The 72,089-nt window shown below is 43.0% G+C and overlaps 1 protein-coding gene across 1 annotated transcript; it reads right to left on the reverse strand.

Annotated features, from left to right (window-relative positions):
* Positions 1–4,190: 4,190 nt before the first annotated feature.
* On the reverse strand, positions 4,191–58,575 carry LOC106613052 (solute carrier family 12 member 9). The gene is made up of 13 exons (XM_045724701.1): positions 57,947–58,575; positions 55,384–55,518; positions 54,882–55,019; positions 53,945–54,262; positions 51,154–51,261; positions 50,905–51,016; positions 34,584–34,741; positions 33,841–33,923; positions 32,642–32,766; positions 16,859–17,051; positions 12,933–13,107; positions 6,109–6,255; positions 4,191–5,985 (listed from the first exon to the last, which is right to left on the reverse strand). Exons 1-13 carry the CDS (start codon positions 58,170–58,172, stop codon positions 5,048–5,050), a joined length of 2,856 nt encoding a protein of 951 aa, XP_045580657.1. The 5' UTR covers positions 58,173–58,575; the 3' UTR covers positions 4,191–5,047.
* Between the last annotated feature and the right edge of the window lie 13,514 nt (positions 58,576–72,089).

Consider the following 72,089-nt stretch of genomic DNA (forward strand, 5'->3'; position numbering starts at 1 on the left):
TTCTCAATGACAAATGTTCAGCTCCATTTTCTGACCAGATATTGCTTCTGTTGGGTTATTTTTCAAATCTCTCCCTTACTTGCGATATGGAATCCATTTATTTTATTCTTGCCAGCTAGGGGACAGGGCAATTTGGCTGGCTGGAAATGTCTGTCTAGACTGTAGCCTCCCCAGCTCTCCATCCAAATCTAGTTTATTTGAGAAACACAGCATAGTTGCCACAAGGCCTAAACCTGCAAGACACATTAACTAATTAACCTTGACACACCCAGAGCTTACCATAGACAGGGCCATAACCAAGGTTTAACCCTTGTGTTGTCTTAAGGTTCAAAAATGACCCGTCACTATGTTTAACAGCAGAGAAAACCCCCTAAATTATATTTTTTCAACTTAAAATTTGATGACTTTTCCTAGTGACCCCAACATTACAAAAAGTGAAACATCGCCTTTGTTCATATTTCCATGAAATCTGTACACCACCAGGGTACAAAGATTGTCTTAGGGTAATTTTTGAGCCGGCAGTTATAAAATCATTTACACACCACATAGACACTCTCACACACACACACACACCACACACACACACACACACACACACACACACACACACACACACACACACACACACACACACACACACACACACACACACACACACACACACACACAAACAATGAGAAATTGAGATTGTGTGCTACTGATTGAACTCAGACAAAACTAAAACGTTCTTGTGCATGTGCAGCATCTCCCCTCCATGACTCAAGTTCACAGACAAAACAAAAACAATTTCAGACAAAATAAAGAGTTCTTGAAAGCATTGTTTACTAATGGGTAATGCAGTCAGAGGCTATAAAGGTGCTGCAGATGACAGTCCCCCCAGTTCTCTCTTTGCTGAGGCCATGAGTGCACGTTTCAGTGCCCAACAGGTCGTAGATCAGATTTTTTCAGATGTCCAGGAGGAACAAGAGAGCAATGATTTAGAAGAGGAGGAGGTATCTGAAGAAGAAGATGGGGAAGAATACAACCCAGAGCACGATGCATTATCTTCAGATGAAGAAGAAATCCCCCAAGCTGAAAGAGGCATTTTTGTCAAAGAACAGCAAAATAACATGGTCCTTCTCACCATATGACAGCAAGGGCAGGATGGCAGCACAACATTTCATAAGGATGACCCCAGGGCCCACAAGACATGCAGTTTCCCATGCCCAGGACATCGCCTCAACATTCTACATGTTCATCACACCAGCCATCAAAAAAATCATCCTGGAGATTACAAATATGGAGACAACTGGAAAAGGATGGATGAGATTGACCTGCGTGCCTGCATAGGGCTGCTAATCTTGGCAGGTGTGTATAGGTCCAGAGGCGAGGCTACATGCAGTCTCTGGGATGCAGAGAGTGGAAGGGCGATTTTCCGTGCCACGATGCCACTGAAAGTCTTTCACGCTTTCTCAAGAATGCTACGATTTGATAACCGTGAGTCAAGACCTGCGAGATGTGTGAGAGACAAACTGGTGGCCATAAGAGAGGTCTGGGAGAAGTGGGTGGAGCATCTGCCATACCTCTACAACCCTGGGCTTGAAGTAACAGTGGATGAGGAACTGGTTCCATTCAGAGGTACATTTTTATTTTCATATCTGTTAATGTAAGTGATTTTCACTGTTAATTTTATGTATTGTTGTAATATCATTGATTTATGTGATTGTTTTCTGTGACACTGATACTAATTACTGATAGTAATTAATATCTATTGTCAAAAGGTCGCTGTCCTTTCCGGAAGTAAAAAAAAAGTATATGCCCAGCAAGCCAGCAAAGTATGGCATCAAGATATGGGTGGGCTGTGACGCACAATTCAGCTACGCTTGGAAGATGCAAGTCTACACAGGGAAACCGACCAGTGGAGAACCAGGGGATGCGGGTTGGGCTTGATGTGACAGATGGACCACCACTCTAGTTTCTTACCTCCCAAAGAGGAACAAGAATGTGGTCCTCCTAAGCACACTGCACAAAACGGCTGAGATCAGTGATCATGAGGACAGGAAGCCAGCTATTATCCTGGACTACAACCACAACAAAGGAGGCATGGACAACCTGGACAAGGTGATTGGAATTTACAGCTGCAGGAGGATAACTGCCCGCTGGCCCCTGGTCATCTTCCATAACATCATTGATGTGTCCTCATACAATGCCTTCGTGATATGGAACAAGATCAACCCTACCTGGATGCCTGACAAGCAGAACAAGAGGGTGTTCCTGGAGCAGCTGGGAAAGGCACTTGTAACACCTCACATTCAAAGAAGGGAGCACCTCCCCCACACAGCAGCCTTTGCAGCGCTTGTGAAAGCTGTTCAGGGGGCTTAATCTTGTCCTTATCCACCTGAGGCTGCAGCTGGGGCAGGCAAGAGGAAATGCCAATTCTGCCCCCCAAAAAAGGACTGTAACACAAATACTATGTGCTGCACATGTGAGAAATACATCTGCAAAGTCTATGCACACACACTTGCATACTGTCCTACATGTGCTAATTAGAGTTGATTGATTTATGTTCTTCACATTTTTGTTTTGTATCTATTATCTTATTTTGTTGTTTATACACCTTGTGGGTGGGGGCAATGGTTAAAAAAATGGGAGAAGACTAGTATTTTGTAGAATTACTCATTGTACAGTATATAAGAATATTTCACTGTTGCCAAAAATGTTCAAGACTGTTATTGTTTCCCTTCAATGAAATGCATTCAAAACTACTTTCTGCACAAGTGCCATCTCTTGCTAAAACAATGTTTACACCTATGCAGTACCTATAGCAATAATAACAATAATACACCTAAATTCAATTCAGCTGCTTTATTTTAGGGGTTTATAGTGAAGGCGTGTCATTTTTTACCCTTAGGACAAGGGGAGTATACAGAATGTTAAGACTACACAAGGGTTAAGTTAAAATGATTCAGACTGACACGCAGCATCAGCGACTGCGCAGTCAGTTGTATCGATGCATTGCATACAATCAAATCAACTCTTTATATCGATATCTATATTCTCAATTGCATAGCGTTCAGAGAGACTCATATCTCCCTCACTAGCTTTAAGCACCAGCTGTCAGAGCAGCTCACAGATCACTGCACCTGTACATAGCCAATCTGTAAACAGCCCATCTAACTACCTCATCTCCATACTGTTATTTTTTTGATGCTCCTTTGCACAGCAGTATTTCTACTTGCACATTAATCTTTGGCACGTCTATCACGCCAGTGTTTAAATTGCTAAATTGTAATTATTTCACCACTATGGCCTATTTATTGCCTTATCTCACCTCATTTGCACACACTGTACATACCTTTTTTTCCATTGTGTTATTGACTGTATGCTTGTTTATTCAATGTGTAACTCTGTTGTTTGTGTCACACTGCTTTGCTTTATCTTGGCCAGGTCGCAGTTGTAAATGAGAACTTGTTCTCAACTAGCCTACCTGGTTAAATAAAGGTGAAATAATAAAATAAAAAATATTTGTATTATAAGCATTACTAATCAAGCACCACACAGACAGACATCAATTATCAGTGATGTCGTGGTAAAAAAAGGTTGGTAATGGTTAAACTTGAGAGCGAAAAGCACCGATAAACAAAAACGTATTATTTAAAAAAAAAAAAAATGTACACATGGTTTGCGATTGTGAGGCCGGTTGGACGAACTGCCAAGGCATTTAAAACATTATGGTTTTAAAATGAACATTCATTTATCTGGCAGCAGCCCTAGTGGACTTTCCCAGTCAGCATGCCAATTGCACACTCCCTGAAAACTTGAGACATCTGTGGCATTGTGATGAGTGATAAAACTGCACATTTAAGAGAGGCCTTTTATTGTCCCCAGCACAAGGTGCACCTGTGTAATGATCATGCTGTTTAATCAACTTCTTGATATGCCACAGGAGTCAGGTGGATGTATTTAGGCAAAGGAGAAACGCTCACTAACAGCGACGTACATTTTTATTTTATTTTTTTAAATAAGCTTTTTTTGTGAGAATGGAACATTTCTGGGATATTTTATTTCAGCTCATGAAACCAACTACATGTTGCATTTATATTTTTGTTTAGTATATTTACAGACCTGAACATAGACAATCAACATTTCAACTAGGTTTAGATAAATTGCTGGCACAATGACAGTGAAATGAAAAAAAGACGACACAGAACTTATACAAAACAGCTTCTTTATTCAATTACAATATACACACTTTAAAATATGATTTTGATGGTGCTTTTAAAATGTCATTTTTTCTTTAATTTAAAAGTGTCGATGTACCGGTATGTGTTCATCCAAAAAGTCATTGAGCTGCTTAGGACCTGTCATATACCAGCATTCTTTGCACAGGAGTGTAGTGTCCAATAGAAGGGCTTCATGGAGATTAAATAGATCTATATAGATTAGATATCCTTTCAGTAAACATCCATGGGATTCCATGTAGACTTGAGTTGGTCCAGGAAACTACTGGTCCTAAAGCCTACATGAGGAGTGTGCAATTTATAGTCTTCTACACTCAGGCACACAAGGGCACTTGGTATTCTGATCAGTTCAGTCAGTAATGCATAGTCATAACGATACAAAGGGAAGAAAAAAAATCAAGTGCACCCAAATACATTTCTTTAATTATTTTTTGTTGTTGTTTCTATAAATAGATAGTTCCATTAAACAGTTCGATGGATTTTCATATTTGAACTGTAAACGTTTAAAGGTCACATGTTTCTTATCTTGTAGATAAACTACAAAAGTGCTTTCAGAAAAGAAAACATTTAGCTGAGCTCCAATGACTTGGCAGAGTGTCAGACTTCAGTCCCCTTGAAGGAGTAAAATCAATATATTATTTATTATTTACTTTTTGGCCAGTGGAATCCTTCCATATTCATAAGGAGGATGGGGCTGTATTTTAGTACAGCTTTGAAGAAGGTAAGTGGATCCTTGACCTTTGTCTAAGTACCACTTCTACCTGCAGCAATTTGGTAAGGGGATGAAATAAGGGTTTAATCAGGGGTTAGCTGGTGAAAGTTTAGGGTTAGAGGTCAGTGGTGAGGACAGGTGTAACCCCGTGTATGAGCAGGGTAGGACCCAGATCCTTGGTGAGCAAGTCCAGCTGGCGCAGGTAGGCCGTGTAGCGGCGCGTGTCAGCCGGGGGGCGGGGCAAATACAGGAAACGCACAGCCGGAGGGGGACGGGCCTGCTCCAGGATCAACCTATTAACCGCCGACAGATACTCATCCGACAGCCTTGTGGCGTTGCTAGGGAAGCTATTCACATAGTCGTCGTCTCCTTCCTCCTCCTCCTCAAACAACCCCATCTTTCCCAGCCCCTCCTCCTCCTCTCTCCGTGATTGGTGGGAGGGCCTCTGCTTGCCCGCCTCACCCTGCCTCTGCCAATGTAGCGCCACCTGCTGGTCCCAGGGCACTGTGTACACGTTGGCTTTGATCCTCAGCTCCTTTAGCAGCTGCCCCAGCTTCGCTTCAGAGCCCCGCAGGCTCCGCCCTTCCTCCACACACAGAAAGAGGCGGAGTCTAGCATGGCGCCAGGCGCGGACCATGTTGAGGACACAGGCGAGCTGGAGCAGGAAGAGGGAGCAGGTGTCTACGTAGCTGGAGCTGTCTGGCCTCAGCAGGTTGACGGGCCACACGTCCACGTACAGAGCACCCTTCCCTGGGGATGAGGAGATGGTCGAGGCCCGGTCGAACTGGTGGAAGTAGCGGGCTAGCGCTACATTCTTCAACATCTTCATGGCGTCTGCGATCACCGCCACGTATTCTTGGGGTCCCATGACTTTTCCGTTTTCTCCGTTGCCATCAATGGACGCCCGCAGGGCAGGGAAGTGGTAGGGCGGGCGTTCGTCCTCGGGGTCCTGAGTGGGGACGGTGGCATCTGCGAGGTTGTGGTCAGTGAGTTTGTCTTTGGGGGTGCAGTCATCATAGAAACCCAGGACCAAGGTGTTGGGCCTCATCCCACCTAGAAAGACAAAGGGATGGAAAGAGGGAGAGACGAGTCAATGGGTATGATAGTAAGAGTCAAAGGGCCAGTTACAGCTAATAGAGAACATGGTATCAGAGAGTAGTGAATGGACTCACTGACCTAGGCCAGAGATGAAGAGTAGATGTTGGACTCCGTGCCGTACTGAGTCAGCCAAGGTGAGGTTGACAAATGCCTTGATGTTGAGGTGGTCCACCAGAGACAACCATGAGTCATAACGACACTGGAGAGGGTCGGACGGTAATGTGTCTGAGAGAGAAGGGGGGGACAGAGAGCGAGAGAGAAACAAAACATAAATATCTATACAAACATTTTGGCCAGGGGCCATTATCTGCCAAGTGCTCTTAGAGAATAAGAGATGAAGTTCTTTCTCTGTATAGTGACCTGATTTGGCAGTGTGCCACAGAAGAACATAAGCTCCAGACAGAAGAGACACGAGAGAGAAGCCCCACCCTCTTCAACATATAGATCAATGAATTGGCGAGGGAACTAGAATAGTCTGCAGCACCTGGCCTCACCTTACTAGAATCTTAAGTCAAACATCTACCATTTGCTGATGATCTGATGTTTCTGTCACCAACAAAGGAGGGCCTACAGCAGCACCTACAATCTTCTGCACAGATTTAGCCAGACCTGGGCCCTGACATTAAATCTGAGTAAAATGGTGTTCCAAAAAAGGTCCAGTCGCCAGGACCACAAATACAAATTCCATCTGGACACCGTTGCCCGAGAGCACACAAAAAACTATACATACCTCAACCTAAACATCAGTGCCACAGGTAACTTCCACAAAGCTGTAAATGAGCTGAGACACAAGGCAAGGGCTTTCTATGCCATCAAAAGGAACATAACATTTGACATACCAATTAGAATCTGCCCCCAAAAATACTTGAATCAGTTTACTTTATGGTTGTGAGGTCTGGTGTCCTCTCACCAACCAATAATTCACAAAATGGGATAAAACACCAAATTGAGACTCTGCATGCAGAATTCTGCAAAAATATCCTCCGTGTACAACGTAAAACACCAAATAATGCATGCAGAGCAGAATTAGGCAGATACCCGCAAATGATTAAAATCCAGAAAAACATGTTAAATTCTACAACCACCAAAAAGCAAGCGATTCCCAAACCTTCCATAACAAAGCCATCACCTACAGAGAGATGAACCTGGAGAAGACTCCCCGAAGCAAGCTGGTCCTGGGGCTCTGTTCACAAACACAGACAGACCCCACAGAGCCCTAGGACAGCACAGCAACACAATTAGACCCAACCAAATCATGAGAAAACAAAAAGATAATTACTTGACACATTGGAAATATATATTTTTTTTAAACTGCAAACTAGAATGCTATTTGGCCCTAAACAGAGAGTACACAGTGGCCTGACCCAAACTTAAGGAAAGCCTTGACTATGTACAGACTCAGTGAGCATAGCCTTGCTATTGAGAAAGGCCACAGTAGGCAGCTTGTCTTCTCTTGAGAACCAGGTCTATGTGCATGTGTACACTGCCCACAAAATGAGGTGGAAACTGAGCTGCACTTCCTAACCTCCTGCCAAATGTATGACCATATGAGAGAGACATATTTCCCTCCGATTACAGAGATCCACAAAGAATTCAAAAACAAACCCAATTTTGATAAACTTCCGTATCTACTGGGTGAAATACCATAGTGTGCCATCACAGCAGCAAGATGTGCGACCTGTGGCTACAAGAAAAGGGCAACCAGTGAAGAACAAATACCACTGTAAATACAACCCATATTTATTTTCCCTTTTGTACTTTAACTATTTGCACATCGTTACAACACTATATAGACATGACATTTGAAATGGTTACTCTTTTGGAACTTTATGAGTGTAATGTTCACTGCAAATTTTTATTGTTTATTTCACTTTTGTTTATTATCTACAGTTGAAGTCAGAAGTTTCTTGTTAACTTTTTGAGGAAAGGGGGGCAGTATTGAGTAGCTTGGATGAAAAACATGCCCAAAGTAAAATGCCTGCAACTCAGGCACAAAAGCTAGAATATGCATATAATTAGTAGATTTGGATAGAAAACACTGACGTTTCTAAAACTGTTTGAATGATGTCTGTGAGTATAACAGAACCCACATGTCAGGCAAAAACCTGACAAACATCCAACCAGGAAGTGGGAAATCTGAGATTTGTAGTTTTTCAAGTGATTGCCTATATAATACACAGTGTCTGTGGGGTCATTTTGCACTTCCTAAGGCTTCCACTAGATGTCAACAGTCTCTTAGAACTATGTTTCAGGCTTCTACTGTGAAATGGAAGAGAATAAGAGCTGATTCAGTCATGTGTCTGGAAAATTGGCTTGAGCTCAAACATGCGCGCGCCCGTGAGAGCGAGCTGCCTTTCAATTCTAAAGACAATGGAATTGTCCGGTTGGATTATTATTGCAGATTTATGATAAAAACATCCTAAAGATTGATTCTCTACATCGTTTGACATGTTTCTACGAACTGTAATGGAACCATTTTTACTTTTCGTCTGGAATAAACTCACGCGCTTAGTGAATTTGGAGTGCAGGACTAAACACGAACAAAATGGAGGTATTTGGACATAAATATGAACTTTATCGGACAAAACTAACATTTATAGTGGAACTGGGATTCCTGGGAGTGCATTCTGATGAAGATCATCAAAGGTAAGTGAATATTTATAATGTTATTTGTGACTTCTGTTGACTCAAATGGCAGGTATCTGTATGGCTTGTTTTGATATCTGAGCGCTGTACTCAGATTATTGCAAAGTTCGCTTTCGCCGTAAAACTTTTTTGAAATCTGACACAGCGGTTGCATTAAGGAGAAGTGCATCTATAATTCTGTGCATAACTCTTTTATCAAAGTTTATGATGAGTATTTCTGTAAATTGATGTGCTCATTCACCGAAGGTTTTGGAAGGAAAAAACTTTCTGAACGTCACGCGCCAATGTAAAATGGTGTTTTTGGATATAAATATGAACTTTATCGAGCAAAACATACATGTATTGTGTAACATGAAGTCCTATGAGTGCCATCTGATGAAGATCAAAGGTTAGTGATTCATTTTAGCTGTATTTCTGGTTTTTGTGACGCCTCTCCTTGCTTGGAACATGGCTGTGTGGTTTTTCTTGTCTAGGTGCTCTCCTAACATAATCTAATGCTATGTTTTCACCGTAAAGCCTTTTTGAAATCAGACAATGTGGTTGGATTAACGAGAAGATTATGTTTAAAATGGTGTATAATACTTGCATGTGTGTGAGAAATTTGAATTATGAGATTTTTGTTGTTTCGAATTTGGCGCTCTGCTATTTCACTGGCTGTTGGCGAAGTGGGACGCTACCGTCCCATATGTCCTAGAGAGGTTATTTACAAACTATAGTTTTGGCAAGTCGGTTAGGACATCTACTTTGTGCATGACACAAATAATTTTTCCAACAATTGTTTATAGACATATTATTTCACTTAATCACAATTCCAGTGGGTCAGAAGTTTACATACACAAAGATGACTGTGCCTTTAAACAGCTTGGAAACTTCCAGAAAATGTCAAGGCTTTAGAAGGTTCTGATAGGCTAATTGACATCATTTCAGTCAATTGGAGGTGAACCTGTTGGATGTACACTGCTCAAAAAAATAAAGGGAACACTTAAACAACACATCCTAGATCTGAAAGAAAGAAATAATCTTATTAAATACTTTTTTCTTTACATAGTTGAATGTGCTGACAACAAAATCACACAAAAATAATCAATGGAAATCCAATTCATCAACCCATGGAGGTCTGGATTTCGAGTCACACTCAAAATTAAAGTGGAAAACCACACTACAGGCTGATCCAACTTTGATGTAATGTCCTTAAAACAAGTCAAAATGAGGCTCAGTAGTGTGTGTGGCCCCCACGTGCCTGTATGACCTCCCTACAATGCCTGGGCATGCTCCTGATGAGGTGGCGGATGGTCTCCTGAGGGATCTCCTCCCAGACCTGGACTAAAGCATCCGCCAACTCCTGGACAGTCTGTGGTGCAACGTGGCGTTGGTGGATGGAGCGAGACATGATGTCCCAGATGTGCTCAATTGGATTCAGGTCTAGGGAACGGGCGGGCCAGTCCATAGCATCAATGCCTTCCTCTTGCAGGAACTGCTGACACTCCAGCCACATGAGGTCTAGCATTGTCTTGCATTAGGAGGAACCCAGGGCCAACCGCACCAGCATATGGTCTCACAAGGGGTCTGAGGATCTCATCTCGGTACCTAATGGCAGTCAGTCTACCTCTGGCGAGCACATGGAGGGCTGTGCGGCCCCCCAAAAAAATGCCACCCCACACCATGACTGACCCACCGCCAAATCGGTCATGCTGGAGGATGTTGCAGGCAGCAGAACGTTCTCCACGGCGTCTCCAGACTCTGTCACGTCTGTCACGTGCTCAGTGTGAACCTGCTTTCATCTGTGAAGAGCACAGGGCGCCAGTGGCGAATTTGCCAATCTTGGTTTCCTCTGGCAAATGCCAAACATCATGCACGGTGTTGGGCTGTAAGCACAACTCCCACCTGTGGACGTCGGGCCCTCATACCACCCTCATGGAGTCTGTTTCTGACCGTTTGAGCAGACATGCACATTTGTGGCCTGCTGGAGGTCATTTTGCAGGGCTCTGGCAGTACTCCTCCTGCTCCTCCTTGCACAAAGGCGGAGGTAGCGGTCCTGCTGCTGGGTTGTTGCCCTCCTACGGCCTCCTCCACGTCTCCTGATGTACTGGCCTGTCTCCTGGTAGTGCCTCCATGCTCTGGACACTACGCTGACAGACACAGCAAACCTTCTTGCCACATTGATGTGCCATCCTGGATGAGCTGCACTACCTGAGCCACTTGTGTGGGTTGTAGACTCAGTCTCATGCTACCGCTAGAGTGAAAGCACCGCCAGCATTCAAAAGTGACCAAAACATCAGCCAGGAAGCATAGGAACTGAGAAGTGGTCTGTGGTCTCCACCTGCAGAACCACTACTTTATTGGGGGTGTCTTGCTTATTGCCTATAATTTCCACCTGTTGTCTATTCCATTTGCACAACAGCATGTGAAATTTATTGTCAATCAGTGTTGCTTCCTAAGTGGACAGTTTGATTTCACAGAAGTGTGATTGACTTGGAGTTACATTGTGTTGTTTAAGTGTTCCCTTTATTTTTTTGAGCAGTATATTTCAATGCCTACATTCAAACTCAGTGCCTCTTTGCTTAACATCATGGGAAAATCAAAAGAAATCAGCCAAGACCTCAGAAAAAAAAAATTGTAGACCTCCACAAGTCTGGTTCATCCTTGGGAGCAATTTCCAAACGCCTGAAGGTACCACGTTCATCTGTACAAACAATTGTACACAAGTATAAACACCATGGGACCATGCAGCCATCATACCGCTCAGGAAGGAGACCCGTTCTGTCTCCTAGAGATGAACGTACTTTGGTGCGAAAAGTGCAACTCAATCCCAGAACAACAGCAAAGGACCTTGTGAAGATGCTGCAAAATAAAGTGATCTAACTGACCGAAGACAGGTAAATTGTACTAGGATTAAATGTCAGGAATTGTGAAAAACTGAGTTTAAATGTATTTGTCTAAGGTGCACGTAAACTTCCGACTTCAACTGTATTTCACTTGCTTTGGCAATGTTAACATATGTTTCCCATGCCAATAAAGCCCTTGAATTGAATTGAATTGAGACACACAGAGAGGTTGGGCTTGTCAATACTGGAGGAGCTCGGTCACCACTGAAAGCCTTGTCAAGATAAAAAAAAAGTGACACTATACCAGAGAACAGCCTGATCACAGGACACCATATAACACTACACACACACACACACTAAGTGGCCAGTTTATTAGGTACACCCATCCAGTACCAGCTCTGACCCTGCCCCCTCTATGAATCCAGAACAGTCTGAATTCTTTGGGGCATGAAAACGTTGCTCAATTGGTATCAAAGGACTTGACCGAGGGACCTGACCTGTGCCAGGAAAACATTCCCCACACACCACCAGCCTGTACTGTTGACACCAGGCAGGATGGGGCCATGGACTCATGCGGCTTATGTCAAATTCTGACTCTGCCATCAGCATGATGCAACAGGAACCGGGATTCGTTGGACCAGGTAATGTTTTTCCACTCCTCAATTGTCCTGTGTTGGTGATGGCGTACCCACTGGAGGTGCTCCTTCTTGTTTCTAGCGGAGAAGAGTGGAGCCTGGTGTGGTCGACTGCTGCAATAGCCCATCCGTGACAAGGTCCGACGAGTTATGAATTCCCAGATCCCGTTCAGCAGTGGTTCCCAAACTGTGCGGGCGCGACGGGTCGGTGCCGGATGTTCTTCAATGCTGGAAGGGGGTCCTGAATGAAAAAGTTTGGGAACCCCTGGCACACACCGTTGTACTGCGCCGTTATTTTCCCATTTGTGGCCCACATGTTAGCTTGCATGATTCTTGCCATTCTCTTTCGACCTCATCAACGAGCTGTTTACGCCCACAGGACTGTCGCCTTTTGTTTGTTGCACCATTCTCGGTAAACCCTAGACACTGATGTGGGTGAAAAGCCCAGGAGGCCGGACGTTTCTGAGATATTGGAACAAGCGCCTGGCAGCGACTGTCTGTAGGAGCGGACTATTTTCGCGAACGAGGTGGTGTACCTAATAAACTTCACACTGGTAAGCAGCCTGGCTTACCACACACATAACTTTAGTTACTGTACTAGCCAAGTCAGAGACATACTTTTTCAAACATTGGTTTGACATCAACTCAGTCAAACAATTCCCCTAGACATTCACCAAGAAGCCTGAACTGAAATGGATGAGTGGGAGGTATTCAGCCACTCTTGGGGAATAATGGAAGTGAAATGTGAAAGGCTTCTTTATTCTTGAAAAGCCAACGTCTCCGTATGCCCTCTTACCCAGGTCTCCTAGCAGTACATGTCCCAGGACATAGAGACCACTCTTCTTGATGTCATTGATGAAGGTGATGAGACCTACACTGCTACGAGGGTTAGATACCATCAGCAACACCTGGGGTCTCCAGAACTTCACATGGTCCTTACGCACATCCAACATCAACAGGTACTTACGCACCTGGGGGGAAGAAATACAAGAGAAAGACCGAGAGAGAGAGAGAGACAGGTTACAACAGAGCTGTATACTGTATTCTCTATAGCAGTGGTTCCCAACCGTTTTGGGTTAAATGTACGACCAACTGAATTTTGCTCTGCCCGAGGGAGTACCCATGAACTACTCCCTTGTGTATTTTGGTCTCATGAGCCTTCACAATTACCCCATGGATAGGCCAAGTGTCCTCAGGGGTCCTAGTACCCATGGTGGGAACCACTGCTCTATACTGCACACACAATAGTTATCAGGACTGGATGACTGGAATGCTAAGTGGTAACAACACACAGACGTAGAATCTTAATTTGACCTATATTGTCACAGCAAAATACTTTTAGTCCGGTAGTTAGGCTATTAGCCGGCCAAAAGTAGGCTACATGAAAAGTGCAATACTGTTAAGATGTTAATGTGGGCTTTCAGTGAATTTATTTAAATCCCAAAGCTCATCTGCATTTCCTTCGGTGCAGTAAAATTCTCAGCAACAAAAGAGTGATCCTACATGTGTACAGTAGATTGGTTGCCAAGGCATGTTGCTACTACTGTAGACTAGTGGCCAGATGATTTGGCAAACTCCCCAGTTGTTCATTGTTATTTCATACATGTTCATGTCATATACATTATGTATGGTACAACAACAAACCACAGAGGAGTTGGCTAAATCACAGATCTGGTTACTACCGGCAACTAGAAACATGGTGTATATCGCTAAAGTTCGACACTGAATAAAACCATTCCTTTACTCTCCTCTGACACACACGTTCTTGTGCACCCCCCACACCAAGCTCCCTGTCTGCAGAGTGTGTGTCTGTGTGGACTAGTCAGGATTCCGCCAATGCAGAAACAAATTGGATCCACAATCAGAATCCCATTAAGACATGAGACTGTGGCAGAGACTGCAGACCAGGGAGTGTGTAGGAGGGGTGTGTGGTGGTCATGAAGAGATAGTTGTCATTAAGGAATGGGAGCGTCGCCGGCCTCCCGCCATACTCCCATTACACAAAATCACAGAGCTGTAATTATATCTACAGTACTAATGTTGAAACATTCTAAGTCTGGAACATAAACCTGCCTCTCCTATATCCATTCCTGTTACCTAGCCAACCATAGAGATAATTAGCAAATACTAGGTCCAAATGGCCACCAACCTACAGATATTCAAGATAATGGGTCTATTAAAATCCTCTGAAAACATTGTTCCTTCCACCCTTCCTTGGAGTGATCACTGAAGGGGCATGGCTGGATATGTGAAAGATGTGTAGTCGATTCTAGGTTTCATTAAGATCAGTGATTACTTTACGGGAGACTAAGATAAAAGTATTTTAATAACTAAACACTACGATAAAAAGTACTGAAACCATGCTTATGACCAGACAACCTCATCTGAATAATTAGTGTGTGTGTATGCATGTGAATGCATGTTTATACGAGTGTGTGCATGTTTGTGTTTACATACTGCTAATGATGAGAACGCTAAACACTCATAATAACACAATCATTATCATCATAATCATCATTATCAAAGTTTCTGCTAAACAGAGAGAGGTCCTGGAGTCAATGTGCTTCTGCCTCATCCACTCATCTACCGCTCCATCTCTCCCTCACTCTGTCTCTCTCCATCACCCTCTCTCCTGATCCATCTCGGTCTTCTGATCCATCACTTCTTTTCTCAATCACTCCTCTCCATTGCCCTCTTCCATTGCATTTCCAACTTGGATTATTTTAGCAATCTATAACCTCTTCATTTCTATCACTCCTTCAATACTATCAGCTTGCATCTTCCTTGGCTGGATCACATGAATCCCTTCTTCGTCTTTCCTCAATGTCACCCAGTTGGCACCGATCCATACTGAGCACTGCCGAAACATGCACCCTCGTAATCCCCAGACACACACACACACGTTAGTTTAATCTAAGTGGGCCAGTCTCTCTGCGTTTCCCCCTCTCTCTGGGGACGGGGAGGAGAGGAGGAGAGAGGGAGCAGTGGAGGAGAAAGGCTCAATAAGTTAAGTGGCTGTAATAATGCTCCTGTAGCAGCCTAGCTTTTGACAGGCTCCTGGCACTTCGCTGCCCTGGCAACCATCCCCTTGGCAACGGTCCCTCCTGGCAACACTACCCCCCTCCTTGAAAATATGGTGTGTAGAGCAAACGGCTTGTAGAATAGAGGACAAATATACAAACACTTGTGAATAAAAGGCTTGGGCAGTATACCGTATATACACACACCTTATACAGGGTATTTCAAAATAGCCACGGGATGCTTTTTCAATACCGTCAAAACTATTTCTTTGAAGTTTTTCAATAAATGTTTATATTTATAGCTACTTAAGTATATACCTGCAGTCAACTTGTGCAATACGTTAGGAGATAAAGCAAATCGCGTTCTTCATTTGACCTGGCCCATTATTTTACATTATGAAGCTTCCCATAGTTGAGCCACTTGTTTGTAAATAACAACGGGAGAAAGCGGGAGCAGGTGACTGAGGTGAGTACAGCAGTGTATTGACAGTGGTTGCATTTTATATTGAAAGTCATGACAACAGTAGAGCAACGCTATTTGGCTGGCAGTCACACGGAGCTTAGAATGAAAAAGCAAGGTCTATTTTGCAAAAATGATGCATGGCCATCATATTTCTAATGTTTATCATAGAAAGAATGTAGCCAGCTGCATTTCCTATGTTTTAAAGTTAATCTAGCATTTTACTGGAGAGAAGTAGGCTGGTTACACTGAGAAAAGTACCAGAGAAAAGTAGCTACACATCAGTCAGAGCGAAGTCTGCTGATAGAATGCCCGTTCCTGAATTTTCATTCGAGTGGAGAAGTGCAACTGAAGTACAAAATTAGTCTGATGCCGAACAGAAATTACAACAAGAAGCATTTTAGAGCTACGTTTACAAAACGCAGCCAAAACTGTATTTCTTATGCATTTTATATTGTTTTCCTGTGTGACCGAATTCTGCATTAATGCGACCCTTAAGTTTAACTAGCTAGACATCTAAGTAAGTGGCTGAATTAATAAGGTGACAGGGCATCATACTGTGTTAGCTTTCTGCTATGTTTGAGAAGTCAAAGCCCTTTGAATGAGTTCTGTACAACTGCCACTGTTATCTTGATTCTCTGACGTTTTTTTCTTCTTCTCTGTTCTCAGCCCGTCTGCTCCTTCCCCTCGTCAGAGCAGAGCAAGCAGGCCCGTTGCCCTAGCGAATCCAGACTCCACACATGTACGGATGCTGCACTAGCGACAGTACTGTTGTTGTTCCTTCAGACAAGCATGCATAACAAATGGGTTCAATTGCACAATGTTGCTCATTCACATTCGCTTGTAAATGTCCAAACTCACCAAAAACGACATTGAGTAACTCCTACCTATATATGTTTAACTTTATGAGCTAGATTGCCTGTCTTTGCAATTCATTTATTTTCGTTTGCGCTCGTTAACATACAGTACTTAGCTAGCAGCCTCCATGGAAATTCGCTATTAATTGTGCAAATTTTGTTAGCATTCTGGTAATAGACGCCCAATGGGCTTTTATGCGGTTTTGTGTACTAAACCGGTAATACCGTAAATCCCGAGATGAGAAGTGCAGTATAACGATATGAAAATCTGGACACCGCTCAACCCTACTGGATGACAATGTTCTGCAGACTGATGTAGCTGAGGAAGTGTGTGTGTGTGTACACACACACACACACACACACACACACTGTACTGTGTACCTACCTGGTGGAAGATGAGAGCCTGGCTGATATACCCCCAGCTGCTGGTAGGGCTGAGGTAGTGGATGAGCAGCAGTAGTAGCAGCATGAAGGCGATGGAGGCTGAGGCGTAGATAGAGTTAATCAGGAACATCATAACAGCACAGCCCACGATGCCCAACACACAGGTGTGCCACGTGAAGTAACGGAAGGTGGGCCTGGAGGGAGAGGGGAAGGGTTTACACACACACACTCGTAAATGCATTTGCAAATTATCTTAATTTCTCTCTCACTTTCTCTTGCTCACGTGAGCATTCTAAGTGAATGTAAAGCTCTAAGCATGAGGAGGTGGGAGGTGAGTCGGTATATAGAAAGTAATGGGGTTATTTATCTGCTGTGTTTTTGTGAGCAGTCTTAATGACTTTAACTGCATCTATAGAAAATGTATATAGTTGGTGTGTAGCGTCCATGCACATGTGTGTTAATGTGTGTGAGTTTGAGCGAGAGTAAATTAGTGTGTGTTAGTTAACCTCACTAGGGTAGGGGGCAGCATTCAGAATTTTGGATGAAAAGCGTGCCCAAAGTAAACTGCCTGCTACTCAGGTCCAGAAGCTAGGATATGCATATAATTGGTAGATTTGGATAGAAAACACTTTAAAATAGTGTCTGAGTATAACAAAACTGATATGACGAAAATCCATCCAGGAAGTGCCTTTATTTTTGAAAAGCCTGTTTTTCCATACAAAGACTTATGACGCAGTTCACAATCCCTATGGCTTCCCCTATGGCCAGTCTTTAGGCATTGTTTCGTGCTTTTACTCTGAAAAATGAGGAACACCACTTTCAATGAGAGGACAGTGGAAATTTTCAGACGAGTCCTGCGCGTGACCAGGACAGTGCGTTTCTTGTTTTTCCTTTTCTATTGACGAAGCTATTGTCCGGTTGAAATATAATGCTCAAAAAAATAAAAGGGAACACTTAAACAACACATCCTAGATCTGAATGAAATAAATAATCTTATTAAATACTTTTTTCTTTACATAGTTGAATGTGCTGACAACAAAATCACACAAAAATAATCAATGGAAATCCAATTTATCAACCCATGGAGGTCTGGATTTGGAGTCACACTCAAAATTAAAGTGGAAAACCACACTACAGGCTGATCCAACTTTGATGGAATGTCCTTAAAACAAGTCAAAATGAGGCTCAGTAGTGTGTGTGGCCTCCACGTGCCTGTATGACCTCCCTACAACGCCTGGGCATGCTCCTGATGAGGTGGCGGATGGTCTCCTGAGGGATCTCCTCCCAGACCTGGACTAAAGCATCCGCCAACTCCTGGACAGTCTGTGGTGCAACGTGGTGTTGGTGGATGGAGCGAGACATGATGTCCCAGATGTGCTCAATTGGATTCAGGTCTGGGGAACAGGCGGGCCAGTCCATAGCATCAATGCCTTCCTCTTGCAGGAACTGCTGACACACTCCAGCCACATGAGGTCTAGCATTGTCTTGCATTAGGAGGAACCCAGGGCCAACCGCACCAGCATATGGTCTCACAAGGGGTCTGAGGATCTCATCTCGGTACCTAATGGCAGTCAGGCTACCTCTGGCGAGCACATGGAGGGTTGTGCGGCCCCCCAAAGAAATGCCACCCCACACCATGACTGACCCACCGCCAAATCGGTCATGCTGGAGGATGTTGTAGGCAGCAGAACGTTCTCCACGGCGTCTCCAGACTCTGTCACGTTTGTCACGTGCTCAGTGTGAACCTGCTTTCATCTGTGAAGAGCACAGGGCGCCAGTGGCGAATTTGCCAATCTTGGTGTTCTCTGGCAAATGCCAAACGTCCTGCACGGTGTTGGGCTGTAAGCACAACCCCCACCTGTGGACGTCGGGCCCTCATACCACCCTCATGGAGTCTGTTTCTGACCGTTTGAGCAGACACATGCACATTTGTGGCCTGCTGGAGGTCATTTTGCAGGGCTCTGGCAGTGCTCCTCCTGCTCCTCCTTCGCACAAAGGCGGAGGTAGCGGTCCTGCTACTGGGTTGTTGCCCTCCTACGGCCTCCTCCACATCTCCTGATGTACTGGCCTGTCTCCTGGTAGCGCCTCCATGCTCTGGACACTACGCTGACAGACACAGCAAACCTTCTTGCCATAGCTCGCATTGATGTGCCATCCTGGATGAGCTGCACTACCTGAGCCACTTGTGTGGGTTGTAGACTCCGTCTCATGGTACCACTAGAGTGAAAGCACCGCCAGCATTCAAAAGTGACCAAAACATCAGCCAGGAAGCATAGGAACTGAGAAGTTGTCTGTGGTCCCCACCTGCAGAACCACTCCTTTATTGGGGGTGTCTTGCTAATTGCCTATTATTTCCACCTGTTGTCTATTCCATTTGCACAACAGCATGTGAAATGTATTGTCAATCAGTGTTGCTTCCTAAGGGGACAGTTTGATTTCACAGAAGTGTGATTGACTTGGAGTTACATTGTGTTGTTTAACTGTTCCCTTTATTTTTTTGAGCAGTGTATGATCGATTATGACAAAAACAACCTGAGGATTGATTATAAACATCGTTTGACATGTTTCTACGAACTTTTATGGTACTTTTTAGATTTTTCGTCCGTCTGTTGTGACCGCGCTTTGTCCAATGGATTACGCACCAACAAAACAGAGGTTTTTGAATATAAAGAGGGACATTATCGAACAAAATTAACATTTATTGTGTAACATGGAGTCTTGGGAGTGCAATCATATGAAGATCAAAGGTAGGTTTTATCGCTATTTCTGACTTTTGTTACTCCTCTTCTAGCCTGCTAACTGTAATGATTTGTCTGCTGGGCGCTGTTCTCAGATAATTGCATGGTTTGCTTTCGCCGTAAAGCCTTTTTGAAATCTGACACAGCGGTTAGATTAACAAGAAGTTTATCTTTAAGCTGGTGTATAACATTGTATCTTTTATGTGAGTTTATTATGAGAATTTCTGTTTTGTTGAGTTTCACGCTCTGCAATTTCACCGGATGTTATTTGAGACAGTGGATTACTGAACAAAATGCGCTAAACACGCTGAGGTTTTTGGCTAGAAAGAAGGACTTGATCGAACAAAACAAACATTTATTGGGTAACGGAGTTTTGTGAGTGTAACCATATGAAGATCAAAGGTAAGTGATAAATTTTAATCGCCATTTCTGACTTTTGTTACTCGTCTACTTGGCTGGTTACTGTTTAATGATTTGTCTGATGGGCGCTGTTCTCAGATAATCGCATGGTTTGCTTTTGGCGTAGTCTTTGAAATCTGACACCGTGGTTGGATTAACAAGAAGTTCATCTTTAAACCGATGTATAACACTTATGTTTCATTATTTTTTATAATGAGTTTTTCTGTTTTTGAATTTGGCGTGTGAGTGAGTGAGACAATTGAGACATGGATTGTGTGTGTGTGCGCCATTCAGAGGGTGAATGGGCAAGACAAAATATTTAAGTGCCTTTGAACGGGGTATGGTAGTAGGAGCCAGGCGCACCGGTTTGAGTGTGTCAAGAACAGCAACGCTGCTGGGTTTCACGCAACAGTTTTCTGTGTGTATCAAGAACGGTCCACCAACCAAGGGACACCCAGCCACCAACCAAGGGACACCCAGCCACCAACCAAGGGACACCCAGCCACCAACCAAGGGACACCCAGTCAACTTGACAACTTTGGGAAGCATTGGAGTCAACATGGGCCAGCAACCCTGTGGAAAACTTTTGACAGTTGAGTCCATGTCCCAATGAATTGAGGCTGTTCTGATGGTAAAATGGGGTGCAACTCAATGTTTTATGCATCTACTGCTGTACATATTCTTAGTTTAGCGTGTGTAAATTCCCCCGGTGTACATACACTCAGCAAAAAAATAAAACATCCTCTCACTGTCAACTGCATTTAGTTTGAGCAAACTTAACATGTGTAAATATTTGTATGAACATAACAAGATTCAACACCTGAGACAAACTGAACAAGTTCCAGACATGTGACTAACAGAAATGGAATAATGTGTCCCTGAACAAAGGGTGGGGGGGTCAAAATCAAAAGTCAGTCAGTATCTGGTGGCCACCAGCTGCATTAATTACTGCAGTGCAGCTCCTCCTCATGGACTGCACCAGATTTACTAGTTCTTGCTGTGAGATGTTACCCCACTCTTCCACCAAGGCACCAGGAAGTTCCCAGACATTTCTGGGGGGAATGGCCCTAGCCCTCACCCTCCGATCCAACAGGTCCCAGACGTGCTCAATGGGATTGAGATCCGGGCTCTTTGCTGGCCATGGCAGAACACTGATATTCCTGTTGTGCAGGAAATCACGAACAGAAGGAGCAGTATGGCTGGTGGCATCGTCATGCTGGAGGGTCATGTCAGGAGGAGCCTGCAGGAAGGGTACCACAAGAGGGAGGAGGATGTCTTCCCTGTAACGCACAGCGTTGAGATTGCCTGCAATGACAACAAGCTCAGTCCGATGACGCTGTGACACACCGCCCAGACCATGACAGACCCTCCACCTCCAAATTGATCCCACTCCAGAGTACAGGCCTCAGTGTAACGCACATTCCTTCGACGATAAACGCAAAATCCGACCATCACCCCAGGTGAGACAAAACCGTGACTCGTCAATGAAGGGCACCTTTTGCCGGTCCTGTCTGGTCCAGTGACGGTGGGTTTGTGCCCATGGGCGATGTTGTTGTCGGTGATGTCTGGTGAGGACCTGCCTTACAACAGGCCTACAAGCCCTCAGTCCAGCCTCTCTCAGCCTATTGCGGACAGTCTGAGCACTGATGGAGGGATTGTGCATTCCTGGTGTAACTCGGGCAGTTGTTGTGCAGGTATCACACGTGGTCTGCCACTACGAGGACGATCAGCTGTCCGTCCTGTCTCCCTGTAGCGCTGTCTTAGACATCTCACAGTACGGACATTGCAATTTATTGCCCTGGCAACATCTGCAGTCCTCATGCCTCCTTGCAGCATGCCTAAGGCACATTCACGCAGATGAGCAGGGACCCTGGGCATTTTTCTTTTAGTGATTTTCAGTCAGTAGAAAGGCCTCTTTAGTGTTCTAAGGTTTCATAACTGTGACCTTAATTGCCTACCGTCTGTAAGCGTCTTAACAACCGTTCCACAGGTGCATGTTCATTAATTGTTTATGGTTCACTGAACTAGCATGCGAAACAGTGTTTAAACCCTTTACAATTAAGATCTGTGAAGTTATTTGGATTTTTACAAATTATCTTTGAAAGACAGGGTCCTAAAAAAGGGATGTTTCTTTTTTTGCTCAGTTTATGTATGGATATAATTTTGATACTGCTACAGTGCTTTTTGGGTTGTTAATTGGATTCGTCCGCCATTCTTGATTTATTTTCTTACATTCTAGCTGTTTGACATTTGACTGCATTGTTAGGAGCTTGTAACATAAGCATTTCGCTATGTCGCTATAACACCTGCTGAACTGTGTACACGACCAATAAACTTCGATTTGATTCGATAAAGGTCAGCCATTTTGGTCAGGGAGTTGGTCAACCATGGTGTGATAAGATAGTGTAAAATAATGAATTGAATAATTGATCTGCACTTTGTTTGTTAGCTAGCTAGCCAGCCAGTTTTAGAGGACTGCCAATATTAAGCCAACATTCCATTCAAACAAAGCAGTCAATCCACAGCCATACACCAGCCGAAATCAGCTAATGATAGGATTTAGACAAGTTGTAAATGCAACAAGTACTGTTCTTGTATCATATAATAGCACTCACAGCTTTCCAAGAAAACAAACATTGAGGGCTCTATTTCAACGGTAAATCTAAGTGCAGGAAACAGCGTTATAGTTTCAGGGGTGTCAGAAATATTTTTGCCATTTTCACCATGGAGCAGGTTCTGATTGGCCAGTGAGGGGGCAAGCCTCGACACACCCACAACTTGTTTATTCATCTAAACCCAGCCCTTTCGCTCCAATGCCAGCAAGTCCGCTGACATTTGTGATTGTTGTGTATTTACGGTCTTTATGTATTGCCTTGGAATCTTCTCCAATTCTAACATTTTTTATTTAACCTTTATTTAAACTAGGCAAGTCAGTTAAGAACACATTCTTATTTACAATGATGGCCTAGGAACAGTGGGTTAACTGCCTTGTTCAGGGGCAGAATGACTAACTATAACGTTAGTTTGTTAAATGGCTTACAGAAATGAAATAAAATGTAGACCAATTTTGCTAAATATGTTAACTTGAACCCATTTGCAGTCCACATTCTTCTAAGTAATTGCATGGCTTCAATAGCATTCACACTGATATAGAGGCTAGGCCTACTGTAAATTGCATTATGTCTGAGTATGGACATGCCAAACACTGTCAATAAGCAAGATTAAATTCATTATTGAAAAGGCCTAAAAAGACAACATAAAACAAATTTTAAACAAAACAACTTGTTTTAAATTGCCGATGTCAGACTTACAGGCACCACAATTGCTCCCCGCTGGCATAGAATGTTAAAACAACGCAGACTATGGAGGATGTTCACAGTAGCTGGACAAAGATCCAATATAGAGAAAGAGAGAACGTTCACTCACTGTTATAGTGCTCTCAAATAGGTCTATGTTTATGAATATAATCTGAACCATTTTACAATCAGATCGCATTCAAACATATCCAGAAGTTGATATTGCATGCGCACCACATATGTTGTAACCATAAAACCAGAAAGGTGAATCATTCTAATAAGATCGGTTGTAATAAAATAAGAAAAACAAGCACTTTTTTAAACAATAAATGTAAAATGTAATGATATCATAAAAATGGCCAACATAAAAAAACATACATTCATGTTGAACCAGACGTTGTTATAGCAGGCCGAAGGCAGGGCTTGGGTTGTGAACATATGAAATGGAAAACACGCAATTGTTACAGGTTACTTCTAAATACGAGGGTCACCGAGGTTCTCATCTGTCGTCTCGGGATGGGCATGGACATGTAATCTACATCATGGACGGGGTTTTACGTACGTCCAATACCTGACCTGAATGGCCAAAATAATGAGGGCCTGCCAACAACGCATAGATAAGGGAATGTCTGCACACTGTTTAACTCCTCTCAAACGTTAGATTTTAATAAAGGGTCGGTGATTAAGATTTATTTCCAAGCGATCTCAGGAACCAAACCCTTTATCGACAGTCTTGACTATTTGGCGACTGCATTGGGCAGGACAAAAAAAAACATGTATTGAGAGGGGATGCTATGCCAAATAAAACGAAATAAGAAAAACAAAATGGTTTTTATGTATCTAAATAGGAACTATACAGGCACCAAAAGCCCATTAGGCTACTCTTGTTCCATATGTGCATATGGGCAGTGTGCGTCACGGCTGGATAGGCTGAGTTTCTGCTGTCAAAATTCATGATATAACCAACCAAGTTCCCGCTAAAACCAGGTTTTGGTTGGTGTTAAAAATCCATATCGGCGCTGCCTGAAATTAGCACTTTGGATCACCTCTAACATTTCCACCCCACCCATGCAAGCTGAGCGCAACCGAGCTGATATAAGAACCTGCCGTTAGGGCTGGGAAATGCCAGTGCGTAAGTTTTTACATGACGAAATCGCAAGCTAACCTGCGTATGACAACTAGCGCCACCTTAACGCCAGCCGAAAATAGAGCCCCGACACATTTACGGTCCGTTTACATACATTTTAAGAGGCTATTTATACAGAACATGTGTATAAAACCCGTATAAATAATTATATGACAATATTTTAAGTTGACAATTGTATTACACAATTTCTGTGCATTCGGGAGGTATTCAGACCCCTTGACTTTTTCCCCTCACCATTCTACACACAGTACCCCATAATGACAAAGCAAAAACAAGTTTAGAAATGTTTGAAAATTAAAAATACCTTATTTACATAAGTATTCAGATCCTTTGCTAATAGACTCGCAATTGAGTTAAGGTGCATCCTGTTTCCACTGATCATCCATGAGATGTTTCTACAACTTGGAGTCCACCTGTGGTAAATTAATTTGATTGGACATGATTTGGAAAGGCACACACACTGTCCCGCTCAGCCCAGTCAAAACTGTTCGCTGCTCTGGCACCCCAATGGTGGAACAAGCTCCCTCCCGACGCCAGGACAGCGGAGTCAATCACCACCTTCCGTAGACACCTGAAACCCCATCTCTTTAAGGAATACCTGGGATAGGATATAGTAATCCTTCTAACCCCCCCCCCCCCCCCCCCCCCCGCCAAAAAAACAGATATAGATGTACTATTGTAAAGTGGTTGTTCCACTGGATATCAGAATGCACCAATTTGTAAGTCGCTCTGGATAAGAGCGTCTGCTAAATGACGTAAATGTAAATGTATATAAAAGGTCCCACAGTTGATAGTGCATGTCAGAGCAAAAACCAAGCCATGAGGTCAAAGGAATTGTCCATAGAGCTCCGAGAGAGAATTGTGTCTAGGCACAGATCTGGGGAAGGGTACATTTCTGCAGCATTAAAGGTCCACAAGACCACAGTGGCCTCCATCATTCTTAAATGGAAGAACTTTGGAATCACCAAGACTCTTCCTAGATCTGTCCGCCTGGCCAAACTGAGCAATCGGGGGAGAAGAGCCTTGGTCAAGGAGGTGACCAAGAACCCGATGGTCACTCTGAAAGAGCTCCTGAGTTCCTCTGTGGAGATGGGAGAACCTTACAGAAGGACAACCATCTCTGCAGCACTCCACCAATCAGGCCTTTATGGTAGAGTGGCCAGACAAAAGCCATTCCTCAGTAAAAAGCACGACAGGCCGCTTGGTCTTACCCAAAAGGCACCTAAAGACTCAGACCGTGAGAAACAAGATTCTCTGGTCTGATGAAACCAAGATTGAACTCCTTGGCTTGAATGCCAAGCATCACGTCTGGAAGAAACATGGCGCCATCCCTACGGTGAAGCATGGTGGTGGCAGCATCATGCTGTGGGGATGTTTTTCAGCGGCAAGGACTGGGAGACTAGTAAGGATCGAGGGAAAGATGAACAGAGCAAAGTACAGTGAAAGCCTGCTCCAGAGTGCTCAGGACCCCAGACTGGGCGAAGGTTCACCGTCCAACAGGACAACGACCCTAAGCACACAGCCATGACAATGCAGGAGTGGCTTCAGGACAAGTCTATGAATGTCCTTGAGTGGTCGAGCCAGAGCCCGGACTTGAACCTGATTGAACATCTCTGGAGAGACCTGAAAATAGCTGTGCAGCAACGCTCCCCATCCAACCTGACAGAGCTTGAGAGGATCTGCAGAGAAGAATGGGAGAAACTCCCCAAATACAGGTGTGCCAAGCTTGTAGTGTCATACCCAAGAAGACTCAAGGCTGTAATTGCAGCCAAAAGGTGTTTCAACAAAGTACTGAGTAAAGGGAATGGCCTTACTGAAGAGCTCAGTGACTTTCAACGTGGCACCATCATAGGATGCCACATTTCCAACAAGTCAGTTCGTCACATTTCTGCCCTGCTCGAGTTGCCCCGGTCAACTGATCACCATATGCAATGCCAAGCATGGTGTAAAGCTCACCGCCATTGGACTCTCGAGCAGTGGAAAAGTGCTCTCTGGAGTGATGAATAACGCTTCACCATCTGGCAGTACGACGAAGGGGTTTGGTGGATGCTAGGAGAATGCTACCTACCCAATGCTTAGTGCCAAATGTAAAGTTTGGTGGACGAGGAATAACGGTTCGGGCTACGCCCATTAGTTCCAGTGAAGGGATATCTTAATGCTACAGCGTACAATAACATTCTAGATGATTCTGTCTTCCAACTTTATGGCAACATTTTGGGGAAGGCCCTTTCCTGTTTCAGTATGACAATGCCCCCGTGCACAAAACGATGTCCATACAGAAATTGTTTGTTGAGATCGGTGTGGAAGAACTTGACTGGCCTGCAGAGCCCTGTCCTCAACCCCATCAAACACCTTTGGGATGAATTGGAACACCGACTGTGAGCCAGGCCTAAACGCCCAACATCAGTGCCCGACCTCACTAATGCTTGTGGCTGAACGGAAGCAAGTCCACGCAGCAATGCTCCAACATCTAGTGGAAAGCCCTTCTAGAAGAGTGGAGGCTGTTATAACAGCAGATGAGGAACCAACTCCATTTAAATCCCATGATTTTGGAACGAGATGTTTGACGAGCAGGCGTCCACATACACTACATTACCAAAAGCATCACATGCCTTATTTGTATTTTCCGTCATAAGTAAAATCAGGATTATGCCTCTACCACCATTCATTCCAATTAGACTGGTTTGGATTTCTCCCTGACCAATATGTCTGCCATTTTCATCCCAGAGGGTTTTTGACATAGCCCCTCTAGTAATTGAATAGGATACATGTTTGAGTGAGTGTAAGCGTGTGTATACGTAAATGAGTGTTTGGTAGTTAGTGTGTGAGAGAGAGTGTGTGTATACAGTGCTTACAGAAAGTCTACACCCCCTTTGACTTTTTCAACATTTTGTTGCTTAAAGTGGGATTGAAAGAGATTAAAAGAGATGTAATTTTTTGTAATCAACTTACACAAAATACTTCATAATGTCAAAGTGAATATAAAATTCTACACATTTTTACTAATTAACAAAAGTATTTTCAAGTATTGAGATGGCTGCATCATGGTATGGGTATGCTTGACATCAGCAAAAGAGAGGGATGGAGCTAAGCACAGGCAAAATTCTAGAGGAAAACCTGCTTCAGTCTGCTTTACACGAGACACTGGGAGAGGAATTGACCTTTCATCAGGATAATAACCTTACAACACAAAGCCAAATCTACAGTGGCGTTGCTTACCAAGAAGACAGTGAATGTTCCCGTTTTGAAAGTTGACTTAAATCTGCTTGACAATGGCAAGACTTGAAAATGTCTGTCTAGCCATTATCCCAGCACTAATTTAGAAAATAATGGGCAAGTAAGCGGGGGCGGCAGGTAGCCTAGTGGTTAGAGCATAGGGCCAGTAACCGAAAGTTTGCTGGATCGAATCCCCGAGCTGACAAGGTACAAATCTGTCGTTCTGGCCCTGAACATGGCAGTTCCCCAGTAGGCCATTATTGTAAATAAGAATATTGTTAAATCAAGTTTGAATAAAATAAATATTTAAATTGCACAATACAGGTGTGCAAATATCTTACAAGACTTATCCAAGAAGACTCAGCTATAATCACTGCCAAATGTGTTTCTAACACGTATGAATGACATGGGTGAACACTTATGTAAACAAGTTATATTAATGTTTTATTTTTCATTCATCTTTAAAAGAAAAATGAATATTTCTTCCACTTTGACATGAGTATTTGCTGTAGATTGTTGACAAAAGAATATACAATTAAATTCATTTTTATTCCCACTTTGTAATACAATCAAATAAGAAGAAATCCAAGGGAGGTGTACGTGTGTGTGTGATGTACGTGTGTGTGTGTGTGTGTGTGTGTGATGCGTCTAAGCTCCCCCACGGGGGCAGGTGCAGAAAAGGTAGGGTCATTGATCACGTAGTGACCCTAATCTCCTGCAATAACATCTTCAGCAGATAAACAGCTATTAAGGATAGCTACTGTCATTTCCATCCAAATGAACAGGCCTGGGCCCAGCTGGTAGTGCTAGGCTACGCTAAAAGACAGCTTCATTAACAGAGTGGAACACACCCGAGCACTAAATGCTTCATAGCCCCCACTAAAACGTGATGGGGAGAGAGATGGAGAAGACTGGCGCAGTCGTTACCCTTCTCTCCATCACTAGAGTGAAATGGCTCTTCTTTTCCCCTATTTGCTCAAACTTTCTCTCCCCACTTTCCATTTGTGTTATTGCCAATTTCACATAATTTGTCACCCCCAATGTCTTACTTCTCAATCTTAACCCCCCCCTCCTCTCACAATCCCTCTTATCTCTATCCACTCCTCTCTCTCCCTCCCTGATGGAGAGAGTGTTATGTTAAAAGCTCACCCTGCCTGTGCTCCCTCTCCTCCTCCCTTTCTTTTGCTCTCTGTAATCCCTCTCTCATTAGTGTCAGTGTATCGCTGGCACTCCCCATGTCTCCCCCTTCTTCCCACCTCTCTCGTTGCCCTCAACCCAATCATTTCCCAATGACTGATGTCACTTTGCTGACATCAGCAAAAACAAAAAAATTGTCCACCATCAAGTACTTAGGGAGAGAGAGAGGGGACTCGGCGGCCAGCCAAAAGACACGTCATGATTAGAGAGGACATAACTGTGCTACTGCCAACCATCACCTTAAAAACACCCCCGCTCTGCAAACACACACTTAGTTCCAAGTGCACACAAAGTTGGCAGATCTAGAAGTACGTCAGTGAGTGCTCATTCAGACATTACGTCAGTCATATCATTCAGAAGGGTCTCTCACTGTAATTAGAGTAACCTTCACAAAACGTACGCTAAGAGTGACAGAATACACTCAGACTCACTGCATGTGTAGTTAATAACAGAGCCTGGGCTTCAAGTCTTACCCAAAAACCTAGCCTGTCTAAGCCAGTCAGCCCAGTCCTCTAAAGCCAGTAGTCAGTCCCATCAGTAGTGAACATACTGCCCCAGAGGAGTGCTCTGGAAAACTGGAGCCAGTCACTGAAGTAGCTGCAGGCAACAACCCCTTTACACACACATTCAGAAAGATGAAGAGGAGTGTGTTGGACACAGTGGACACATTAATGGGACAGTTAAAAAATAAATTAAATATTTTCACACCCCTACACACACACACTTAACAAGCAGAGCTCTTCCGCTACATCATAATTCAGCAGTCCCCTCCCCTTCCCATCAGCTAAACAACCGTGTGCCAAATTTAGGGGAAAGGAAATATTTCTGCTAAATTAGTTATGCTAATTACAGAGCAGTTCTCAGGGGAGAGCAGCGCTAAATGGCTTTAAATGATTTTCGCCTGGAAAGAGGTGCAGGGAACACAATCAACAACAACAACACCCAGAACCCGCCCTGCGACAACAGCAACATGCTAATATAATTAAGGAAGTGCACCACAGCAGCTAGCCAACCACGTGCCTTATCAGCCCCCAGCTGAATTTGTCGACCAATAAGGAGGGCGATACGGAGAGAGGGAAAAGTTTGGGTAACATACACACACAAAACTTTTCTAACTTTATATACCCTTGACACATGGACAAGCACAGATATGGACAGAGAAGTACAGGGAGGTAGGAACTTCTAGAGATAGTTTCCCCTTTCTGAAAATTGTGTTGTGATACACAGATGTGTCCACACACCAACCCAATCACACATCATTAACAGCACACAGAGCTGCACGACATGATTATCTAGGTACTCTTCGCTCTAAGACTAACTGAACTGTGCTGCCTGCTTGAGTGAAAGGAGGTGGGTCTTGGTGTGTGCGCGCGCTGTGGATATTGCAAGTCTATACCGCAACTTCAATTAAAATGTGATTAATTGTGATTACATCAACATTTGAGGATTCACCGTATTCAACACACACACTATTCTTCAGTCCTTCTCAGATGTGCAGCTGGGAGCGCTGTCCAGTTTATGTCTTAATTAGCACGTGGCCACAACACCCAGCTGGTGCACACTGTGGAACACTAACTCTCCACACCATCCAACCATCAGATAGACAGAGCATGCCGTGATGAGACCTAATGTAGCGTAAGCTACTGAAAATGGGCCTTTTACAAGGTGAAATCATGACAGGAGTGTTTGATTCGTATTAAAATAGATGAGTTCAGACAGACTACTTTAGGAAACTTTCTGAAGAGACATACCGTATAGGCCTATAGAGATAATCAGCCGACTCACACGTGCACACCAGTAAAGCACCCGTCAATCAAAGCCACCAGCATACAGACACAAGCAAATATTTCTCCTTTCCAGAAAAACATTAAAAAAAACCTTTGCCTACCTTTCCAAAAGCAGGCTATAAGATAGTGAATTGACAAGGAAAGTATGAAGCGGACAGCTGTGATATAGCATGAAGATGAAATTGACCATTATTAAAATAGAAACAAATACACGCAGCATGTCCATAGCCTATTTATCAGCGACGCTGATCATCGAGGGGGAGTGTTGGAAAGACTTTTTAAAATACTGCAAGGAACTATTAGAATTTGAATGGATGTAAAACAAACTTAAAAAAGGACTATGTTGACGAAAAGCTGGGCACTAACTAAGAAGTTCATAAGATAGTGTAAGTGCAATTCCTCAACGCTGTGTGCATAGGGTTGTTGTCCTGTTAGAAGGTGAACCTTCGCCCCAGTCTGAGGTCCTGAGCGCTCTGGAGCAGGTTTTCATCAAGGATCTCTACTTTGCTCCGTTCATCTTTCCCTCGTTCCTGACTAGTCTCCCAGTCCCTGCATTTGAAAAACATCCATACTGCCACCACGCTTCACTGTAGGGATGGTGCCAGGTTTCCTCCAGACGTGATGCCTGGCATTCAGGCCAAAGAGTTCAATCTTGGTTTCATCAGACCAGAGAATCTTGTTTCTCATGGTCAGAGTCCTTTAGGTGCCTTTTGGCAAACCAAGCAGGCTGTCGTGCTTTTTACTGAGGAATGGCTTTTGTCTGGCCACTCTACCATAAAGGCCTGATTGGTGGAGTGCTGCAGAGATGGTTGTCCTTCTGGAAGGTTCTCTCATCTCCACAGAGGAACTCTAGAGCTCTATCAGAGTGACCATCAGGTTGTTGGTCACCTCCGCCAGCTCTTCTTAGAGTATTGGTGGTTCTAAACTTCTTCCATTTAAGAATGATGGAGGCCACTGTATTCTTGGGGACCTTCAATGCTGCAGAAATCTTTTGGTACCCTTCCCCAGATCTGTGCCTTGACACCATCCTGTCTTGGAGCTCTATGGAAAATTCCTTCAACCTCATGGCTTGGCACTGTCAACTGTGGGACCTTATATAGACGGGTGTGTGCATTTCCAAATCTTATCCAATCAATTGAATTTACCACAGGTGCACTCCAATGAAGTTGTAGAAACATCTCAAGGATGATCAATGGAAACAGGATACACCTGAGCTCAATTTCAAGTCTCATAGCAAAGGGCCTGAATACTTATGTAAATGTGATATCAGTTTTACATTTTTAATACATTTGCAAAAATATCTAAAAACCTGTTTTTGCTTCGTCATTACAGGGTAGTGTGTATAGATTGATGAAGAAAAAAAACTATTTAATCAATTTTAGAATAAGGCTGTAAAGTAACAAAATGTGGAAAAAGTCAAGTGGCCCGAATACTTTCTGAGCGCACTGTCCACACACACAAAACGCTGTCACTCCCACACAAATCCCTCACAGACTCAAACACTGCATATGGCACAGGAGCCTGCTGAGGGGAGAACGGCTCATAATAATGGCTGGAATGGCACCAATCACCTGGAAACCCATGTGTGCTGTATTTGATACCATTCAACTCATCCTGCTCCAGTCATTACCATGAGCCCGTCCTCCCCAATTAAGGTGCCACCAACAACCCCCCCCCCCCCCCCCCCACACACTTGCTGCTGCTACTCTGTTCTTTATTTTACTCTTAATAATAACAATAATAATATCTATCCTGATGCCTAGTCACTTTACCCTGCCTTCATGTACATATCTACCTCAAAATACCTCGTACCCCTGATCTGGTACCTGTACATAGCACCATTCTACTGTACTTTATGTTATTCCTCATGTTAATTACTATTTCAGTTTGTATTATTCTTTTTTAACTCTGCATCGTTGGGAAATGTTCTTAAGCAAGCATTTCACTGTAAAGTCTACACCAGTTTTATTTGGCGCATGTGATAAATACAGTTTGACTTAGTACCTGAAGTTAGGAGCTGAGGCCCACTCCAGAGCCAGACAGGCCAGGTCCACAGCTGCATAGACCAGCAGGAAGAAGATGGTTACAATGCTGGCGATGGTGTTCAACTTCCCTGTGAACAACACCAACTATAGATAGAGAAAAGAGAAGAGTAAAATTGTGATTAATGAACCCATTTCATTGACGGGAGAGAGAAAGAGAGAGAGAGAGGACGGAGGGAAGGAATAGTTTCTCCTCTGACCTCTACAATGCTAAGTCAGTCTCCCTAGTTGAGCCCTGAGAGGATCTTTTACAACAGCATTAATTAGCTATTAACTGAGCCCTCAGCCACAGGCCAGCATGGGCAAATTCTGGGCCTGCCAGTGCACCACACAATCATCTGTGTGTGTGAGAGATTAGGTCATTCGTCTTCATGCTGTATGCTCAGTTCATGTAGCGTGTACATGATACTGCAACATTTCCCCAGCTTTTTTCTACTCACCCCTCGCTCCCTTTCGTCTGAGATTGTTTAACATGGAGTGAGATTAGATTATCATTCGTGTCATCAGTGAATCATTGAAATGGCTGAGAGCGAAAGAGAGAGCGTGCGAGGGATAGAAAGAGGGCCAGGACTAGTGAGTCAATGAGCTCTGATACAGGCTAACGATTTCCTCTAATTACTCCCCCACTCCAGCGGAGAAACGGAGCGAGGGATGAGAGAGGAAGAGAAAGACGAGCCATTTAGCCTTTCTCACTTCTTGAAGAGTATCTGACTAGCCAGTCATTAACGAGCTCTCTCCTCTTTGCATCTTTACCCTCCCATCTCTTGCCTCCTCTCTCACCCCTGGTCTCCCTCCCTCTTGGCCATTTCTCAGTAACCTCAAATGACTTCTCTTCTCCATCTACCTTTCTCCTCTACTCTCTCCATCTCTTTCCTTCATCTGACCTGATCAGATTATTGAGCATGTGAAATTAGACCTAATCTATCCTCTGTGTGTCTCACCTGTACTAGGAACCAGGAGAGGAGGACAGACACCCAGGGGTTCCCATTGTCTTACCTGTACTAGGAACCAGGAGAGGAGGACAGACACCCAGGGGTTCCCATTGTCTTACCTGTACTAGGAACCAGGAGAGGAGGACAGACACCCAGGGGTTCCCATTGTCTTACCTGTACTAGGAACCAGGAGAGGAGGACAGACACCCAGGGGTTCCCATTGTCTTACCTGTACTAGGAACCAGGAGAGGAGGACAGACACCCAGGGGTTCCCATTGCGAGATGTCTTCTTAGCTGGAGACAACACTGTGCCTGCAGAGAGCATATGTGAGAGCAAGAGGGAGGTCGTGAAGGAGCAAAACGGAGGGGATTAAAGTTAAGGACCACATTTCACAGTTAATACATGAAATTAATTAAATTAGGAGACTTTCAACTCAAATCAATGCAGCCAAGAACAGGGGATGGAGAAAGGGAGGAAATAAAAGGAGAGGATAGGAGAGAGGAAGGAAGGAAAGGTAAAAGAGGGAAGACAAAGCAGATAGTTTTAAACTGGGTGAGATGAGGTGTGTATATGTGTGTTACACTATATTAGGCAGTGGGTGTAGGACAGTGACAAGGTGATGCCGCATGCAGCAGGTATGAATGACACACACATGATAAGAAATTAATTTGAAGTTAGACAGCTTTAATCAAACAGTCAACTAGGCAGAGACAAAAAAAACAGAAACTAAAATCTCTTTTTAACCCCTGAAAAGCATTGCTAGCAATCCAGAGCTGAGTCATTGTCAGTTTGGTTCAGTATGGTTTTGAGTCATCTCCCCTGCTCCAGCTGCCCACTACAGGGGAACCCTGCTTAATATCGCTATTCATCTCCCCTATCCACACACAACGCCAGTGAGAGGGGAGACAGAAGAAGCTATAAAGAAAAATAATGAGGGAGAGAACAAGAGAAGAGGACATGGGTGTACCCACCAAACAGGTCATCCCGTGCCAGGGCGTAGAGGATGCGAGACGCCCCTATCAGGTTACTCATGGCAGCAGACATGGTGGAGGAGTACACACCAACGGTCACCAACGGGTTCCACACATTAATGTCCCGCAGGAAACTGTAGTCCCTCTGGAGGAGAATACTGAGAGAGAAATCAGATTATATACACATTCAAATTAAACACTTGTTACCTATGAAGAGTGAATGGTAACACGCAAACAAACATCTACATGAATAGCTGCAAGAGGAAAGGGGTGAGACAGCGGGTGAAAGAAAGACAGATGTTTCTACTTTATTTGCCGTGTGTTATCTTAATACTTGAATAAGAGATGGAGAGAGAAATCAGAGAGTGAAAATGGACACCCCTCTCTGATTGTGCCCTGCCTCACTCCACCCCTTTCCCACACAACGGAGCTGCAGAAATGAAAATTAGTAAAGCAAGTCTGCTCCTCTCCCCACCGCTCTTCACTCACCATATCTCCCTCAACCACTATTTCCTCCTTCTCAACATACCGTTTCTCCCACCCCCTCCATTTCACCAGTTCTTTCTACCCCTCTCACTTTCAATCTCTCCCTCGCTGCCCACCCCAGTGTCCATTCTCTCGCTCCCCTTCTCCCTCTGCCCACCCCAGTGTCCATTCTCTCGATCCCCTTCTCCCTCTGCCCACCCCAGTGTCCATTCTCTCGCTCCCCTTCTCCCTCTGCCCACCCCAGTGTCCATTCCCTCGCTGCCCACCCCAGTGTCCATTCTCTCGCTGCCCACCCCAGTGTCCATTCTCTCGCTGCCCCTCTCCCTCGCTGCCCACCCCAGTGTCCATTCTCTCGCTGCCCCTCTCCCTCACTGCCCACTACTGTGTCCATTCTCCCTCGCTCTCCACTGTAATTAAGACTCGCGTCACGTTCTTTCAGGTCGTCTGGTTTAAATACTTATCATCATGGCCCTATTAAATATTGTTCCGTCCAGCAACACATTTGAACACCATTTTTTCACACAAACCCAGATAGAGCCACACACGATAAATTAATATCTCCCCTGAAAATTAGGAAATGCCAATGATTGGTTTGTGTGTGTTACTTGATGTGTGTGTGCGATTGTTGGTCTGTGTTATGAGTCGGGTGCCACAGTAAAATGTTTATGAGCCATTGCTTTAATCAGGCTCTCTGACATATGCTTAATAGTGATTCACTTCGAATGGTCCTTTCCACAAGCAACACACACACACACAGAATAGCAAAAAAATAACACTCATTTGAGTGTATGCTCGTGTGGTGGTTGGACCATTGAAAGTGACTCTGTTTTCTGTGTGTGTGTGTGTGTGTGTGTGTGTGTGTGTGTGTGTGTGTGTGTAATGGAGCTGGTCAGTGCTATTCCCTAGTTATTAATTCCTGTGACGTGTGGCAGGTGCAGTATAAATCTGAACGGGCTTGACATTTTCAAACCTGCACTCCAAAACAAAGCCATCATATAGAGGTGACAGCCATGCAGAGAGAGCAGAGGAGAGAATATGTGCATTTGTGTGTGTTCATGCACAGTTGGGTACTTTCATATGGTCATTTTTATGAACATGTCTGTGTAGGCTATGCATTTGTAGAAGCATGTGTGTATACGGTTGTTTTTGAGTGTGTGTGTGTCCGTCCTGGTGTCCCCTCCATCCCATAATGCAGATTATTGATCGGATCATGAAGCTGGAATGAGCTTTGCCATGGAAATAAAGAACAGAACGAAGTAAAGCACCTGACAGAAGAAAATAGGTTTTTTAAGAGGGGAATGCAGTTAAATGAGTGAAAGAGCCTGGAGAGATTGGACGCTCATTCTCATTCCACACCTCATCTGTTCTTTCCCTCGTTTGTTGATCCCCTCAATCATACTCTTATTTGTTTATGCATACATTCATGTTCTTTTGCCATTTGTTTCATTTTTTTTTTTTAAATACGCTTCAGAACCAACACAGAGGGGAGGGAGGCAGATAGGCCATACAGACAGAGAGAGACAGACAGAGAGAAACAGACAGAGAGAGACAGACAGAGAGACAATGTGTGATGGTTAAGTGCTCCCTGGGGGCTAGGCTGTGGCTGAGGAGTATAAAACTGGATCAATATCTAACAAGGCCTGCAGAGCTCCTCTCCCTCTCTGCTACCCTCTCTCATTCTGTCTCTACTTCACCCCTCTCCTATTCTATATTGTTTGGCTACATTCTCATTCCTGATACTATGTTGATGTGGTTTATTGTTGAGGGTCTCCAGTAGCTGTTGCTCATGCAGCAGCTACTCTTCCTGGGGTCCACGGGATTACAGAGGACCTTCTCCAGCTCTCTACCTGTGTGATGGCAGTGACAGGACCAGTTGTAGTAAGGGTAGGAGGGTGAAGTACTTGGAGATTTGGAGCGTTGTACAGTCTACCAGTGGACAAGACCGCTTTCACCACGCTACTGCCATGGAAAGACAGACAGACAGACAGACAGGGGGAACAAGAGAGAGATATATCTGTGTTGGAGAGACAGCAAGCAAATAAAGTGAGGATGGAAAGAGAGCTAAGGACATGCACTCTGTAGTGGGGTGATTGCAAGGGAACAGAGGTATGAGACAGAGGGAGAACAGACAGACTGAGAATGTTGGACTTGTTGCCTCAATGTCTGGACAAGAGACTAGTACTACGAGCCAGCGAGTGTGTGAGTGTGTGTGTGTGTGTGGGGGTACAACGTTCTCTCACACACACTAATAAAAGCCATATGGGGGGCTAAAAAGCAGAAGAAAAAGCAAAGAGATAGCAGAGCCTTGTGGGACTGCACAGCTTCCCCACACACACCAGGCTGCATGTTGGAGATAGCAGAGCCTTGTGGGACTGCACAGCTTCCCCACACACACCAGGCTGCATGTTGGAGATAGCAGAGCCTTGTGGGACTGCACAGCTTCCCCACACACACCAGGCTGCATGTTGGAGATAGCAGAGCCTTGTGGGACTGCACAGCTTCCCCACACACACCAGGCTGCATGTTGGAGATAGCAGAGCCCTGTGGGACTGCACAGCTTCCCCACACACACACACACCAGGCTGCATGTTGGAGATAGCAGAGCCTTGTGGGACTGCACAGCTTCCCCACACACACCAGGCTGCATGTTGGAGATAGCAGAGCCCTGTGGGACTGCACAGCTTCCCCACACACACACACACACCAGGCTGCATGTTGGAGATAGCAGAGCCCTGTGGGACTGCACAGCTTCCACACACACACCAGGCTGCATGTTGGAGATATCAGAGCCCTGTGGGACTGCACAGCTTCCACACACACACCAGGCTGCATGTTGGAGATAGCAGAGCCCTGTGGGACTGCACAGCTTCCCCACACACACCAGGCTGCATGTTGGAGATAGCAGAACCTTGTGGGACAGCACAGCTTCCACAAACAGGCTGCATGAAGGAGATGGCAGAACAAAATGAATAAATGAATTTAATTATTCAGTCAGTAATAAATACATAAGCTTCAATAGCAGGATGGGATTAGCCAACAGGTCACTGATGCACAATAAACACAGGTGCACATGCACACAAGTCACTCAACCAGAGACACACACATTCACCACACACACACACACACACTACAATGCCACTCATCCATAGAGGAGATAGAGATACACACAACCACTTTGCAGTTAGTCATACACAAATACACGCCAAAGGTCACTCATTCAGGAAATAAACACACACACACCCTCTCTCTTCACTTACCCAGAGAAAGAGAATGACAGTAAGACACGCAGATCATTCGGGTCCCTAACCAAGATGCAGACACACGCTAAGCTGAGTGTATATTGGGGGATTGGGCAGGACTTGGCTGTGGGCTATCTGTCACCACTAGCTACCCTGTCAGAAAGGGTTAACAGACTTCTCATCTCTGGACATTCGACCTTCCTTCTCCATCATATTTTACATTGGGCTCCCATACACCTTCTCAGACCCATCTAGAACATACACACACCTGTAACCTATTTAGGTATGCATCAGGTATCGTTCTCCCAAAAGGAAACACTATTGGAGATCTGAATACCCATTCTTAACCTCCCTGACATTCATGTTAAGTGAACACAATGCCTTTACCAAGAATGTAGAATAACTAGCTGAAGAGGAGAGCAATTCATTTTGGCCTTATTCAAAAGGTTATACCGTTTCTGTATCAGTAAGGCACAGGCAGCTCAATTCTGATCTTTTTCCAACTAATTGGTCTTTAGACCAATCAGATATGAAAAAAATCTGATGCGAAAAGATTGATGTGATTGGTAAAAATATCAAATAGCAGGAAATGATCAGAATTGGGCTGCCTGGGTAAATGCAGCCTAAGAAACCTCTCGACATCATGTTAGAGTCAAACACAAAGTGAGCTCCTCATATTGTGAGATGGTGTGACCGCCACCTGTTGGATATTTCAGGATACTGCTACCATGTTACTCCATTTCTGACTAACAAAAGGGGAATAACGTCTAACTCAAAAAGCTTCTAGTTGTTCCTCCTCAGTGAGAATCACTGACCCAGACCGTGATCGGCCTTCAACTGCTTTCCCGTCAACGATGTGTTGTTGCTATGGCAATGTTTGGAGTCTCCGTGGTGACGATGGGGGTGTTTGGCATTTAGCAATGTCTCGTTGATGTGACGTTGACTGATGGCTTTAATACACATTCTTCCTATTTAATCTCAGTAATCTATTTAATCTGTCTCTTAATGACATGAACCCGGGATGGTGGTGACAGGTTCACTTTAAAAGTTAATATCATAAATATGATAAAAGTGAAAAGTTTTTAGTTTGGTGACAGATGCACTAGCGACATGGGTTTTTCCTGAAAAGTGACTTGAATAGGAAAAACTTTGGGACCTTTTTTGGGTCCTACAACTGACAGCCACATGTTACTTTCAACAACAAAAAAACATGGCATATTGTTGATAGACATAATCTGTGACCTTCCTTGTGACAAGGGTGTAATTGTTTCGTAATGTAATCGGCATTTATGAAGTTTACCTCTAGTCAAGGATGTTATACAGCCCTTCTGGTGATTGAGGTTATAATCAATGTGGAATTCCCTGGCCAGAAATAAAAAGTTTATGTTTCCAGTAACAGGCATGATGAAATGGTGGCTTTACCCCTGGTCAAGTTCCCATTATCCTCTTCAACGCGTTACTGTACTCTATGTACAACTGGAGGAGCAGTCAGTAGTTACTGCACATATGAAAACACACTAAGACAGTTCAGTAAAAGGTTTAGATATGGTTTTGAGACACCATCAAGTACTATAAAAGGACCTTGGAGGTAGTATCATTCATAAACCCTGTACATTTCCTCCATTCAGTCTAAGACCAATAAAGGCACACTCCACTGCATGCCAGGCCTTGTCCAACATAAATAAAGCAACACTAAACCACAGCAGATAAGGACACAGCTAGATAACAACCTGACTGAACCTACTGGAGAAATAAAAGCATTCTTACTATCCTTTTGTTCATATGCTGAAGTATGGATCGAAATGGACTCGTACATGTGCCTATGTACATGTGCCTATGAGTCCTGAATGCCACTTCCCTCATGATCTAGATGGTGTAGAAATCAACCACCTAGGATATCATGATCCGGTGTCTCAACTACTACATCATCCATCACTGAACACGTTTACATGCACACAGTATTCCAGATAGTAGCACATATCATGCTTAACCTCTCTTGGGTAGGGGGCAGTATTTTCACGGCCGGATGAAAAACGTACCCAAATTAAACGGCCTACTACTCGGGCCCAGGAACTGGAATATGCATAGTATTAGTAGATTTGGATAGAAAACACTCTGACGTTTCTAAAACTGTTTGAATGATTTCTGTTATACTCACAGACCTCATATGGCAGGCAAAAACCTGAGAAAAATCCAACCAGGAAGTGGGAAATCTGGTTCTTGTAGTCTTTTCAAGTCATTGCCTATCTAACACAGTGACTTAGGGTTCATTTTGCACTTCCTAAGGCTTCCACTAGATGTCAACAGTCTTTAGAACCTAGTTTCAGGCTTTTGCAGTGAACAGAGAGCGAACAAGAAGGCTGGGAAGTTGGTGACTCAGAAAATTACATGAGTTTTGTGGCGCGCGTTCACGTGATGAGGTAGCTGTGTTCCAAAACGTTTTTCAAAACATTGGAATCGTCCGGGTTGGAATATTAAAGTTTTATGTTAAAAAGGCCCTAAAGATTGATGCTATACAACGTTTGACATGTTTCAACGAACTTAAATATAACTTTATTAACTTTTTGTCGTGAAATTTTGGGCGCGCTTCCTACATTTGGAGTAGCAAAGAACAAGGAGGTATTTGGACATAAATGGACTTTATCGAACAAAACAACATTTATTGTGGACCTGGGATTCCTGGAAGTGCCTTCTAATGAAGATCAAAGGTAAGTGAATATTTGTAATGCTATTTATGATTTTAGATGACTCCAAAATGGCAGGTATCTGTATTGCCTGGTGTATGTTTGAGCGCCATATTCAGATTACTGCAAAGTGTGCTTTTCCCGTGAAGCTTTTTTGAAATCTGTCACAGCGGTTGCATAAAGGAGATGGTCATCTATAATTCTTTGAATAACAGTTTAATATTTTATCAACGTTTATGATGTGTATTTTTGTAAATTGTTGTGCTGATTCACCAGCAGTATTGGAGGCAAAATATTTTCTGAACATCACGCGCCAATGTAAAATGCTGTTTTTGGATATAAATATGAACTTTTTCGAACAAAACATACATGTATTGTCTAACATTGAGTCCTAGGAGTGTCATCTGATGAAGATCGTCAAAGGTTAGTGCTTAATTTTAGCTGAATTTCTGGTATTTGTGACCCCTCTCCTGCTTGGAAAATGGCTGTGTGGTTTTTCTTGTGTTGTACCTGTCCTAACATAATCTAACTTTATGCTTTCGCCGTAAAGCCTTTTTGAAAATCGGACAATGTGGTTACATTAAGGAGAAGTGTACCTTTAAAATGGTGTAAAATAATTGAAAGTTCTCAAACATATGACTATGACATTTTGTTGTTTTGAATTTGGCGCTCTGATTTTTCACTGGCTGTTGAATAGTGTGAACCGTGGGTGGGACGCTAGCGTCCCAAGAGAGGTTAAGGTCTTATTCAGGATAAGCTGTTTACATGCACTTTTGATATCCCGCTCACGAGTATCCCTGAACCCATGAATATTCCTCATTTAAGTTCATATGGGTTAAATGGAATAGTAAGTGAAATGTAGACACCATCTGTAGGTCTATAACCTCTCACATGTAGAGTAATATAATATTAACTCCTGTATAATTATGCATTTCTTGTAGTAGGCCTAAAATTATACAACAAATGTTAATTGTGTCTTGAGAACAGGAGTTGAGAAATAGGATTTCTGTCTTTCAGCATCTCTTGAGAAAATGTGAATGTACGTGGAACTTATCTTTTGCAATTATGCAAACCAGATAAAATATGCACCCAAGACGAACTGAAGTCTTATCAGAAACAGTTTATCGTTTTCTCAGTTTTTCATTTCCATAAAACCAGTCAAACTGATGACATTTGGACATTTTGCACGGGAACAATCTTTCCACTGTTCTGGAGTTATTGCATTTTCTCCCCGGTCCCTAAATGAAACAGACAACTTTACCGTGTTAACTGGATTATACCGCATTCATTCTATCGATTAAAGACATTCTGGTGAGCAATACTTTTTTTGGTCTTCTGGGCAACCAGTTATGACAGAAGAGAAGCTGCATGTATCTAACTATAGTTGACAAATGGCCTACCAAATGTTGGAAATTATAAGCAGAAACGTATCTAAATTAGGGGTGAAAGTAAGCTATACTGTCCAGTGGACTACGGTGTATCAGCAAAATACATTCTTATGGAATTATTATGATGGATGGAACTGCGCAGGTATAGCCTACTTTAAGTGATTTGTTTGATAATCAGATGAAAAAAAAAAAAGAATAATCACAACACCCATGATACGTGAAACCGAGCCTGCACACAGCGAAAAACAACAGTAAACGGGATAAGATATTTACATGCCACAGTATCCCATCTAACATCAGCATATCCCAGGCATCTTATCCAGGTTTCTCATAACTGGGATAAAAGCTTTTTGGGGGTTATTGTAAAAGAGATATGATGTTACACTCAAAAAACTAAATACTTGAGTATCCTGAATAACGAGATATTGGTGGGCATGTAAACATGGTCAATGAGTTAGTATATTTCTAGCTGCTAACGTCTGATCTACTCTTACTTCCTCATACCACTTCTTCTCGTTTCTATTTGTGGTGTAAAATATGTCACATGACTACTTCCACATAACTTAACAATGGATGCCCCCGGACACACAAACTTTTTGTTATTCTATCCTCATGTGGACCTAAAATTGATTTCCATTCAAAATCCAATTTTTCCTAACCTCTTACCCTAATTGTAACCTTAACCCAAAGCTTAAAATAGCCTTTGTTCTCATGGGGATGTGGGAAATGTCCCCACGGTGGAACATTATTCTTGTTTTACTATCCTTGTGGGGACTATGTCTTTAGATAGAAGAACCAAGCCACACACACTTCATGTGAACAGGGTCTCATTGCCTCCATTGAAGCAGCCCTCTCGTAAAGTCATGTGATTAGCAGGTGGGGCCAATTTGACTCAAACACACACTAAGATTAGCCTACAACTACAACTGTTTCAAATGAAAACATTAATGACGACAACCACACACAACTACAACCACATCAATTTCAGGAGGGGAAACGGTGAAACAGGCAGAGGGGAGGACAGGGAGGAGTATAATTTATGGCTGTATTGATTTCCAATGCTCCTTTATGGGCCTTTTATGTCAGTTTAGCACTTTGGCAACACTTGCTTTAGTGCCACATCAATACTGCACACTGGCACTGAGCTAGAGACGGGAGTGTGAGTGAGAGAACGCGCGTGAGAGTAGGAGAGAGATTGAATTGTAAATGTGAGTCTTTCATTGAGTGCAAATTTGAGATGAGTTTGAATTGGATCGGGGTGTGCGCACCTGTACGTGAACATACAGTGCATTTGGAAGGTATTCAGACCCCTTGACTTTTTCCACATTGTTACGTTACAGCCTTATTCTAAAATGGATTAAATAAAAACATTTCCTCATTAATCTAGACACATTACCCCATAATGACAAAGTGAAAACAGGTTTTTCAAAATATTTGCAAATTCATAAACAGAAATACCTTATTTACATAAGTATTCACACCCTTTGCTATGAGACTCGAAATTGAGCTCAGGTGTAACCTGTTTCCATTAATCATCCCAGAGATGTTTCTACAACTTGGAGTCCACCTGTCAGTGGTGTAAAGTACTTAAGTAAAATACTACTTAATTCGTTTTTTGGGGTATTGTTGACTACTTTTAACTCACTACATTCCTAAAGAAAATTTACTTTTTACTCCATACACTTTCCCTGACACCCAAAAGTATTCATTACATTTTAAATGGTTAGCGTGACAGAAAAATTGTCTATTTCACACACTTATCAAGAGAACATCCCTACTGCCTCTGATCGACTCACTAAAAACGTTTCATTTGTTAATGATGTCTGAGTGTTGGAGTGTGCCCCTGGCTATCTGTACATTTAAAAAAACAAGAAAATGGTGCCGACTGGTTTGCTTCATATAAGGAACTTGAAAAGATGTATACTTTACCTTTTGATATTTATGTATATTTTAGCAATTACATTTACTTTTGATACTTAAGTATATTTAAAACCAAATACTTTTACTCAAGTAGTATTTTACTGGGTGACTTTTACTTGAGACCTTTTCTATTAAGGTATCTTTACTTTTACGCAAGTATGACAATTGGGTACTTTTTCCACCACCTGTGGTAAGTTCAATTGATTGGTCACGAAACTTCGTCAGCCGGTGATTGTCAAGCAAATAACAGTCGGTCTCACGGCAATTGACCGTTAATTAACAAATACATTTAGCATTTCCGGCTTCCACACAAGCCATTGATGCAGACCTTTGGAACATCTACACCTTCACAATATATCCATTATTTATTTTAGACAGGTCTAACGAAGCATGATATGAAGAAAATGTAGTCTATTTCAGAAGAACAGAATAGCATACTCTGAGTTGTCCTTTGGTCCTGATCTGGCAAGGCAAATTGTCTTTGGGCAACAAGTTTATTTAGCTGACAAGATTTGCTTAGAATTCCGAGGCATTATTTTATAGTATGTTGAATACAATTGACCACAGCTGAATAAAATAGACTGGAGGGAGTGTGCACATGCGGCTATTGTGTGTTGAGCGGTTAACAAAGAAATAGGTATTCCTATATGGTTAATTTAGAGTTATTTATGTAACTTTAGTTCTACAAATGTTGGGCTATACGTTTGGATTTTTAATACATTCTAAGGCTGCATGACGCGACTAATGATGATTTGAAAAATGTTGCTTGAAAGACATGAGCTCTGCTTTGTTTTTTGTGTGCAGGCTGTACACTACATCAGTCACTCATTCACAATTTGACAAGCAGTTGATAATGCCTAGAATTTCATGGCGGCGTCCCCTTTGTGTGGCCGTAATGCACCTTAAAAAAATCCATGTCTTCTGCTGCGTTACGCGCTTCTCCCCGAGTGATGCACGCTCCATCACGTGATTGGGTCGTTGTCACAGGCCACAAGTGAAGACACATCGGGGACGCAACTACGTGTGTCCTTATCCAATTCCAAGGTGCATATTGAAGAGATTGGAAGAACTGTCCACATTTACTTTGTCAGCCAACAATACGAGTAGGCCTAACGAACAGCAAAAACACTAGCCTGTCAATCTACTATCCCCCATGAAACGCATGCCAGCTTATGTATGCCAGTTAGCCTCTACACCCTTTGTAAAGCAGATTAATGTGATTAATTTTAAGAAGTTATTTGGCCACTTTAGTTGTGATACAAACCTTATAAAAAACATATAGGCCCATGGGCTAGGCTACATGACGTGTGCGACTAAGATTAAAAAATGTAGCAAAAAAAAGGCATTGTTTCTTATGCTGGGCATCATTCCCAAGAGATAATATATAATTCACAAGTGATAGGATAATATTGTCACTATTCTTGATTGAATCTTGTCTTTACATACAGTGAGGGAAAAAAACGCATTTGGTCCCCTGCTGATTTTGTACGTTTGCCCACTGACAAAGAAAGGATCAGTCTATAATTTTAATGGTAGGTTTATTTGAACAGTGAGAGACAGAATAACAACAAAAAAATACAGAAAAACGCATGTCAAAATGACTTGCATTTTAATGAGGGAAATAAGTATTTGACCCCTCTGCAAAACATGACTTAGTACTTGGTGGCAAAACCCTTGTTGGCAATCACAGAGGTCAGATGTTTCTTGTAGTTGGCCACCAGGTTTGCACACATTTCAGGAGGGATTTTGTCCCACTCCTCTTTGCAGATCTTCTCCAAGTCATTAAGGTTTCAAGGCTGACGTTTGCCAACTCGAACCTTCAGCTCCCTCCACAGATTTTCTATGGGATTAAGGTCTGGAGATTGGCTAGGCCACTCCAGGACCTTAATGTGCTTCTTCTTGAGCCACTCCTTTGTTGCCTTGGCTGTGTGTTTTGGGTCATTGTCATGCTGGAATACCCATCCACGACCCATTTTCAATGCCCTGGCTGAGGGAAGGAGGTTCTCACCCAAGAGTTGACGGTACATGGCCCCGTCCATCGTCCCTTTGATGCGGTGAAGTTGTCCTGTCCCCTTAGCAGAAAAACACCCCCAAAGCATAATGTTTCCACCTCCATGTTTGACGGTGGGGATGGTGTTCTTGGGGTCATAGGCAGCATTCCTCCTCCAAACACGGCGAGTTGAGGCCAAAGACTCCATTTTGGTCTCATCTAACCACAACACTTTCACCCAGTTGTCCTCTGAATCATTCAGATGTTCATTGGCAAACTGTGCTTTCTTGAGCAGGCGGACCTTGCGGGCGCTGCAGGATTTCAGTCCTTCACGGTGTAGTGTGTTACCAATTGTTTTCTTGGTGTCTATGGTCCCAACTGCCTTGAGATCATTGACAAGATCCTCCCGTGTAGTTCTGGGCGGATTCCTCACCGTTGTCATGATCATTGCAACTCCACGAGGTGAGATCTTGCATGGAGCCCCAGGCCGAGGGAGATTGGCAGTTCTTTTGTGTTTCTTCCATTTGCGAATAATCGCACCAACTGTTGTCACCTTCTCACCAAGCTGCTTGGCGATGGTCTTGTAGCCCATTCCATCCTTGTGTAGGTCTACAATCTTGTCCCTGACATCCTTGGAGAGCTCTTTGGTCTTGGCCATGGTGGAGAGTTTGGAATCTGATTGATTGATTGCTTCTGTGGACAGGTGTCTTTTATACAGGTAACAAACTGAGATTAGGAACACTCCCTTTAAGAGTGCGCTCCTAATCTCAGCTCGGTACCTGTATAAAAGACACCTGGGAGCCAGAAATGTTTCTGATTGAGAGGGGGTCAAATACTTATTTCCCTCATTAAAATGCAAATCAATTTATAACATTTTGACATGCGTTTTTTTCTGGATTTTTTTATTGTTATTGTGCCTCTCACTGTTCAAATAAACCTACCATTAAAATTATAGACTGATCATTTTTGTCAGTGGGCAAACGTACAGAATCAGCAGGGGATCAAATACTTTTTCCCCCTCACTGTATACTAAATAATGTGTGAAATTTGATTTAGAATGGACCATTATCATGCACCTGTATTGAAACAGGGTCAGCGGGGAAAAATACATGTCATCTACAGTGCCTTGCAAAAAGTATTCATGCCCCTTGGCCTTTTTCCTATTTTGTTGCATTACAACCTGTAATTTAAATTGATTTTTATTTGGATTTCATGTAATGGACATACACAAAATAGTCCAAATTGGTGAAGTGAAAAAAAACTTGTTTCAAGAAATTATACAAAATAAAAACGGAAAAGCGGTGCGTCCCTATGTATTCACCCCCTTTGCTATGAAGCCCCTAAATAAGATCGGGACTAAGTGTCACACAATCTAAGTGTCACATGATCTCAGTATAAATATATATTATATACACACACACACACACACGTTCTGAAAGGCCCCAGACTCTGCAACACCACCAAGCAAGCGGCACTATGAAGACCAAGGAGCTCACCAAACAGGTCAGGGACAAAGTTGTGGAGAAGTACAGATCAGGGTTGGGTTATAAAAAAATATCCGAAACTTTGAACATACCACGGAGCGCCATTAAATCCTTTATTAAAAAATTGAAAGAATATGGCACAACAAACCTGTCAAGAAGGGCCACCCACCAAAACTAACAGACCAGGCAAGGAGGGCATTAATCAGAGAGGCAACAAAGAGACCAAAGATAACCCTGAAGGAGCTACAAAGCTTCAGAGCAGAGATTGGAGTATCTGTCTATAGGACCACTTTAAGCCATACACTCCACAGAGCTGGGCTTTACGGAAGAGTGGCCAGAAAAAATCCATTGCTTAAAGAAAAAAATAAGCAAACACGTTTGGTGTTCGCCTAAAAGGCATGTGGGAGACTGCCCAAACATGTGGAATAAGGTACTCTGGTCAGATGAGACTAAAATTCAGCTTTTTGGCCATCATGGAAAACGCTATGTCTGGCGCAAACCCAACACCACAAGAACACCATCCCCACAGTGAAGCATGTTGGTGGCAGCATCATGCTGTGGGGGGATGTTTTCCATCGGCAGGTACTGGGAAACTGGTCAGAATTGAAGGAATGATGGATGGCGCTAAATACAGGGAAATTCTTGAGGGAAACCTGTTTCAGTCTTCCAGAGATTTGAGACTGGGATGGAGGTTCACCTTCCAGTAGGACAATGACCCCAAGCATACTGCTAAAGCAACACTCGAGTGGTTTAACCTGTTTGGGATAGGGGGCAGTATTTTCACGGCCAGATAAAAAAAACGTACCCTATTTAATCTGGTTACTACTCTTGCCCAGAAACTAGAATATGCATATAACTAGTAGATTTGGATAGAAAACACTCTAATGTTTCTAAGACTGTTTGAATGGTGTCTGTGAGTATAACAGAACTCATATGGCAGGCAAAAACCTGAGAAGATTCCAGGCAGGAAGTGGAATAGTCTAGTCAAAGCCAATACATCAATCCAATTGAGAATCTGTGGTATGACTTAAAGATTGCTGTACACCAGCGGAACCCATCCAACTTGAAGGAGCTGGAGCAGTTTTGCCTTGAAGAAGGGGCAAAAATCTCAGTGGCTAGATGTGCCAAGCTTATAGAGACATACCCCAAGAGACATGCAGCTGTAATTGCTGCAAAAGGTGGCTCTACAAAGTATTGACTTTGGGGGGGATAGTTATGCACGCTCAAGTTCAGTTTCTGTCTTCATTTCTTGTTTGTTTCACAAATAACACATTTATTTTCAAAGTGGTAGGCATGTTGTGTAAATCAAATGATACAAAGCCCCAAAAAAATCAAATAGGGGGTGAATACCTTCGCAGGCCACTGTTTGCACTTAAAATAGTGAACTGAGGACACTTATCCCCGTTGTTTATTTTCATGCCAGCCATGTAGGCTATACTCCTGTTGTAAAGATAAGTAACATGCTTCATTTTAAGAAAGCTTAGAAATAAATATAGTAGGCCTAGCCTAAAGAAAGCTGATCCTCCTATTTTTAGTAGAGGCCATCACTGTTTTATCACGCAATTGCATAGCCTATTGAAATGTTGCACAACATGAGCTCATGGGACTTATGAAGTGTGATTAGATTTTCGAATACATTTGCATTGATGTCAGAGTGATTAGATGGATAGAGTGCTGAGTACCAGGCAGTTAGCAAGTTTTGTAGGCTACTAATGACCATCAGCAGCATTACAGCTTGGAGAAGCCTAATTACCGTGACTAAACGGTTATGTGGAATTTGACTGCCTTCATGACACGTGACCGCCTGGAAATACTGTCACAGCAACAGTCCTAGACATGATTTGGGAAGGCACACCTGTCTATATAAAAAGGTCCCACAGTTGACTGTGCATGTCAGAGCAAAAACCAAGCCATGAGGTCAAAGGAATTGTCTGTATAACTCAGAGACAGGATTGTGTCGAGGCACCGATCTGGGGAAGGGTACCAAAACATTTCTGAAGCATTGAAGGTCCCCAAGAACACGGTGGCCTCCGTCATTCCTAAATGGAAGAAGTTTGGAACCACCAAGACTCTTCCTGGAACTGGCTGTTTGGACAAACTGAGCAATTGGGGGTGAAGGGCCTTGGTCAAGGAGGTGACCAAGAACCCAATGGTCACTCTGAAAGAGCTCCAGAGTTCCTCTGTGGAGATGGGAGAACCTTCCAGAAGGACAACCATCTCCGCAGCACTCCACCAATCAGGCCTTTATGGTAGAGTGGCCAGACGGAAGCCACTCAGCTAAAGGCACAAGACAGCCCGCTTGGAGTTTGCCAAAAGGCACCTAAAGGATTCTCAGACCATGACAAACAAGATTCTCTGGTCTGATGAAACCAAGAGTGAACTCTTTGGCCTGAATGCCAAGCGTCATGACTGGAGGAAACCTGGCACCATCCCTACGGTGAAGCATGGTGGTGGCAGCATCATGCTGTGGGGATGTTTTTCAGCGGCAGGGGCTGGGAGACTAGTCAAGATCGAGGGAAAGATGAACAGAGAAAAGTACAGAGAGATCCTTGATGAAAACCAGAGTGCTCAGGACCTCAGACTGGGGCGAAGGTTCACCTTCCAACAGGACAACGACCCTACACACACAGTGGCTTCGGGACAAGCCCAGCCAGAGCCTGGAATTGAACCCAATCTAAAATCTCTGGAGACCTGAAAATAGCTGTGCAGCGACGCTCCCCATTCAACCTGACAGAGCTTGAGAGGATCTGCAGAGAAGAATGGGAGTAACTCCCCAAACACAGGTGTGCCAAGCTTGTAGCATCATACCGAAGAGGACTCTAGGCTGTAATCGCTTCCAAAGGTGCTTCAACAAAGTACTGAGTGAAGGGTCTGAATATTTATGTACATTTGCACACAAAAAAAATTCACCAAACCCGTTTTTGCTTTGCCATTCTGGGGTATATTGCGTAGATTAATGAGGGGAAAAAACGATTTAATCCATTTAAGAATAAGGCTGTGTTGTAACAAAATGTGGAAGTCGTCAAGGGGTCTGAATACTTTCCGAATGCACCGTACGTGTTACAGGTGTGTTCATCTACATAGATTATGCCCAAACGTGTGTGTGTGTGTGTGTGCGTGTGTGACTGACCGGTCACAGGAGCAGGCCACCATCAGACTGAGGAGGTTGTAGATTATGAAGGTGAAGATGACAGCTGTGATGGTTCCTCGAGGTATGGAGTAGCTAGGGTTCTTCAGGTCACCTGGGACACAGCACAACACCAGGTCAGACACACACGTCTCTGATCTCTTGGATAACTCCTGAACAACCCCTTTGAAAACTGAGCAGCTAAATTGAAATTCCATCTCTCCACCCATTGATCAAACATCCATTTCTTACCTGACATGTTGGATCCGGCCATGATGCCTGTGCACCCGTTAAACATGACAGCAAACACCGTAGCAAAGGACATCATGGTTCCTGTTGTGTAGTCCACAGCATAATCAGCTAGGGAAGGGGGGGATTTAGAAATCAATTCAATCAGCTCCATGTCCGAATCCACCCCAAATTCAGATATTAACAAAAAACATGGAATTGATGAACATACATGCCTCTTGGAATTCAAAAAGTACAGAAGTGCCATATCTCGCCATCGCAGGTTCAACTATAGTTTGTGTTACATATAAAAGCCATTGACTTTTAACCCACTTCTCATTGCCACTGTAAAGCTTACCCTCCAAACAAAGTGTGTCATTTTGTTGCCAACAGGGTCTTTGAAGGTGCTGTGTGTGTCAGTGTGACTGAGTTATGGCGATTAGCAGGGTAATCATGAGGTTGATTTCCACACTGAAAATAAATCCCTCAGCTCAGTGAGGTTGGTATGTTATGGTGGAAATGGGGAGCCAAAGGATATTTACGATACCCACTAATTACAACTAAATAATGAATTACCTTTTTCACTGCCAGCAACCCTGGTAAACATTGAGCAAAACAAGAGGCTTAAACCTATAATTGGTGTGCGTGTGTCTAAGATAATAAACAAGTAAATTCTGCCACCATAAAGTATGCATAACTGACATTACTAGCCTGTTCAACCTCTTTCGTATTGTCTGAGATCCCTAAAGATTGGAAAGCTTCCGCGGTCATCCCCCTCTTCGAAGGGGGAGACACTTGACTCAAATTGTTACAGACCTATATCCATCCCGCCCTGCCTTTCTAAAGTCTTCGAAAGCCAAGTTAAACAGATCACAGGCCATTTCGAATCCCACCGTACCTTCTCCGCTATGCAATCTGGTTTCCGAGCTGGTCATGGGTGCACCTCAGCAACGCTCAATGTCCTAAACTATATAATAACCGCCATCGATAAGAGACAGTACTGTGCAGCCGTATTCATCGACCAGGCCAAGGCTCTCGACTGTCAATCACCGCATTCTTATCAGCAGACTCAATAGCCTTGGTTTCTCAAATGACTGCCTCGCCTGGTTCACCAACTACTTCACAGAGTTCAGTGTGTCAAATCAGAGGGCCTGTTGTCCGGACCTCTGGCAGTCTATGGGGGTGCCACAGGGTTCAATTCTCGGGCTGACTCTTTTCATATCAATGATGTCGCTCTTGCTGCTGGGGATTCTCTGATCCACCTCTATGCAGACGACACCATTCTGTATACATCTGGCCCTTCTTTGGACACTGTGTTAACAAACCTCCAAACAAGCTTCAATGGCATTCAACACTCCTTCCGTGGCCTCTAACTGCTCTTAAATGCAGGTAAAACTAAATGCATGCTCTGCAACCGATCGCTGCCTGCACCCGCCCGCCCAGCATCACTACTCTGGACGGTTCTGACTTACCTAGGTGTCTGATTAGACTAAACTTTCCTTCCAGACTCACATTAAGCATCTCCAATCCAAAATTAAATCTATAAATCAGGTTCCTACTTCGCAACAATGTCCTCACTCATGCTACCAAACATACCCTTGTAAAACGTACTATCCTACCGATCCTTGACTTCAGGCGATGTCATTTACGAAATAACCTCCAACACTCTACTCAGAAAATTGGATGTAGTCTATCACAGTGCCATCCGTTTTGTCACTAAAGCCCCATATACTACCCACCACTGCGACCTGTATGCTCTCGCTGGCTGGCCCTCACTACATATCCGTCGCCAAACCCACTGGCTCCAGGTCATCTATAAGTCTTTGCTAGGCAAAACCCCCACCTCATCCCAGCTCACGGGTCACCATAGCAACACCCACCCGTAGCACGCGCTCCAGCAGGTATATTTCACTGGTCATCCCCAAAGCCAACACCTCCTTTCCTTCCAGTTCTCTGCTGCCAATGACTGGAACGAATTGCATGTCACTGAAGCTGGAGACTTACATCTCCCTCACTAACTATAAGCATCAGCTGTCCGAGCAGCTTACCAATCACTGTACCTGTACACAGCCCATCTGTAAACAGCCCACCCAACTACTTCATCCCCATATTGTTATTTTTTTGTTACTCTTTTGCACCCCAGTATCTCTATCCCATGTGGAACTCTGTTGTTGTTTTTGTCACACTGCTTTGCTTTATCTTGGCCAGGTCGCAATTGTAAATGAGAACTTGTTCTCAACTGGCCTACTTGCTTAAAAAAATTGTTTAAAAAATTATAATTATAACATGAGACAACACTCACATGCTTATGCTCACACTAATAATGCTTTGCTATATTAAATTCTTTAAAGATGCACTATGCAGAAATTGCTCCGCCATTTCCTGGTTGCTAAAATTCTAATTACAGTTTGTGAGAAAACAAACAAGCATAGTGTAGAGAATCTTGTACCATCTAAACTGCTGTGAAATATACATTCCATAAACCAAAAATATTGTATTACCAGCTGTTTGAAGCGGGTGTAGAAAACTGAAAGCAAATGACGAATGAAACTTAAGAGCGTGAAGCATAGAAATAGCGCACATAGAACACATCTACTGCTTCTTAGACTTGCTTTCAATGCAAATTACAGATCTATTACACACACTTCTATGTGAATTTGGTAGGGGCACCCAAAAAGTTACATATTGCAGCTTAAATCAAGTGCAATTCTATTTAGAATGACACATTCATTAAGCACACAGATTTATATTGGTGCACAGCACTCACACATGACGACCCCCCCCCGCCATCGCGCAGACAGACCCCCTTTCTCACCATCCAGGTTGCCCAGGAGTGTGTTCAGTTTAAAGCCGGTGAAGTTGGCCATGGTCGGTGGCTGTGGCCCCGTGCTGTTGTGGATGGGCGGAGCGGCGGGCAGGAGGATGGTGCGTGGGCGCACGGCAAAGAAGCTGATAAAGATGGTGGCCAGCACCAGCATGACCACCAGGAAGATGATGAAGGAGGCTTTGGCGTAGATCTCTGCCCCCACCAGACACACAAGCAAGCAGAGGAGGAGGATGCCGGTGGCATAGAGCAACGACCACCAGTACCCCGCTGGCAACACCTGGAGGGAACCCGCTGGGCTCACCCCATCTGGAGAGGGAAAGGAGAGATGGGGGTGAGAAGAGGAGGTGAGGTAAGTGAGGGGGTTTGTAGGTTAAAAGGTGAGGAGGTTGATGAGAAGATGAGGGAGTGAAGGAATGAGGTGATAGTTGAAACAGACCATGAAAAGGTCAAAGGGTTGTAATCCAATTCCATTTAAATTGTTCAGTTTGATTCAATAAGCTTTCAAAATGGGCATGTCATGCATGAGTAGACATTGTCAAAGCAGATTAGTTTTACATCAAATACAATATACTAAAAAAGTAGTCTGGCAATATAAACAGAGCACAGGTTGGTATTTATTGGGATGACTCATGTACTGGAGGCAGCTCTGCAGGGTTGTCACTAGCTGGCACAGCAAAAAGCAATACAATCAGATTTTAAACCTAACCTTAACCACACTGGCAACCTTATGCCTAAGCCTTACCTTTATTAAGATCAAAAAGTAATTATTTGTTTTCATAAATGTATACAATAATTGCCAATTTCGAATTTGCCACTGGCCCATCTAATAGAAATCACTCAGCTCTGCCTCCAGGACAAGATTCATCCGAATAAATATTGACCCACAAACAGAGCAGGAAGAGGGTTAGAGAGTATGGCTGTATACCTTCTGGAAGCCCGAAAGTTGCTACTATGGCCTCGACCAGACCCAGGATATAGAGGGCACTGCTACACACATTAGCCAGGAAGAACATGACGCCTAGACTGCCCCCAAACTCTGGCCCCAACGCACGACTTATCATGTCTGGGGGAGGAGGGGGTTAAGGCTGGGATACACAGGAGTTAAGAGTGAGTGTGTATGTGGACACTATAATGAAGTGAAGGCCTTTAAACTGTGAACGTCATCAGGCACTGAAAGAAATAGGCCCAGGCACAGATTCCCATCCTCCTCTCACACACTCACCATGTGTCTTACAGATAAAGTGAAAACAATACCAGCCATTCACTGACACACACACAAATATCTATACATTGAGGAATGCAATGCTACATTAATGAAACTGAAAGAGCACTGTAAGGTGGAGTGTGTGTGTACAGCAAATGGGCCTGAAATGACATGTCTATACATCTATCATGTACAGCTGTGTGTGTATTGCTGAGGAGGATACAGTAGGCCCCTCCTGCGTCCAGAGCTCCATTGGTTGAGATGGCACACACAGACAGCACGGTCATACTGATGATGAAGTAGGCCACTAAGAACATGGCTATGGCCTGATACAGCCCACACTGGCCCACCACGAAACCTGACGGGAGAGGAGAGAACACAAGGACCACACTACGGTTTAACATTTCAAATCATCTCAAAGTCTCTAACAGGAACTGGGTTTGGTGGTTTAACAACTTCCTTACAGCAAGTTGGACCTTGGAATTTACAGTAATTGTCAACAAGAACATGCAGTGGGGAATTCTCATTGGCTTTCACCTTCACTATACAGTTGAGACAGCAGTTTGACCCTCCTCCCCCAATGCGAAGTCACACAGTAATTATTCATCAAAACACCATGCCAAGGCATCCAGTTATGTTTAAGAAATGTTTTTCAATGTCACACACATTCAAATCAGTTTAGACTGACAATAGCCTATGGCAAAATACCAAACTTCTACAATGCTACCATTTCCTTGCAACATTCAACAATAGGTCAAAATGCAGAACAAGTTACTTCATGCTTTTAACCAAAACAGAAGTCATCCAATTCACTGTACACCACTCCTATGCATTGGAACAGAAGTGCCATATTGTTCCATATAAGGTATAATGCAGTGCTTATGTTATGTGGAATGGCATTCTTGTCTCTCAAACTAGTGGCTGTTTAACGTTTGCGTGTCTACACCCCAGCAGCTGAGGTATCATGAGACAGGGAGCAAGACAGAGTGGAACACACCAAGGCAAGCGAGAGAACACTCACAGACAGTCCACTGTACTTACCGTGAGAACTCTGATAGAATAAAACACCTCTGAACAAAGAAAACAGATGAGAGACATTGAGGAATGGTGATTGTGTTTGTAAACATATCTTCAGATGAATTGTGAATACATTAGGGATAGGGATGTCATTATTGCCATCAGAGATATTGGACCTCCGAGCTCTGCATCATGTGAATGTGATTAATGGCTCGAGACTGAAGTTATAGCGCAAGTAAATAATCAATTTCTTGCAAGAACTACATTTTACTCCATATTGTTAATCCACTTGAAACTACTATATTCCTCCAGTAAGAAAATTGTTGTCGTACATATTTACACATGTATCATCATGACTATGACCCCATAACAATCCATTCCCAATGTGTCACGGGATGCACTCACTACAGTAGGCTCTACCCGTTAACCTACTTTTATCTCCACACCCTTGTACTGTAACACACCAAGGGACTTAAGTGGCAAAAGGGTAATTCCACCAAGTGGAACTTGGTCAACAAGAAAAAAAAACTTGATTTCACCAAATTTGAAAATCCTGTCATAAAGAGCACTTTCAACACGTTCCCATCTCGAGGTTAAAAACAAAAATGACTATAGTAAGTGCCAAATAAAGATCTTAAATCATCCATAAATCCCCGTGTGACAGAGGGAATGGAAGCTTGTTGTGTGCATCAGGGAGGTGCAAATAAATGCAAGCTTCACAAAAAAATGGTTTAGACAGGTTAGACATTTTTATCTATGACTAAAAGGGTTGACGTGCTCTGCCGACCAGCTCGGTTTTCCATCACAAAACACCAGAAAATGGCCAATGAGAGTCGAACCAGGTAAACTGCTTTTACACTACTTAAAAAGCAATATGTGCAACATAATAAAACGAGAGTTCAATTCACGTAACAGGATTGACCTTAAAATGGAGGGACAGATGTAAATAAATCACTACCGAATAAAACAAAAAATACATGGGTTTCCATCGCATTTTCAACTCTACTGATGGTTTTCTAAAAATGTTAAATAATAATATAGCGAGTGTGCCATCTCCAGTATTGGCACTTGTGTTGTAGCCAACAGCGCAGCGCAAGTATAGCCTACATGATGTGGGTATTATTGACAAAATAGATTATTTTGACAAACGGCAGCCAAGTATCGATGATCATGTCACCAGAATAAGCCCCGCGATATTTATTGGAAATGAGCATTAATCTCATCACATTGCACTTTCACCACCCTGTGAAGTTCATCGTCATTTATTTTATTTGTAGTCTAATAAACTGCATGCCTTTCCGATTAGTTTAACTCGTCATCGCGTGACTCCCAAGTTTACTTCGATTAGATGCTTATTATAGCAATATTTGCGAATAAAATCGTTTCCACCTACATCTTGCACAATTCATTTTACCGAAACAAAAATATCCCACCTCGTCTAACGTATTTTGTTTTGTCGACATTTGCAAAGTTTCCCGAAAAGTGTGTCTCCATCAGGCCTGTCATTACATTTTTCAATCAGGAATGTTGAATAAAATTATATTTTAACGTAAAAATATAATTGTATTTAACATTCTGGCTTGTAGAGGTCGTGAGAGTTACTAGTAACTTTCCAGATTCAAACGCTAATTTCTGCCCGATGTAGAATTCAATGCAAGTCAACTTCGGGTTTCCAGGCAACAACTGGCTCAAAGTTACCAACACAGGCCTATAATAAAGCTATTTTGTGGACATTGTAATAAATAACAGTAGGCTATAACGTTACTCACCAATTCGTAGGAAGACCACCACGCTGAACATAGACAGCAAGGTGGGTATCACCACACCAAAGAATGTGGAGAGCTTTTTGGGCCGGCTGTGGTGCGCCGACTTCCGTCTGGAAACTGCCGGGGACTGCTCCACAGCCTCCCTGGCAAGACACGGCTGATGCTCCCCCGACTGCTCATTTACACTCGTGGAGAGGCGATAGTGCAGGAGTGGTGTCCTCTCCGACATGGCAAAGCTGCTGTTGGCTAGTACGACTAACCAGAACTTAAAAACACCCTGTCACCAATTGTGTCGGTTTTATCAACTAAACTAGTTTCTAGAATTCACTCTCAAACATAGAAGCAAAAATCAGTGCGCATGACTTTACTACGACATTGTTTTCTCAAATCATGTAAACAGACGCTGAACAACATTGTCACGCTACAATCGGAATGCTAATCAATATAGTTTGCCTACCTCGATATTAGAAATACAGTTTCTCCTCGTGTGGCCTAACCCCACTTGAAATCAGAGAAAACACTATATTGTAGTGGGCCTACATTACAAACCCCACACTATCGTAAAAGTTGTGCGTCGCATTTGTTGGAACTTTCCAACAATCCGTGAACATTGTGAAGCTTGAGCCATTTAGGTCACGTAATCATACAGCAAATGTTCAAAATAAAAGTCCCCCCTCAAGTAACCTAACGTAGCAGGGGTAAAATAAAGACCTGAGCGGAGTTTTCAGTGGAAGGGAACTTAGGTTGAAGATACTGTATCCCTAAAAACTGAATGCATCCGGTTGTTACCATCGCCAGAACAACCGAATGCATCCAGTTGTTACCATCACCAGAACAACCGAATGCATCCGGTTGTTACCATCGCCAGAACAACCGAATGCATCCAGTTGTTACCATCGCCAGAACAACCGAACGCATCCAGTTGTTACCATCGCCAGGACAACCGAAAGCATCCGGTTGTTACCATCGCCAGAACAACCGAACGCATCCGGTTGTTACCATCGCCAGAACAACCGAACGCATCCGGTTGTTACCATCGCCAGAACAACCGAACGCATCCGGTTGTTACCATCGCCAGAACAACCGAACGCATCCGGTTGTTACCATCGCCAGAACAACCGAATGCATCCAGTTGTGGCCTACACCGTTAAGGGTGAGTTTAAAGTTGCTTAAACATACATTTATTGAAAATACAAACAATATATTATTGAAATCAAATAACATTTTTTTTTTTATTATAATGATGATGTTTTACATTATAGTCCCCTGTAAAAAACAACAACAATAACAACACAATAACGACAACAGTAAATGGTTTTTAACTACTATCAACTCGTAACAGAACAGGATTTAAAAGTTTTGAAGTGAACATTTTCACATTGACCCTGTCTAGGGGTAACTTTGGATGGGGCCACAGTGTCCCCTGACCCCGCTTATCTCAGTGCCCAGTCCACCCAGTTGTGCTGCTGATCCAGTTCTACTGTTCTGCCTGCAGCTGAAGACCCCTGACCTAATTCACCAGGTGTGCTACCTTGTCCCGGACCTGCTGTTTCGACCCCTTCTCTCTCTCTCTCGCTCTCTCTCTCTCTCTCTCTCTCTCTCTCCTGGCCTTGCTGTTTCGACTTCTGAATGCATGGCTATGAAAAGCCAACTGACATTGACTCCTGAGGTTTTGAACTGTTGCACCCTCAAAATACTTTTTTTTTCATTATAGCTCTACACATCAAATGTATATTGTACCATTTAAACTATAGAAGTTGTCAGCCCTGTACATCTGCTTGATATTGTATTTTGGAATCCTCAGACCCTTTAATAATGGGATCTTGTGTCATGTCATGAAGAATTGTGTCATTAGGGTATTTTTTAGAACGCTGTAAATAAGGCCTCTATTGATAATGTCAATTTTACACTTATTAGGACAATCTTCCTGGTATGACACTGGATCTTATTAGTAGGGGGTCAAAGTATACTAAAATACCTCTGTTTATTGGTGACAACTTCTCTAGTTTAAATGGTGCAGTAGAAATTAGATGTGGATAGCTATAATGAAAAAAAAAGTGAAAGTAGGTCAACTAACAAAAAAGTATCTAATGTGGTTAATCTTCCTGGTATGACACTGGATCTTATTAGTAGAGGGACTGATGATTCTAAAACATCCCCCTTTATTGGTGATCATTTATAGAGTTTTAACAGTACATTAGCAAACAGCTGTATAGGGCTGTAATGAAGGCCTCTAATGAGAATGTATTTTTTGGTCAGTGGTCACAGTAGCTTTCTGCTGATAAAAGATACTTTTGCGGTCAATCTTAATGGTATGAAACTGGATCTTATTAGTAGAGGATCTGAAATACCCCCCTTTAATGCTGATGACTTCTATAGTTAAAAATACATGTTATAGAATCAAACATCTGTAGATCATCGATCACATTTATTTCATAAAGCCCTTCTTACGTCAGCAGTTGTCACAAAGTGTTTTACAGATACCCAGCTTAAAACCCCAAAGAGCAAGCAATGAAGATGCAGAAGCACAGTGGCTAGGAAAAACGCCATAGAAATCAGGAACCTACTGTAGGAAGAAACCTAGAGAGGAACCAGGCTCTATATTTTTTGTCTTTTCAATAAATGTATGTTTAAGTGACTTTAAACTATATATGTTTTGTCGTTTTAAATCAAAAAACGTCCTCTAACAGTCAAGTAACATTTTTTCAGGGGCACTTTGTTATTAGAAAATTAGCGTATGATTATGTGAAGTTAATGGCACTAGCTTTGTGATGCTGGCCGTGTTCGAGAGCATCAAATCCATGATGCATTGTGGGTAAATGGTGACTGACTGACTGATCCACAAAGTAGTTATTTAGTATGCAAGGTGATTTGTAGATCAGTCAGTCGGCAATTGCCTCCGTTTACTTAAAGCCCATTGTCTTCAAGTAAACGGAGGACTTTTATTTTGAAGCTATTTGCTCTATTTGGGACCCGTTGATGTTGCTTATTGGCACTGATTTCACGGAGCTCAATCCGTTGGCTAGATTTATCATGTGACGCCAGGATTTTCCAGATTGTCATCTGATCATATGAGCCAGCCCGTTCGTCCAATCAACTCTCTCCAATTTGTAAATGCACTTTGGTTATGTCTTAAAATATTACATTGTAACAACCTCCATGTCTTACTTCCTTATTACTGGAAACTGTATCGATACGAAAATTGACACCTGTTTAGACTCAACAAGTGACATTGTATCGTTGTAATAAATTAGCCTACAGTAATTCCGTTGCGGTTAGCTAATCCTTCTATTTACCATGGAATTGCAACCTAAAAACGGCCAAATAAATCACTGAGTCCAACACTGATACCCAAAATGCACACTCTTGGATTAGATTTAATCTTATACTGATGTAGTCTATAAATAGAAACCAAGGGTAGGCTAACTGTTATAACATTCCATGTAACAGTCTGTATCATGAAAGTAAAAAAATACAGAAATAATAAGAAAAAAAAAATCGACAAGGACACTTTAATATCAATCATTATACCCAGAGAGAGATACATATAGAATATGACACACAAACTCTTTCTCCCTCTCTCGACATTTTCATTCAGTCTTTTGGCTCAACTTTTTCCAACCCACTCATTCTTCAAAAGTATGCCTTTGATTTATATTCCTCTTCCATTCTTCCAATCAGTGCAGTAATCCATTTTAACCAACTATATTTCCACCATGGATGTTTCTTTCCCTCCTGACATGGCTGTGAAAATCCATGCATGTTAGGCTACCTTTACTCTGTTGATATTCCCATTTGAGAAAATAATATAGCACGTCTTCTTCCAATTTGGCACTGAGGGACTTTAAAGTCAGGGCAAAAAGTCTTTAGAATTGTCTAATCTAATAAGAGCATAGGTCCAGTCTCTTTGGTATTGGTTTCTCGAATAGTGCCTGCTTCTGATAGAGCACAATAGTAATGGCGTCTTTTTGTAGACACGAACTCTGCCATAGCTCGTTGGCCAAAGCCTATGGGGAAATGAATGGGGCTTTTGTAGGGTTTTTGGATAAACGCTGAAAATAAGGTCTGTGGTAAACACAGGTTTAGGAGACATAAACGTTTTGTTCTATGAGATCATTTTCATTAGCTAACGTCACTTTTTCTGAATTTTGATGCATTTTTTAAATCAAAACTAGCACATAATGCACGTAAAGGCTTCAAAATGCAGAAATGTCAGGTTAACTGACTGATATAATCTCATAGAACAAAACGTATAAGATCTCCTAAACCTGTGTTAACCCCATTCTTTCCACATTTCCCCCATATGAATGGTCGAACGAAACAGAAGTAACTCATTCCTAGTTTTTAGGACTACAAGCTGGCGAGCTCTATAGAAGACAGTTGTAGCCTACCTACTCAGATTGCACCTTCTCGTCAACAGGTACGGCACATGTCATAATGTATATCACCAGAAAGGGGCGAAACACTGCCATGTAGTACAGACAGCCTCCACCAGGGAGTGCTAGTGCAGTCTTCTGGTCACTCTAGATTCCTCAACCAGTTCAGCCTTGATAAAATGGGAGAGAGAGAAGAAATCCCAGGCTATTATCCCTGATCACCGACAACGGCGAGACAGCCTATAAGGAGGAGGTCAGACACCTGGCAGTGTAGTGCCAGGACAACAACCTCTCTCAACGTGAGCAAGACAAAGGACATGATCGTGGACTACAGGAAAAGGAGGGCCGAACACGCTCCCATTCAAATCGAGGGGGCTGCAGTGGAGAGGGTCGAGAGCTTCAAGTTCCTTGGTGTCGACATCACCAACAAACAAACTACCAAAAACACCAATACAGTCGACAATGCCTATTCCCCCTTAGGAGACTGAAAAGATTTGTCATGAGTCCCCAGAATTTTCTAAAAGTTCTTCAGCTGCACCATAGAGAGCATCCTGACTGGTTGCATCACCGCCTGGTATGGCAACTGCTCGGCATCCGACCGTAAGGCGCTACAGAGGGGAGTGGGTATGGCCCAGTACATCACTTGAGTGACTCCAGTCACCCAAGTCATAGACCTATCTCTCTGCTACCACATAGCAAGCGGTACCGGAGCGCCAAGTCTAGGTCCAAAAGGCTCCTTAACAGCTTCTACTCCCAAGCCATAAGATTGCTGAATAATTAATCAAATGGCCACCAGAACTACTTGCATTGACACCCCCTACATGTATATATTACCTCAATTACCTTGACTAACCTGTAATCCCCACATATTAACTCGATACCGATACCCCCTGTATATAGCCTCGTTATTGTTAAGTTACTGTGTTACTTTTCTTAACTATATTTTCTTAAAACGGCATTGTTGGTTAAGGGCTTGTAAGTAAGCATTTCACGCTAAGGTCTACACCTGTTGTATTCGTTGCATGTGACAAATACAATTTGATTTGATTTGGTCCAAGCAATATTGTCTCTGAGGTCCAGGGCGAGCCTCTCCAGCTTGCCCCGGAGCAGCCTGCCGTACAGCTGCAGCACCTGGGTCTGCTGGCTGGGACAGCCTGGGTCTGGATCTGTCCCCCTGTGGACCAACAGACACACGGTCAAGTGTTTGTGAGAGGAGATTGGGAGAGAGAAAGAGAGAGAGAGAGGGCTGCCATGAATGAAAGAGAGTGAGTGTGTGTGTGCCTCTGTCTGTGCATGCGTGAGTTTTTGTGTATGAGCGTGCATGTCTGTGCGTCTCACTGTGATGTCCAGGTTGGTGACTGTGCAGGTAGTTTGTGATTCCATGCACCAGTCTCTCCAGCAAAGATGACTGACAGCTGAGTTTTGTCCTTGTCCTCACTCTTCTCACACCGTCCAACAACACTCCCAGAGCCCCTCTCACCTCAGTGTGCTTCTGCTGCAGCTAGGGAGGCACACACAATTGATTTGCAACTTTGACTTTATGTGTTATAGAGCATTATAGATTATAGAAACACTTACAGATTTGTGATCCCAGGATGCCTTTAGAATCCTGACACAGGGTAGCTGAAGGGAGGAGGGGAGTTGGTCTGAACCACTACAGCCAACCTGTATGGATCAAATAAACATAAAAGATACATAAAACAGATAAGATAGACACAATGTGTAGATTTCTGTGTGATTGACAAGTCTCTCACCATGGCAACCTCCAGGTTGTTCATGTTTCACCTTGTGCGTACGTCGCACACAAAGTTGAGTGATCTGGTCTGGAAGTTGGGTACCCCAGAAGAAAACATGTACAACAGCAGGAGCAGAAGTCCTAAAGAAGTGAAGAGCAGATATTTCTTTGGCCTTCATGAGTACATTCAACTGTTATTGGTTCAGCAATCTCATCCCTCCAATCAACGGCAATTAGTTCAGTATTTTTTTACTTTGACGATTTCTTACAAATGTTTATTGACTTTACATAAAATAATACTTCCTTAAAGCCCCCTGCAAGCATGCAGCTCCCCACAGGACTGCCACACAGAAGAAATACCAACCCGTGCTGAGACTCATGAGATTGAACTTCACTCAACTTTACTAGAATTTTGCCCGTTAGTTTACACTATCAACATTTCCCTCTAAGGTGGGAATTGTGATCGAATCAACATAATATTAGCCCCTTTCAATGCAACATACCAATACAAGTCTGTGACTTTGTTTTAGGCAGAGTGCATCAGAGGAGGATTCTATTGCATTGACAGGCATGAGCTATCGTGAGTAGGTGTGGTGTTTTGAGATCAAAGTGTTTAGCCGCGTGTGCACATTTATTCATATTCTTTGCTAGTTAGTGAGTTATTAGCCTAGCTAATTTCTGGTCAGCAATGGAGGAGTGACAGAGACTCCTCTGGCCGTTTTAGTAACATCAACAACCAAATCTGCACAGTTTTTCACAAATAACTAGCCTGGTTTCCTAAGTCTCCCATCCAGTGTTGAGATGCGCATCTCCTTGATAAAATTCCATCTGTTTCTTTCGGCTTCCATTACTAATAGGTCACACACCTTGTTGTGCCTATTTATGCGGACTCCTTGGATCGACGGGCATTGACCCAGGATGTGTGAGCAAGATTCATACAGGGCTGCCAGCACCTGCAAGAGGAATCCATCTCCGGGCTTCCCCTTGCAAGTATCCATGTGGGATAAACGTTGGCCCTCAACTTAAGTCCTTCGCTGTACTGACCTTGCTTGAATACCACTGTGGAGGGATTAGCAAGGCCTGGAGGGATTAGCAAGGAAATGTGGAAATGGATCAGCCTGGCAACTCAAGGTATGGGGACGCAAGCCTTTGGTAATTACAAGACCAGTACTGGATTGGGCACTGCGGCGTCACTAAGCCAGTTGTGTTGTTGTTAAGGGAGGGCATTTAGTGTCGCTCCCACAATCTGTCAGACATATTTCATTGAACTCCGATTCATTAAATGTGCTGTGAGTTATCCTCCGGGTACACTCATCTGCTGAGTGCCACAGCCAGTGGATCTTTCTGGCCTTGATCAATGGAATCTGGTGGGCCAACTTCACGATGCCAGGCCTCCTGTCTCAGTGTTTCTCATCCAGCAACCTGTTCCAGGTGGGAAGTGGAGCCATTCCTTCACCATGGTTCTTTTCATGTACAGTTGGAGTCGGAAATGTACATACACTTCGGTTGGAGTCATTAAAACTCATTTTTCAAGCACTCCACAAATTTCTTGTTAACAAACTATAGTTTTGGCAAGTCGGTTAGGACATCTACTGTGTGCATGACACAAGTAATTTTTCCAACAATTGTTTACAAACAGATTATTTCACTTATAATTCACTGTATCACAATTCCAGTGGGTCAGAAGTTTACAAACACTAAGTTGACTGTGCTTTTAAACAGCTTGGAAAATTCCAGATAATGAGATAATCATTTGAGTCAATTGGAGGTGTACCTGTGGATGTATTTCAAGGCCCACCTTCAAACTCAGTGCCTCTTTGCTTGACATCATGGGAAAATCAAAAGAAATCAGCCAATCACCTCAGAAAGAAAATTGTAGACCTCCACAAGTCTGGTTCATCTTTGGGAGCAATTTCCAAATGCCTGAAGGTACCACATTCATCTGTACAAACAATAGTACGCAAGTATAAACACCATGGGACCACGCAGCCATCATACCACTCAGGAAGGAGACGCGTTCTGTCTCCTAGAGATGAATGTACTTTGGTGCAAAAAGTGCAAATCAATCCCGGAACAACAGCAAAGGACCTTGTGAAGATGCTGGAGGAAACAGGTACAAAAGTACCAATATCCACAGTCAAACGAGTCCTATATCGACATAACCTGAAAGGCCGCTCAGCAAGAAAGAAGCCACTGCTCCAAAACCGCCATAAAAAAGCCAGACTACGGTTTGCCACTGCACATGGGGACAAAGATCGTACTTTTTGGAGAAATGTCCTCTGGTCTAATGAAACAAAAATAGAACTGTTTGTCCATAATGACTATCGGTATGTTTGGAGGAAAAAGGGGGATGCTTGCAAGCCGAAGAACACCATCCCAACCGTGAAGGACGGGGGTGGCAGCATCATGTCGTGGGGGTGCTTTTCTGCAGGAGGGACAGGTGCACTTCACAAAATATATGACATCATGAGGAAGGAAAATGATGTGGATATATTGAAGCAACATCTCAAGACATCAGTCAGGAAGTTAAAGCTTGGTCACAAATGAGTCTTCCAAATGGACAATGACCACAAGCATACTTCCAAAGTTGTGGCAAAATGGTACTGGAGTGGCCATCACAAAGCCCTGACCTCAATCCTATAGAACATTTTTGGGCAGAACTGAAAAAGTGTGTGCGAGCAAGGAGGCCTACAAACCTGACTCAGTTACACCAGTTCTGTCAGGAGGAATGGGCCAAAATTCACCCAACTTATTGTGGGAAGCTTGTGGAAGGCTACCTGAAATGTTTGACCCAAGTTAAACAATTTAAAGGCAATGATACCAAATACTAATTGAGTGTATGTAAACTTCTGACCCACTGGGAATGTGATGAAAGAAATAAAAGCTGAAATAAATCACCCTCTCTACTATTATTGTGACATTTCACATTCTTAAAATAAAGTGGTGATCCTAACTGACCTAAGACAGGGAATGTTTACGAGGATTAAATGTCAGGAATTGTGAAAAACTGAGTTTAAATGTATTTGACTAAGGTGTATGTAAACTTCCGACTTCAACTGTAACTCTAATTCTGTGTACACCTATTACTATGACATAATTAACGGGGCACCACTTGCTACAAATCAGCAAGAAACTATAAAATAGTTACAATCATAACTACAGTTCATTTATAATTCTGAGGCAATTAAATTATTAAAATGACAAGGCAATGCATTCCTGGAGACAGTAGATATTTTATAAAACAAATCAGGTTTATTTAGAAATAACCAGGGTAAAGGCCTCCCGTGTGGCGCAGTGGTCTAAGGCTGTGCCACTAGAGATTCTGGGTTCGGGTCCAGGTTCTGTCGCAGCCGGCCGCGACTGGGAGATCCATGGGGCGGAGCACAATTGGCCCAGCGTCGTCCGGGTTAGGGGAGGGTTCAGCTGGCAAGGATGTCCTTGTCCCATCGCGCACTAGCAACTCCTGTGGCGGGCCGGGTGCAGTGCACACTGACACGGTTGCCAGGTGTACAGTGTTTCCTCCGACACGTAGGTGTGGCTGACTTCCGGGTTAAGTGGACATTGTGTCAAGAAGCAGTGCGGGGTTGGGTTGTGTTTAGTAGGACACACGGCTCTCGACCTTCGCCTCTCCTGAGTCCATACGGGAGTTGCAGCGATGAGACAAGACTGTAACTACCAATTGGATACCACGAAATTGGGGAGAGAAACAAAACAAAACAGGAGAATACCAGAAAGCAACCAGTAACCAAAAAATCCAAGCACTCATAGATAACTTTCTGGACACCACATCCACTCACAGTAAAGAAGGCATCAATCTAGCAGTAAAAAACATCAACAATATATTCAGGCATTTTTTTTAAATAACCAGGGTAAAGCAATTCAATGTACAGGATGAATGAATAGTGGATATTGTGATTGCATAATGATGTATTAATGTGATAGGCTACAGAATTAGAGTTACAAACAGGGAATGGGGATTAGAGGGCCTAAGATCAAACAAACATTTATTCTTTATATTTCAGAAAGAAACAAGGCAGGGATTATAGGAGAAATATAGATAGTAATAATAAAAGTCGTAGTATAATGTGTTGTTTTACAGAGTCAGCCATAGTAGTATAATGTGTTGTTTTACAGGGTCAGCCATAGTAGTATAATGTGTTGTTTTATAGGGTCAGCCATTGTAGTATAATGTGTTGTTTTACAGAGTCAGCCATAGTAGTATAATGTGTTGTTTTACAGGGTCAGCCATAGTAGTATAATGTGTTGTTTTAGAGGGTCAGCCATAGTAGTATAATGTGTTGTTTTAGAGGGTCAGCCATAGTAGTATAATGTGTTGTTTTACAGGGTCAGCCATAGTAGTATAATGTGTTGTTTTACAGGGTCAGCCATAGTAGTATAATGTGTTGTTTTAGAGGGTCAGCCATAGTAGTATAATGTGTTGTTTTACAGGGTCAGCCATAGTAGTATAATGTGTTGTTTTACAGGGTCAGCCATAGTAGTATAATGTGTTGTTTTACAGGGTCAGCCATAGTAGTATAATGTGTTGTTTTAGAGGGTCAGCCATTGTAGTATAATGTGTTGTTTTACAGGGTCAGCCATAGTAGTATAATGTGTTGTTTTACAGGGTCAGCCATAGTAGTATAATGTGTTGTTTTAGAGGGTCAGCCATTGTAGTATAATGTGTTGTTTTAGAGGGTCAGCCATAGTAGTATAATGTGTTGTTTTACAGGGTCAGCCATAGTAGTATAATGTGTTGTTTTACAGGGTCAGCCATAGTAGTATAATGTGTTGTTTTACAGGGTCAGCCATAGTAGTATAATGTGTTGTTTTACAGGGTCAGCCATTGTAGTATAATGTGTTGTTTTAGAGGGTCAGCCATAGTAGTATAATGTGTTGTTTTACAGGGTCAGCCATAGTAGTATAATGTGTTGTTTTACAGGGTCAGCCATTGTAGTATAATGTGTTGTTTTACAGGGTCAGCCATTGTAGTATAATGTGTTGTTTTACAGGGTCAGCCATAGTAGTATAATGTGTTGTTTTACAGGGTCAGCCATTGTAGTATAATGTGTTGTTTTACAGGGTCAGCCATAGTAGTATAATGTGTTGTTTTACAGGGTCAGCCATTGTAGTATAATGTGTTGTTTTACAGGGTCAGCCATAGTAGTATAATGTGTTGTTTTACCGGGTCAGCCATTGTAGTACAATATGTTGTTTTACAGGGTCAGCCATAGTAGTATAATGTGTTGTTTTTTATTTGTATGAATTTTTTTATTTAACCTTTATTTAACTAGGCAAGTCAGTTAAGAACAAATTCTTATTTACAATGACGGCCTACCCCGGCCAAACCCGGACGACGCTGGGCCAATTGTACGCCGCCCCTATGGGACTCCCAATCACATCCGGATGTGATTCAGCCTGAATTCGAAACCAGGGACTGTAGTGACGTTTTACAGGGTCAGCTATTGTAGTATAATGTGTTGTTTTACAGGGTCAGCCATAGTAGTATAATGTGTTGTTTTACAGGGTCAGCCATAGTAGTATAATGTGTTGTTTTACAGGGTCAGCCATAGTAGTATGATATGTTGTTTTACAGGGTCAGCCATAGTAGTATAATGTGTTGTTTTACAGGGTCGGCCATAGTAGTATAATGTGTTGTTTTAGAGGGTCAGCCATAGTAGTATAATGTGTTGTTTTACAGGGTCAGCCATTGTAGTATAATGTGTTGTTTTACAGGGTCAGTCATAGTAGTATAATGTGTTGTTTTACAGGGTCAGCCATACTATGTAATACTAAGGCTGACCCTGTAAAACAACACATTTCACTGCACCCATCTGGTGCATGTGGCAATAAAAAAAATTATATATTTTTGCACAGATACCAAACAACATACTTTCCCTTGGACAAGTGAGCCTGTTCATTTTCAGCAACATATAGCTGTCATAGGGGTCGTTGAATGGAGACCAACGCGCAGTGTGTATAGTGCTCATTCTTTTTCTTTAATGAATAGACGACCGATAACAGTCCCGTCAGGTACACTAGACTAAACGGAAACAACTACCCACACACCCCAAAGGAAAACAGGCTGCCTAAGTATGGCTTCCAATCAGAGACAACGAAAGACACCTGCCTCTGATTGGAAACCATACCCGGCCAAAACATGGAAACCAACACATAGAAATAGACATCTAGAACAATCCCACCTAGAAACAGAAAACCAAAACCACCCAAAACAACCACCTGTGTAAGGGCTGTCATGAGAGAGAGACCAAGGTGCAGCAGAGGATGTGTTCATCATTAGAATTTTAATTCAAAAACAAGAGAACACTACAAAAATGAACAGAAAACGACAGCAAACAGTCCTGTTTGGAAAATACTCAAAACAGAAACAATTACCCACAAAACCCAAAGGAAAAACATGCTCCTTATGTGTGACTACCAATCAGCAACAACGAGCTTCAGCTGTGCCTGATTGGGAGCCACACACGGCCCAAAACAAAGAAATACAAAAACATAGAAAAAGGAACATAGAACGCCCACCCAATGTAACACCCTGGCCTAACCAAAATAAAGAACAAAAACCCCTCTCTATGGCTAGGGCGTTACAACCTGTCACGCCCTGGCCACTCCACTATGGCAAATGACCTCTTACAATGGCCAGGATGTGACAATAGCTTACACATCTTGAATACAAAATCACACACACATCTCAACACTTTCAACCATGTCATTTTCAATCTGTTTATGCTGTTTGCTTGAGAAAATTAGAGAGTGTGAGGTACTTTCGCATGCAGTGTATTGTTCGCCAATGGAGAAGTTCAAAACAAATCACGTTTTATTTGTCACATTCGCCATATACAACAGGTGTAGACCTTACCGTGAAATGCTTATTTACAAGCCTAACTAACAATGCAGTTTAAAGAAAATACGACTTAAGAAAATATTTACTAAATATACTGAAGTGAAAAAAAGTAGCACAATAAAATAACAATAACGAGGCTATATACAGGGGGTACCAGTACCAAGTCAATGTGCGGGTGTACAGGTTAGTTGAAGTAATTAAGGTAATGTAGGTAGGGGCGAAGTGACTATGCATAGATAATAAACAGTGAATAACAGCAGTGTAAAAAAAGGGTGGGGGTGGGGTCTTATGGCTTGGGGGTAGAAGCTGTTAAGGAGCCTTTTGGACCTAGACTTGGCTCCCCGGTTCCCCTTACCGTGCAGTAGCAGAGAGAACAGTGTATGCTTTGGGTGCCTGGAGTCTTTGACAATTATTTGGGCCTTCCTCTGATACCGCCTAGTATAGAGGTCCTCAGTTCACCTCAGCGCCACCACAGACTGGTCTACCCTGGTTGCCTGACTCTACTAAGACCTCTGCTGCGACCACCATCTGATCCTGCTAAAATGAAGCATGACAAATAATTACCTTGGTGTACATTATATTATCCAAGACTATAATCAGTGGTTTAATAATTGAAATGACCATTATTCCCAGATCCCAGACTGTAGCTTTAAGCTGCTGTCATGTAGATACTATAGACCTACATATCAACTCAAGATGGAACTTTTTATCTATTCACTGATTGTTACAATATACTGCAAAATTCACCTGAGCTCTGTAAACTGGGCTTCCCTGGCTGTCTGATCCTGCTGGGACACATGTCACCATCTAATGCTGCTAAGACATGATGAGCATTGTGTTGTGTAGTGTGTACTGATTGTGCACAATGAGTCATGACAGTGAAGCCTGTAGAGCTGTCAATGCTGTGTCAGTGTGAAAAGTAGGGAATTAGCTGAAACTGACAGATCAATAACGTTACATTGCTATTCTGGCTCTAATGAAAAGAACTCACATTGTGCTGTCAAAAAATGTAAAAACAACAATCTTTAATCGTTTGGCCGCTGGTTTCATCATTTGATTCAGGTCTAGTGTAATTAGGGCAAAAATAATAGATGAAGTTAGTGAGCTTGCTAGCTGACGTTAGCCAACTTTTGGCTAGCTCTAATTGTACATCAACTGGCGAAAACTAGCCAAGTT

Source organism: Salmo salar, chromosome 09, assembly GCF_965601325.2.
Source record: "Salmo salar chromosome 09, fSalSal1, whole genome shotgun sequence".
Classification (NCBI taxonomy): Eukaryota; Metazoa; Chordata; class Actinopteri; order Salmoniformes; family Salmonidae; genus Salmo; species Salmo salar.

Coding starts and splice junctions, on each gene's coding strand:
- LOC106613052 (XM_045724701.1), bottom strand. CDS start 58,172: ATGTCGGAGAGGACACCACTCCTGCACTATCGCCTCTCCACGAGTGTA. Junction 34,742..50,904: donor GTGGCCTGCTCCTGTGACCG/GTCAGTCACACA, acceptor TTTCTCTCTCAG/TATTCTCCTCCAGAGGGACT. Junction 17,052..32,641: donor GCCTCAGCTCCTAACTTCAG/GTACTAAGTCAA, acceptor CTCTCCCTCCAG/GCCCACCTTCCGTTACTTCA.